A 70,334-nucleotide genomic window follows, 5' to 3' on the forward strand; every position below is an offset into this window, starting at 1 on the left:
TTGAGCCGGCGGCCAACAGACGCGGCGAATCGGGAGTTGGAAATGATGGCGGCGGGCTCCTTGTGGCTCCAGTGGGCTTCTGCGGTGGCGGCACCACGCAAAAAGGAGCAAGCATCAGCAAAGCGTAGGCACGCAAACGAGCGGTAGCAGAGACCCGAGGAGGCATGGGCACGAGCTTTATGGGCGCGTGGATGGAGGATGGCCGGCGGCGGAAGGGATGGGATGAGCGAGCAAGAGAGTCGCTCGGGGAGGATGGATGGACTAAAAAATAAAAATGATATTAATTGGGGGGTCTTATGTATATGTTCTCCAACAAGTCATGCCACATCAGCATCGGACGCTCACGTGGTGCGTTTAGGACCTCGGATGAACCACTTAACACGGTTTAGGGACCAAATGAACAATTTGAGAGTTTGGGGATCTAGATGAAACTGCGGGATAAGTTTGGGGACCCAAAGTGCAATTTACTCTTTAATTTTCATGTTGTTCAGTGGTGGCAGTGCAGCATGGTGATCGATGGGCGGTGATGTGCTTGCTCGCAAAGTGGTGATGCTTGTGCAATGGTGTGCAGTGATGTCGTAGTGTGGCTCGGTTCGATGTCATGCAATCTTACAAGCCAAGGTTGTTTGTTGAGTTGAGTGGAGTGATGTCCATATCCAACTGGCCGATTTTATTGTTGAGTTGGGTGGTGGGTTGGCTTTTTGCGGGGCATTTGATGTTGTTCCAATCCAACCGACCTATTTTTTTACTTGTTTTCTCATAGATTGTATCGTCCAATCTTGGCTTCATCTTTTTTTAAGATAATCAGCGGCTGTCCTGCTAGATCCGTAAATAAAATTTATGTCCTGTTACAAGTAATTCTACAGAAATTTAAACCTATAGAAGTTATAAAAAGAAGTGGTTGGATGCTACGATGGAAAACTTGAAATTCCATGTATATAGTTTCCGTTAATATTGGTACGGAAGAGACTATGTTATAGGAATTTTAAAGACATGGTTCAAATTTATTCCTTTGGTTCAAAGGCGTATAGGGATACAGTAGTGAAACAATGCACGCGTACTACTTGTAGTAGTTGACGACGGAGCACTTCCTCCGGAGCTCGCCCTCGGTGGTCGCCGGCTGGATGTTGCCCATGTTGACCATGGCGTCACCAAAATCCGCGAAGAACTCCATCTCCATGTCCAGCCCGCCCGTCGCGTGCTTCTGGACGTACGTCCTGGTGAATCCGTCTGCGAGCAGCACCGAATCCGAGCGGAACAGCCCGCGCCTGTGCAACAAGTCCGAGTAGTACCCCGTGTCGAACCTGGTGGCGCACTTAGGGGACATTTCCACCATGCATGGTCCCGGGGTTGGCGGCGCACTTGGACCGGAGGTCGTTCAGGTATGCCGGGTCCAGCTCGGCGGCGGCGTTGAGCTTCTGCCCGCCGGCGGTGGAGCTGTACAGGCGGTCACGGAATGATTGGCAGCGCGAGGAGCCGATGGTGTGGGCGCCTACGGATCAAGAGATTATAAAGAAAAAAAGCATCAAGATGAGGAGTATTATATTGGGGAAATATACATGAAGAGACGACGCCGGGAGGTGTACCTGACAAGACGACGAGTCCTTGGTGGTCAAATTCTTCTCGGCGAACGCCGCCGCCTTCAGCTCGGCGATGTCTGAATTCGGCGGCGGGAGATCCTTGGTGCCGTCGGCTCTTGATATTCTCCCATCAAGCCGCCTAGTTGGTACGTGCCAATACGGGCCATGACTCTGAAAAAGATGCAACCCGGCCATTAATAACTAGCTAGCGATCAGTTACCACTTACCTGTGACTGTGAGGTTGCAACGACCGTCTAAGATAGATCCCTTACTCCGCATATTACATGATATCCATTGCAAGTTGCAGTTTGGTGATCACACACCAAGAAGTGAATCGAAGTTGCCAATAAAACAGCGTCCCTAGCAACAAGGGCGAGAATGTCGGCGCACGAGACGACCCCACGGCAAGCCTCCTCCAGTTTTCCCTTGATCTTGTCAATGACATCAAACCCTCGCAGGCCTGGGCTCGTCTCTGCTTCTTTCTCTGTCTTGTCCACCATGCCATCGTCCGTTGAGTCCAGTAGAATAGAGCCATCGCATCCCTACAATTAAAAAAACACAAGAGTGGCGTCTTGGCAAGTATTACTGTTTCTCTTTCAAGTCATATATAAGTACATAAAATCATAACAAGCAAACATATTGAAGAAGATATAGTAGGACTGACTCTAACAAAGCAATCATGGAAATGGAGTCGCAGAAGAGAACCAGCTAGGTACGGGCGCTCGGATAGAGCAGCCACGACCTCTCGGAGCACAATGTCCTCTGCATCGTAGCATGTATCTCTGTAATACCCAACCTGGAGTTGTGCTTGGGCTGATATGGAAAACACAGATGCCACTGCAAATAAGACAAGGATGATAGCCACCAGCTGACTAATTCTAGAAGCCATTATTCCAACAAAAGGCTGCTTCTACCCAAAGCCAATAGGTCTGGGGCCTTATGTAAGTTATAACCCGCAGAAAACTACTGCTTATAGAAGCAAGTAGTGCTATGCATTGTCAAAGATGTGTATATTTCAGCATCACCTTATATAGGCATGTACAAACGTTGACCAACAGGATGGACTGGAATGTCTCTTCATATATATAAAGCATCGGCTGTTGAGACCAGCTGACCAAGTACAGTTTTCTGATATCACTAAACTAAACAAGGTTGCTTAGAACAGCACATACACTCAGAGGTATACCCCTTATTCTGTACGACCTATTGCTACTTTCTTATCGTCTCATTGGGGAAGTGCGAAGCCATATATAGCTCTGAATAGGGAAGGGTACTTGTTTTTGTTTTGCTTGCTGATATTAAGAGTGTGTTTAGTTGAGTTGTGGCTATGAAAAAAGCTGATGTGATACTACCAGAAAATAGGGCATTCGTCTGCGGCCGTTAGTACCAACTGTCTTTCAACTGGTACTAACACACGCATTTAGTACCGGGCCAAAAGAATATTGCACCGGGGAGCCATTTAGTACCGGATAAGAATACCAGCCGGTACTAAATCGGCGGCACCGACAATGGCTAGATTCCCTGAAGGCAATTTAATTAGTACCGACTATCCTCCAGCCGGTACTAAATTGACTAGATGCAACTTAGTATCGGCTGCAACTTAGTAGCCGGTACTAAGATGCCCAACACAATAAAGCCGGCCACCTTCTTCCTCCCGAGCCCGAGTAGCTCATTTGTTCTTTCATCCTCCAAAGTTCATCCAAGGCACCATAGAGGAGGTGCCTCCCGGTTTCTCCATTTTTCTTGGAGATTTCACTCATCCAAGTGTTCTAGAAGGTAAAAGGTTTGCAACTCCATCCTCCCTTGATTCATGGTTAGTTTGCTAGTTTGTTTTGCTTTGTACCTAGAGAAATTTATGATTTTTGGAACAAGGGAGAATGGAGAGATTTTGTATTTATACATGTATTATAGATAAATTTTTAGAGAGAATATTTTTGGATAGATTGCCACATCCTACATTTCAACCTTTATTTATGGTTAGTTTGCTTTTTTTATGCGATTTTTAGGAGAGATAATGGGGGATAATGGAGAGATTTTGACACTCTAATGATGTATACAATAGACTCTTTCTGAACGTGTCCTTGGTAACATTTAAATCTTTCATGATAAGTGTATATTTCCAGCATTTCTTATTGAAATACTGTAGTTTTTACATGTATTCAAATATGTGTGAAGTATTTTTATCAAATATGTGTGATGATTAATTAATGTATACTTGGTATTTATTTTTTATGAATGAATTATTTTAGCACTCTAATGATGTATTTATTCAGGCTCACATTGAAACCATCGAGAAGTAAAAAAAAATATTTGTTTCAGGACATGTATCTATCATTAACCTAGATCATGCGGTGATGACACTGCCATTCAGGGCCAACATGATATTCACGACATGGTGCAATGGAAGAACGTGATGAAGGAGTACGATCTTGGTCCCAATGAAGAAATTCTCACCTTTGAGCGAGGTGAGGATGCTACCATTTGAACCAAGGCCATACTCCTTCATCATGTCCTTCTACCACAGCGTATCACGGATATCAATATTGGCCCCGAATGGTAGTGTCATCACCGTAGGGTCAAGGTTAACGACACATACATGTTCCTAAATAAAGATTTTTTCTTCTCGATAGTTTTTGCATATAAAGCCTGAATAAATATTTTAAATATTGATTGCATCCCATATGGTGTGGGACGATGAGTGTTCGCCTCGAACTGAAGAGTATCAAAATAATTAGGGTTTAGAAATTGTGAATGTCAAATGTCAAGTTGAATGTGAATGCAAAGATGTAATTTGAATATAGCCAGTGAGTATGAGTATATTTTTATTGTAATTCTAAGAATCTATTTAGTTTTTTATATTTATTTGATAAGTGTAGTGAAATTAGTTTTATTTTTGAAAATATTATAGTTTAGTGCTTCACTCAACATGATGAGTAATTAATATTTAATCCGTAGAAATGGCTATGCAACATGATGCATTGGAGTGTCGTGCGGCCACTCGGGCGTCAGCACGCAGTCATTTGAGGCACACCAGACATTCTCTTGAGTTCCGCCCTGAAGAGCATTTGATTGCCTCACGCTATGTAATGCAAGGCGCAAAGTTGAGCATAAATTAGATGTCGAGTTGCATGGTACGGATGATGATCGTGAGTTGATGGCTCAACGTAATACAAGGCGCAAAGCGTCGAGGATGGCAGAAATTGACCGTTCGGTGTCGAGAGTTCGCGTGGCGGTTCATGAGGCATCGGTCAATAGGTCTTATGAGTAGTTTGTATTAGCATGTAGCTTATTCAGTATTTTGGACCTTTTAATTAACCATGTTGTGTAATGGAAAATGTACACCTTTTAATTAGTCATGGTGTGTGATGGATATTTGGACCTATTAATTTTCGACCTCTTAATTTATTATTCATGTTCTGTGATGAATATTTCAGACCTTTTAAATATTTATATTATTGTAATTATGAGAATTTATGGTATTAGAGGATATTTTGTATTTATACATGTATTAGAGGATATTTTGGATAGATTGCCACATTTCTACCTTTATTTATGAGAATGTATGGTATTAAAGAATGCATTTATTTAGAGTATGGTCCTTTGTAATAGTAAAATCATTTCGCATATTAAGGAAGATGTGCATCTTTGATTATAGTTCCTTATTAAAAAAGTGTGAAGCCCTATCCCATTGACTTAAATTTCTCATCCAAAGTATTACTCAATGGAAATTATGATTGCAGATGGACCGACAATGGATGTACGGCGACCAGTGCACCAGGGCGTGGATTAATGGCCTAAATAATTTTCTCAATCCGGTTGAGGCCAACAGGTCATCGAAAGATTTCATGTGCTGTCCATGCCGCATTTGCAGAAATAATAAGGAATTATCTAGAAGAAGCACTCTACACGTCCACCTTATTGAAAGGGGTTTTATGGATAACTATACTCTTTGGACCAAGGTTTGTGAACCTAGAGTTCCGATGGAAGACGGTGAAGATGATGATGTTGATAACAACATTCCAGACTTGGCTCACTTATATGAAGCAGGTGCCTTTGATGATGAACCAATGGATGAGACTAAAGAAAATGTCGCAGAAGAGCAACCACATGATGAACTAGGTCACGTGCCAGCCAAGAAAAAAAATCTTCACTAAGTGTCGGTGTTTAATCTCCAAGCCCACCGAGGGATATCCCTAAGGTGGTAGATTGTAGATGGGGTATCGCCGAGATCAAGAACTCGAAAGTGCAAAGAACACAAGATTTAGATAGGTTCGAGCTGCCAAGAGCGTAATACCCTACGTCAAGTGTGGTGGTTTGTATTGTCTTAGGTGTTGATTGTTGGTTGATGCCTTGGACGGGGCCCTGCCCACCCTTATATAGTCTAGGGGATAGGGTTATATGGAAATCCTAGCCAGATACGAGTATAGAAGTCCTACTCGAGTACTACTCGGGTAGTTTCCTTCTGTTCCGACTAGTCCTACTACGATACGAGTAGTTACAACTGATATAGGGTGTGGGTCATATCCCATCCCTTATCATATAATATGTACGCCATGTGCGCAATCCCGTGGCCCCGGGTCTGACACTAATGTTATGTGGTATTTCCCTATAATACCATATTTGATGCGCTTGTTTAGAAACAAGGCACACACTAAGTTAATGCGGTGGCACAAAAAAGATCGTAAGCAAGATCGGATGCTGAGACACCCCGCGGATGGGATACAATGGAGAAACGTTGACGGAGAATTCCTAGATTTTGATAAGCACGCAAGGAACATAAGGTTTGATTTAAGTACGGACGAAATGAATCCATTTGGCGAGTGGGCCAGTAGTCACAGTACATGGCCTGTAAGTCTATGTAAGTTCAACCTTCCTTCTTGGCTATGCATGAAGCGGAAGTATATCATGATGCCGGTGCATATCCAAGGCCCAAAACAACCTAGCAACGACATTTACGTGTACCTAAGACCGTTGGTTGATGAACCTTTACTATTGTGGAAGGAAGAAGATGTACATTTCTAGGATGAGTACAAACAGGAGACTTTCAACCTCTAAGCATTACTTTTTGTAACCATCCATGATTGGTCTGCACTTAGCATCCTATCGGGATAGTCGAACAAGGGATACTAGGCCTGCACCCACTGTCTAGATGAAACCGATAGCTTTTATTTGAAAAATTGTTGGAAGGTCATGTATATGGGCCATCGTCGATTTCTTCCCCTCAATCACCCCTTAAGGGCGAAAGGGAACCATTTCAAAGGGGAACCAAAAACTCATGCTAAGCCTATGTTCCATGATGGAAAGCATATTTTCTCGATAATAAAGGATGTGCATGTAATGTTTGGAAAGGGTCGTGGTAGCCAACAAGATCCAAATGATGAAAATGGATATGCACCAATGTAGAAGAAGAAGTCTATATTGTGGGAGCTATCTTATTGGGAAGTCTTGGAGGTCAGCAACGCAATTGACGTGATGCACCTGATGAAGAATCTTTGTGTGAACCTGCTAGGTTTCCTGGGTACGTATGGGCAAGCAAAAGATACGATAGAAGCAAGACGTGACCTGAAAGAAATGAAACAATGAGAAGATCTACGTCTTGAAAAGAGAGATAATGGACAACACTACTTGTGTCCTGCTAGCTACACTCTCAGCAAAGAGGAGAAGCAAAGCATGTTTGATGGCTTGAACTATATGAAGGTCCCATTAGGTTATTCCTCAAATATACAGTGAAGTATAAATATGAAACAGAAGAAATTCACAAACCTTAAATCTCATGACTGCCATGTCTTGATGACACAATTGCTTCTGGTTGCATTGAGGGGAATTCTACCGGAGAATGTAAGATTGGCAATCGTGAAGCTATGTGCCTTCCTCAATGAAATTTCGCAGAAGGCAATTGATCCAAATAATCCAATAAAGCTATAGAATGACATGGTCCAGTGTCTTGTCAGCTTTGAGATGGTGTTTTCACCTTCGTTCTTTAATATTATGACACATCTCCTGGTTCACATTGTGAAAGAGATAGCTATTTTGGGCCCTGTATTCCTATACAATATGTTCCCTTTCGAGAGGCTCATGGTAGTCCTAAAGAAGTACATTCGCAATCATTCTCGCACAAAAGGATGCATCACTAAGGGCTACGCAACAGAGGAGGTCATTGAGTTTTCTGTTGATTTTATTGATGATCTTAGTCCGATCGGGGTCCCGTGTCACACCATGAGGGAGACTGAAGGGAAAGGGCACACTAGGGAAGAAAATATAATATGAACATCCATGACAATTAAATCCGCAAAGCAAACTTCAAACGAAAATTCATGGGTGACGGCATGATTGATGAACAACTTCAATGGTTGGCTAGGGGACCATCGATCACAATCATGCAATGCCAAGGGTACGGGATAAATGGGTATACATTTTACACAAGAGCCCAAGATGAAAAGAGCACGAACCAAAATAGTGGTATGCGTATAGATGCAATAGGCAATGATGGAAAAAAAGGACAGCTACTATGGTGTCATAGAGGAGATATGGGAACTAGGCTATGGATCTTTGAAGATTCCTTTATTTCGCTGCCAATGGGTGAATCGAGCTGGAGGAGGTGTGATGATAGAACGGTATGGGATGACAATAGTGGACTTCAAAAAGATAGGATATAAAGACGAACCATTCGTCATAGCCATGGATGTGACACAGGTGTTCTAGTGAAGGACATGTCAAGCAAATCCAAGAAGGACATGTCAAGCAAATCCAAGAATGATGGTCCAAAACGCCACATAGTTCTTCCAAGAAAAATAAAAAATCATTGGAGTTGAGGACATTTTGAACAAGTCAGAAGACTTTGATCAGTTTGATGACCTTCCTCCATTCTCAGTCAATGTTGACCCCAGCATCCTGTTATCCAAAGAGGACACTCCTTACTTACACCGTGATCACAACCAAGGGACCTTCATCAAAAGAAAGATTATCAATTGTCCATCAAATAAGGATGAGTATTTTTTTGTAACCGTTATGTTAAATTTGGTGATTTATGTAATGTATGTTGTGGTATCTCTCTAATAACGATACTATTCGGACAATTTGGACTCAATATGTTGAATTAACTGCATAGAACTAAATTTCATGTGACCAAGTGATGTAAAGTACAATACTATAATTTTGCAAGGTCAAAATGTTATATATGCATTTTTTGTGCCTATATTTAATTTGTTGCACACAAAACACATTTAAAACACTTATAAAAGACAATTTTGAACTCAATGTGTTGAATTAACTTCATAGAACTATATTTCATGTGAAAAAGTGGTGTAAAGTATAGTACTACAATTTTGCATGGTAAAAATATTATATATTTGCATTTTTTGTGCCATTAGTTCATTTATTAGACATAAAAAAAATATTTGAAACACCTATAAAAGAAAATATGATAGAAATAGGACTTTTGTTGTTTAGTACCGGGCCTTGGCTTTGCCCAGTACTAAACTGCCTCCACAAAAATTTTCTGCCAGTGGAGGCAAGTTAGTACAAGGCCTAGGCATTGCCCGGTACTAAACTGCGACTACGCCAGTTTAGTACGAGGTGAAACCATGGCCTGGTACTAAACTGACATTCCTATATAAGCCACAACACTTAGCGTCATTGATCTCGATCGGTTTTCACTCGTCCCCATCACTGACCGCCACTCCGCCTCCCCGTCGGTCTACCTCCCGCCGCCATACCTCCACGCTGTCGCTCCGCCACCGCGCCACAGGGCCTCCATGCCGCGTGCCACCATCCCCGCATCGTCTTCCGACTCTGCCCCATCCCAGCCGGCCACCGTGATGGCCTCCGCGCGCCCCGCCTCGTCCCCGTCCTGGCCGACCGCCACCGCGGCCCGACTCCCTGCCGCTTGCCGCCCGAGCCTGTCCACCTCGTCGCCGTGCGTGCTGAGCCACCGGCGCCCTCCACGCCCACCGCTACCACACCGTTTGGTCGCCAGTTTGCCCCGACCTCCTTGCCCGTGCCCTCGCTAGGGTCCACGGCCACCAGCACACCCGCCCGCGGGCTGGCGCCTGCCACATCAGAGCTCCCCCCGCCCCTCGCGCGCCCCCTCGTGACATAAGCCCTTCGCTGACGTCAGCACTACATGTGCTAATGTCAGCTTTTTTCTAGTTTTTAAAATTTTGTAAGTATGGTAGGGAATTGTAGAAAATGGTGAAAAATTGTTAAACTTTTTAGAAAATTGTAAAGATTTGTAGAAAATTTATAAAATGTAGAAATCATATTGAAAATTCATAAAAATTGTAGAAAATTAAGAATATATCTGATGTAGATTATATGATGTAAATTATGAGATGTTAATTATATGAATATATGTAGAAATTAGATGAATATATGTGATGTACAACTTCATGTATTTCTTGTATGTGCTGTAAATTGAAGAAATTTGTTGAAAATTGTAGAATACTATAGAAAAAGGTGAAAATTGTAGGGAATAGTAGAAAATTGTATAAATATATGTAATGTAAATTTGTAGATGTACAACTTCATGTATATATTGTAGAAAATTATTGAATATTGTATAATATTGTAGAAATTGCATATTTTGTTCGCACAGGAATCAAAATGAGACCCGGTGATGACGACGAGGAGTTCCTTCACAACATAATTCGTGAAGGTAGCCAGCACCCAACGTCCCTCGACGAGGATGATGGCAGCCAATACCTCAACGATAGTGGCGATGGCGACACTGAGCAACTAGAAATTGCTCAAGAAGAGGTTGAAGCCGAGGTATATGGAATTCATGGATATATAAACTAACATTTTATATATATATATACAGTGTGTATTAATAGATATTTTTCCAGGCATCTGCATTGGGGAAGCCAAAACGGAAACTAGGCTCGAAGAAAAAGATGGAGGGGCGTACCAGCATTACTGAAGTGCACCTAGACGGTGAACCAAAGGCTCCCAAGGATGTTAAGAAGACATTGGTCAATCAATATGGATATTTTGTCAGGCAGAACATCCCAATTAGCTTCAAGCTATGGAAGAAAAGTAAAGCCACCAATAATGATGCAAATGTCGTCCCGGACATAGAGAAGGAAATGTTATGGAGAGAGTGAAAATGCACTTCGATTTTCCAGATGATAAAGAAGAAGTCTTGAAGAAATGGGTCATGAATAGTATGGCTATTTCTTTCTAGACATTCAAGAAAAACATGAACACCGATTATGTCAAAAAGGGCCTCATTCCAAACTTTGAGCAACACCTCAAGAAGCAACATCCTTATTGGGATGCATTCGTGCAGTACAAATTGTCGGAGGACAGCGAGGAGCGTACAAGAAGGAACAAAGAAAATGCAAGCAAAAAGCAGCACTTCCATCATTTTGGGCAAGGAGGTCATTCGGCGGTGATTCCGAAATGGCGGAAGATGGAAGAAGACCTGATTGCAAGAGGAATTGTACCCGCGACTTTCAACTAGCCTTTGTGAGCAAAATATTACTTCTATGCTCATGGAGGCACACTGAACATGGAAGATGGATCATTTGTGACTAGCGATCGGATTAGAGAAGCGACTGACAAGCTTGAAATGGTACTTGTGGCCGTTGCCGAAGGCACTTTGAAGCCTGACAGAGAGAAAGACGAGCTGACATACGCTCTTGGGACACCGGGACTAAAGGTGGCAACGGGTACCCGAAACCCAAGACCCAATGGGTAAAAACTCTATTAGGGGACGGGTTTGGGCAAAATGTTAGACCCACGGGTCTGCTAACAAGGAAAAAGAAGGACCCAACGGGTATAGTAGGTATGGGTTCATTCTCCATGAACCCATACCCATTTACCCATGGGTATAAAAGACCCAATTAATTTAGCCTATTTAGAAATTTGCAGCCCAACAGCCCAAGTGCCCAACCTCACCTCCTACTCCTAACCCTAGTCATGCACTCACGCTCACGCAGGCGGAAGGTAGCAACCGGCAGCCCCCGCCCCCCATCTGGCCATCTCTCTTCTCTCAGTCTCAGCCGCCCCGCGCCCCCGCCTCTCACGCTCGCAGCGCAGCCACGCGCCCACGCCGCCGGCTGCCTCCTCAGTCCTCATGCAGAAGACGCACGCAAGCCGCCGCCGCCTCTCACGCACGCCACCGCCCTGGCTGCCTCCGAGGCTTCCACCGGCGCTAGCCCGCCGGGGCGCGACCCGCTCCCAGCCGCCGGCGACGTTTCCGATCCAGGCGCACAACCAACAGTGACACACGTGCACATGGCGGGGATCTCAAGCTTCAATGACGACACCGGCCGGTGATCTTTTATCCTCTTTGATGTCTTTTGCCATGGTAGTTGCAGACAGTTAACCTCCCAAGTCCCATTCAAAGGGACACCATCACCAAGTGCAAGGACTCGGGAAACAGCAGGCGGAGCCCGTTGTGAATACTGCAAGCACTGAGCAGACGGGCACTGGAGCTGGATCCACTGACACCGTGAAGGTTTCAAAGTCTAATTTGTCAAAGTTGAGGCCACCAACAAATAAAAAGAACAAGCGGCCCCCAATTTGTCCAAGTTCGACCACTACCACCGATCGCAACAATCTGCAATCTCTTGTGTAAGAAAAAGTTCATCGCTGTTCTTATTGTCTCTGTAGTTAGTGTAATTAGTATGCAAAATTGTATGTTATTACTGTGCAAAATTAGTATGCAAAAGTTTAATTAAATTTCTGTATTTAATAAAATGGCTGCACCTAGTGCCAATAGTAATCAAGGTCCAAGTAGTTGGTCTGAATCTGTTAGTGACTCAAAGCCGATTGAAATAGATGATGAAGATGTGGCTCAAATTGTAGAAGAGGAAATTGATGGTGCTAAATGTGGTTCCAAGAGAAAACTAACTTCACCTGTTTGGAATGAGTTTAGTAGAATTATGGTAAGAGGTGTGGTAAAGACAAAGTGCATGCACTGTTCAAAGTACCTCTCTGGAGACAATGGAACTAAGCACCTTCATGATCATTTGAAGATCTGTACGTTGAAAAAAATCAAGATGGCTGGGAATAAGTCACTTTCACAAACTTCTTTAAGGTTCGGTTCGTCGAAGTCGGGGCAATTTCAGTTGAAAATTATACATTTGATCAAGAGACAGCTAGAAAAGAACTTTGTGCAATGATAGTACTACATGAGTATCCCTTGAGCATGGTTGATCATGCTGGTTTCCGAAGGTTTGTAAGCTCTCTTCAGCCATTGTTCAAGATTGGGACTAGAAATACAATCAGGTATTTAAGTTGCTCATTATGCTACTGTCCTTATGCTTACCTGTATTGTGAAATGCATTTGTGATGGTCTTTTATTTTATTTTTAGAAAGGACATATTGATGCAATATAATGCTGAGAAGAAGAAAGCCATTGAATACATGGCTGGAATTGATTCTAGGGTGGCTATTACTATAGATTTGTGGACTCTGGTAATCAAAAGAGAGGTTATATGGCCATCACAGGTCATTTCATTGATGAATCTTGGACTCTTAGAAGCATTATCATGAGGTAACTTATTGAAGGTTGTAGCATATTGTTTGGTATTCACATATAGGTTCATCTTTATTAAGTAATATATTGTTATATGATTATGCAGGTTCATTTATGTCCCTGCCTCTCACACCGCTGATGTGATTGGTGAAGAATTATATGAATCCTTGGTTGATTGGAACCTTGATGAGAAGATATCCACTGTGACTCTTGACAACTGCACTACAAATGATGAGGTAATTCCTTCTCTTGCGAGAAAGATTGGAAAGAGTAAACTTATGAATGATTGTAAACTTTTACACATGCGTTGTTGCGCTCATATCCTCAATTTGATTGTAAAGGATGGTCTAGAACCTTTGAAAAATACAATTGAGAATATTCGTGAAAGTGTAGCATATTGGACAGCCACACCAAAAAGAATTGAGAAGTTTGAGGAGACTGCTAAGTTTATCAAAGTTCATATGAAAACTAAGATCAATCTTGATTGTAAGACTAGATGGAACTCAACCTTCAACATGCTTAACATTGCATTGTCTTATAAAGTTGTTTTCATTAGAGCCAGTCGTGTTGATAAGCAGTACACTTGTTTGCCAAGTGAGGAAGAATGGAATTTTGCAGCAGAAGTTGTAGAAAGGCTTCACATGTTTAATGATATAACTGAATTATTCTCTGGAACTCAGTATGTTACTGCAAATATTTACTTCATGAAGATCTATGAGATTAGAGTAAAAATTAGGCAATGGTCCACTTGTGGCAACCCATTACTACAAGCAATGTCAGCTAATATGATTGCCAAGTTTGACAAGTGTTGGTCTGATATTCAAGGGCTAATGGGCATTGCAACTGTTCTTGATCCTCGGCTTAAAACTTTGAGCTTGCTGATGTGTTTTGAGTGGTTACTTGGTATGACCGGACAAGTTTGTGAGGATAAGGTTGCCTTAGTCATGGATTTGCTACGAGATCTAATGATTGAGTACCATGTCGAAGTGGTAGAAGTTGAAGAAACCACAGCAGCACCTTCTACTAGTAATTTGGAGTTCTTATCATCCTTTAGTGTACGTGTGGCAAGCACAAGACCAGAGTCCATGATGTATAAGTCTGAGCTAGAGAGGTACATAGAGGATGGACTAGTGCCATTAGATACCAAGGGTTTTAATGTTCTAGATTGGTGGAAGGTAGCCGGATCTCGTTACCCAACTTTGAGGAGGATAGCTAAGGATATTTATGCAATCCCTATTACTACAGTTGCTTCAGAAGCTGCTTTTAGTACAAGTGGAAGAGTTCTTAGTGATCATTGCAGCAGTTTAACCCCTCAGATGATAGAGGCTTTGATGTGCTCACAGGATTGGTTTCGTAACAAGTACGGAGGTAAATATATAGCATTATCAAATTCATGTTTTTTTCATTATGATTGCAACTAATAAATCATTTCTTATTGGCTGTTGGCTATTGCAGTTGATGACAAAGATAAGAATGCTGCTTCGTTTTGGTCCTGTCTCCAAGATATGTCTCCAAGATATTCAAGAAGGTCTTCAGGAACTTAAAGTTTAGTCCATCAAGTATTTAAGTATTTTGAGACTATATCAGTTTTAGTTGTAATAAGTTTGTGCAACTAGCATTTTGACTTTTGAGACTAGCATTTTGAGACTATATCAATTTTATTATTGCTGAATGGTTTGCTTAATTTTGTTGTTGAATGATTTTTGTTTTGCTGGAGAATGGTTTGTTGAATGACTATCTATTTAATTTTTTTGTTCAATGCTGATTCGGGTATGGGTACCCGATGGGTACCCGTCACCCACGTGGGGATGGGTATGGGAAAAAACTATACCCGTGGATGGGTATGGGTTTACCCGTGGGTATAAGTTTGCCTTCCTGGGTGTGGGTCTGGGGTGGGTAAACCCGGTGGGTTTGTACCCATTGCCACCTTTAACTGGGACACATAGGACGTGTTCGAGGCATGGGCGTAGCTCCGTGGAAGCATGGCTTCATAGTGGAGATATCGAGACTTATCGAAGCCGATGCAGAAGGAAGGCTAAATAGAAAGAGAAGATGCGTGCCCTAGAAGAACTTGTAGCTTCGATTGAAGGTGCAATGGCAGATAGCCAACGACAACAAGAAGCTCCATCAGCTCCTGATATGGAGAGCAGCCCCGGCTCTCAACACCGTAGCAAGGCCGCTTCCACGAAGCACCCAGCCAAAGACAGAACTGAAATGATTGCGGACAACCCACAACGTTACCCCGTGGATGATATCACCGTGAGGACCCCCTGAGAGCTTCTTTATCAACGAGAATGTATGAGTTGCATAAAAAGGGGAGGTGAAACATGGAGAAAGAAAAGCATCTGCGTGCCGAGCGGTGATGCGCAACTGTGCCGTACATCCTCGGAAGCTGTGCGCGCTTGGGCACCATTAAGATGTTGATCTTTGAATGGTTCAGTGCTTAGCACGGTATGCATGCAGCACGGTTCAGTGCTTAGTACGTGATTAGCTTATACTAATTAATACGGTGCTGCTCACTATACCCGGGATGGTATGCACGCAGCACAGTTCAGTGCTTTGTACGCAATCAGCTTAAACTAATTAAAGATAGCCATTTATATCGGGGCTAGCTGACGTATGGATCGAGTTTGTGAGTCATTGGTGTCTATACCATCAAGACACCCTAGCCAAGTCCCTTGTCAGTGCATTTTTTATGTAAGTGTTTCCTCTCATTTCTATATTCTAGCTCTACTACTTCTGTGCTTTCACATCCCCTCTTTTGTTTTGTATAACGTAGGATGAAGGTGCAAGAATGCCGAAGAAGGGGGGTACTATCACATTGGCTTCATGGAGCTGGATATTATAAACAAGAATAGTGTAAACAAATGGTGAAATCGGAGCGAGATTAATATATTCAGGGCATTGGATGGGCAGAATACTTGTACATTCATTCTATTGACATACAACTTTAAGTGAGTACTTCAACTCTTTTTCATCTCTTCAATTTGATAATAAGTATACCAACATTTGATTTGTATATGTGTATCAACAGCTTTCACTGGATTATCGAGATTGATCGAGCCCAAATTATGGTGTTCGACTCTAAGAAGATGCTAATAATAAAATATCAACACCTCATAGACATCAGGTAACACCAAGAGTAAAAGAAAAAGAAAAGAGCCTTGTTGGGGCTGGCTCAAGCGCATAAGCTTTTTATGCAAAACCCTACCTCCACACTTCTACTCTACAGACCGACACCCCCATCTCCATCTTGTTCCCTTCCTTCCTCTCTACTTGCTCCCATGGCTTCCCTGCTTTAATCCTCCTCTGTTGGCGGCAAATCCATGGGAGAAACCAACAAAATGGAACGAGGACGACAAGAGGAGCAAGAAGAGGGGCATCTTCAAGGTGGATTGGTCCTTCCCCCTCTCTTCCCGCTGCCCTAGGGTTTGGGGAAGACCAAGGTGAGTTGGATTTGCACCTTCCCTGCACTAATTAGGAGCTCATGATGATGTTTGGCCGTGGGATTAAGTGGATTAGTAGGAAGGGAAATCGTTTGCTTGTTGCCATCGAGTTTCAGACCTTCAATTTCTACAGCTTTCCTTCGGGCGTGATTTGGTCAACCTAGAAGCCGAATCAAAACTTTTGGTGAACTTGTTGTAGAGGACTCCATTACCTAGTAGATGGTTAAATTTCATGATTTTAGGCCAGGTGGTTGGAGAGATATGATTTTTTGAAGTGAGCTGTAAAGTTTTGATAAGGTTCTGGACAGAACTGGATCTATAAGAATTTTGGAAACCTCAAGGTCAGAATGGGACTCTCGAAATTTGGGTATGTTCTAGAGATTTTCATAATGTTTCCATATTGGTAAATTCTATATTTTGTGGATAAGTGAAACTCTAGATATAGATTTTTAAGTTCAAGTGTCCTGTTTCGATAGTAAAGGTTTCAGTTAAGGTTTCAATCATGATTTTAGGCATCCTGATGACCTCTAATGCAAATTGGAATAATACCAAAGTTGTAGATAATGGATTGATCTATAATATGGTGAAGTTTCAAGATTTTTCGACATAAGGATTTGGAGATATAAAATGTTAAGCTTGCTGTCCTGATTTTTAGGCAGATTCTAAAGTCTGCTTTCACTTGCAGTTTATGCCTTCTTAAAGGCATGATAAAAATAAACTTTCTCTACAAAAGTTATAGGGATTGCTCTGAAGATTCCATAAATGTATTTCTTTGCTACTATAACACTTGTGGATTAAAAGATACAAAAAGTTGAAGCAGCACTGCTGCAGTTGGCTGGGTGTTTTGTTTGCGGTTGTTGCTCAGATGTCAGGATGGGAGTAGGAGCACTTTTACCTGTTGTACTTATCTGTTAGAAATAGGTTGTTATTCTGATCTTGTGATGCCAAAGCAGGTGGTAATGATTCGTATGGCGCCTAAAGCGGTCATCCCTTCATTGGAGGCAAGTAAACGTAGCGGTGGTTTGCAACGAGCTTTAACTTATTATTCGTACTACCTCCACCTTAAAAATTCAGAACTACAACTAATACTATGTGAGCTATTTAATCATGCTTTAATCAATTTGATATATGTTCTATGGTTACTAGTTATTCTATGTGAATATATATATATATATATATATATATGTTACTCTACTTATGGCTTGGAGATGTTCGCCAGGGCTTAATGGAATGAGGCTTATTGTTCATATGGAGTTTTTGCATGATAGTGTATATGGTTTATCATACTCTATGGCATTTGCACTGCATCTCATTCATTGCATCGGCATATAGAGTTATGTCACTGCTTCTAGCCGTGACCGTACAGTACAGCATCGTTTATCGATGCTGCTCCATACCTTGTTGGGTATGAAGGCAGGAGACATGGCATTTGCAGTATATCATTACTTTCTATGGCATTTGCATTGCATTCAATGGCATATGGAGTTATGACACTGCTTCTAGCCACGACCATACCAGTACAGCACCGTTTATCGATGCGGCTTCATACCTTGTTGGGTATGAAGGCAGGAGACATGGCATTTGCATTGCATATGAATTATGATTTTGGATTATGGCATATTTGTCTTGGATTCAGGCTTTGGGAGAATTATGTCATATTTGTCTTGGATTCAGGCATAGGGAGAAACACTGAGAAGCGATGCTTCTCCTAGGCTTGGTGGTGATCGGTATTTATCTTGCATATGAAGTATTTATTTGATTTGTTATATCTCATGGATTATCATTGGTTTACCTTTAATTGGGAGATTAAGTCGATACTTAATTGAACTTGTAGTTTAAATAGCTTGTTAAAGCAATTTACTTGCTGAGATGTCATATCTCACACCCGCTTTTATCTTTCCAGGTACTTGAATCGCTTTGCTTGAAGGGTGGGAAGCTTCTCCTTGTCGTTTTCCTTAAATTTGCAATGTGGTTCATGTTGACTGGTTTAGAATTTGTTTGGTGGTTTCATCTATTGTTTAATGTGTTATATCATGCTAGTGTGCTTATATTTATCTCTATACGTTGTTGCTTCCACGATGCACCTTTTTGCAAGGAAGATGCTCCCAAAATTTCTATTAGTTATATACATTTTTATCCTTTGGGTGTTATATTTGGTTTTGGGGCATTACACATCCTCGAGAAGGCATGGGCTTGCTTCATCAAAAAGCACGTAGGAGTTGTTGACAGGTCGTGTGATCTTCATATCAAGCTGGACTTTCTGGTATGAATACAATTCGCACATCTAGTATCATTTATTTAAATACCATAAATATTTCATAACCCATCTATATATAGTGTTTGAGACCCGAGGACGGAAACAATTTATGTAGCTATTATGTATGTGAGCTCATCCACGACTTTATCGGTGCAAAGAAAATGACATAAAAAGAATTCGATGTAAGTAACAAATTATTGACAATTTTATGCATTTAATTTCTTATATGTATGAATTTAAAATAATGATGTTTGTATGTGACAGATTTGAAAAATTAAAGAAGACCTCATCGAACCACAAAAAGTTAGGGCAATTCAAGAATAACTGTGGATTCCTGCTGGATGAGGTCATAAATCCCACCAGAGAATATTATGCCGATCATAGAGTAAATGTGGGTCTATTTGATGAAAATAGGGACAACGATGAAGAAGAAGAGTAATATTTGAATTAGTTGTAAGAAAACAACTTATATGACTACTTGTATTATTTGATCCCAAGTGTGCATTATTATTTGAAGTATTTGTAATATTTGAAGTGTATATAAACTATATATATATATCTATATATCTAGTCTTTGCTATGCTAGATACGAATACAAATACGAATGCTAGTATATGCAAACGGAGACGGACAAATACAAATAGGAACTAAAACTAAAAAGAAAAGAAACATAAGCAAACAAAAAAATAAAAAAACTTAGTACCGGCTAGTAATACCTACCATTACTAAACTGCCACCCCAACTGCCCTGCATGGTGAGCTGTTTAGTACCGGATGGTGTTATTGCCGGTATTAGGTGTGCACTTTAGTACCGGGCGTTGCAACCGGTACTAAATGCATGCCCATTTAGTACCGATCAAGGAGTACCAGACGGGAAACTGGTACTATCTAGGGTTCTGCCCGGTACTACTACTCAGTTTTATAGCAGTGTGAGCTGTGAGCTATGGAAAAACTGTTATGAGCTGCGAGCTGTGAGAAAGCTGAAAGCCGTTTGGTTCGAACAGCTGCAAAACTATAAGTTTGGTATAAAATTTCTGTAATACCTCTGAAGGTCTAAAATACTGTTTATATATACAAATGGATCGTGAAACTCTGTGTTGTCCCTGATTCACGTGTAAATCAGCATTTTTGAAAGAAAAAATTATTTTTAAAGTTTTGCATCCACCACTAACATAGGATCCATATAAATACAATTATAGTTTAACAAAGAGTAACACATCATCATACAGCAACTTGTAATTTTTGTTTGAAAGGAGACATCCACAATTATCTATTCCATTTATATAACCCCTTCTCTCTCCTATCTTTTTTTCCCAGCCGACGAACAACTTCCCAGCACACAATCCTTTTTCTATTCCATGCCGTCGCTGGCCAATTCCCAATTCACCATCTCGTGGGGCTGCCGCCGGCAAGACTGCCGGCAAGGCCTCGTCTGTCGCCCGCCAAAGCTGGCTGTGAGGTCTCCACGGCGTGTGCGTGGACTTTCAACAGGGTCTTCACCTCGCGTCGGTGGCTGGCGCGCTCGAGGGCGTGGTGCATGCGCAGGGGCGGCTGGAGAGGTGAGCGGGCCCGAGAGCAGCGGGACGCGTGCGCGGAGGAGAGGAGGCGGGCCGCTGGGCGCCAGACGCCGGAGATGAGCGCGGTGTGGGGAGGACCGAGAGCAGACAGGAACGGGACGGGGGCCTGCACGGGCAGAGCGGAGCCGGGGTGCAGGGCGGCGGGGCGGAGAGGAGCGCGGGCGGCGGAGAAGAGGTGGGGCGCGGTCGGAGTGCGCCGCCGCCGCCGCCACAGGAACCCTTGCACGGGTCCTGTGTGCCGCGCGCACCGTGGAGAAGATGAGCGGAGCGAGGAGGAATCTGTTAGTTTGATCTCCCCGTAGACCATCGGACCCTAACGGGCCCGATGGGCCTCCTCACACCCGCGCCCTGATCGGGGGCGCCCCAGCTCGTTCCTAGCTGGTGGGCTCCTGTCACGCTGCGCTATAAACGGAGAGGTGGGGGCCAGCGGCACGGGATACGAGGATCGCCGCCGCCGCCACCCCACCGACACGGTAACCCTAGCCGATCTAGATTGAACGCAGTAGCGGCAGGAAGCTCCACCGCCGGCCACCGTCCACGCCTTCACCTCGACCCCGTGCCCGCGCCCGCGACCCGAGCCTCGGCCACCACAAGCTCCAGCCCCGCCCCGACCATGCCCGGCACATCTGCAAAGCCCGCGACGCAAGGGCACGAAGGAATAACCCCGTGCCCCTTTTTCCCTCTCTCTTTCTCTCACGCTCGGCTTGTGTTAGTATCAACGTGGTAGCCGATCCCCAAGGTTAACATTGGTATCAGAAAACCCCGGAAAAACCCTAGATCAAAGTCCACAGGAACCCTAACCCTAACCCTAGCTAACAGAGAAATGGGACGGCGCCCTAAGGAAGGGCTTACCTCTTCTTGCACCGTCTACTGTCGATGCGCTCGGGACGCCGGCGCATCGACCCGATCCCGCGAGGCCTTGGGCCTCGCGCGGACAGAGGCCACGCGAGCGGCCGCCGGGCCGCACGCCGCACCGTGATTCTGTGCACCACGGTGATGCCGCTCGACAGCGGCGCACACACCTTGCGGTGGGCGCGCGCCGGCGAGGGGCCTCACCGTGGTGCCGCACGCTACGCCGCTCGGTCGCCGCCGGCCACCGCTCACTCGCGTGCTCGGGTGGGGAAGAAGGAGGCACCGGGGGGGGGGGGGGGTCGGGGGGAGAGAATGAACTAGGGTTAGCGAGGGCAAGACGCGAGGGGGTTTTTTGTTCCGCCGAGATCCACGCGCAGCCGTCGATCGCGATCTGACGGTCGAGGTTGAGCCGCGCATCACTGGGCTTCTTTTGGCTCGGGCAGGATGGGGAAATGAAGGCCCAGGCCCAGGTTGCCTCGCCCGCGCCCGCGAGCGCTCGCGCGGGGGAGCGCAAGGGCGCGTAGGCCGGCCCGTGATGGGCCGCTGCCACTGGGCCGCCGCGCGCACCCGTGGGCTGCTGTGCGCGTGTGACCCTGTGCTGTTGCTGGGCCTCGCGAAAAGAGTGGGCCAGCTGGGCTGTTTCAAATAGAAAGCACAGTGCATCAGTTTTTCAATTTTCAGAAGTCCTTTTGCTATAGAATTTGAATGAATTTGATGCATTTCAAATTCAAATTTGATTGAACTTTGATGCATTGCTTCTAAAAGACAAAATTAGACATAATTTTGATAGAATTTAAGTTTTCCGCTGCAAAGATTAAATAGATTCATTTTCTATTGTTTTCTTGTCTTGACATTTAAATTTGAACCAACGGGAGCATTTAAATTTTCAAGGCAAATAGATAATCTTTTGAATTGTAATATTGTCATTTTTTGACCAACGTTAACAATGACAATATTGCATTTGTTTTTCATGTATTATTTCTATTTATGCCCAACGGTATTTTAGATTTAATACAAAAAGAGATTATGCCTTAATCCTTTTGATAGATAATTTTCATGTATTACCTCTAATTCTGCCCAACGGTGTTTTAGACTCAATACAAAAAGTTATTGCATGTTTTAAATTCTGACCAACGTCATTTTAAAATATGCAACTATATATATATTCGATTTTATTTTAATGTTTCACCACTCATGAATATTTTTCAGGAGGGTTATCAATGATGATTTCCATCAATGATATTCCTATTTTAAAGGGAGACAATTACCACGAATGGTACAGAAAGCTAGACCTGTATTTCATCATGGGTGAACTGGATTGGGTTCTAACTACACCGACTCCCATAGAGCCTGTGATTCCTGTGAGGAAGGACACAGACACAGATGCTTCTTGGAAGCAAACAGAGCTTTCTTATAAGAAAGAAAAAGCAGATTATGATAGGCTTTATGCTAAATGGCTCCCTGCCAACAAGAAGTGATTGGCAGTGGTAAAGAACACGATTGAGCCTGCTATTATGGGCTCAATCCCAGTTTGTGCTACTGTAACAGAGTATCTTGAGAAATTAAAGAACCAGTACACTGGTTCTTCAAAGACTTATTCAACCTAGTTAATTAAATAACTGGTTTCAGAAAGATACAATAGAGGTGGCATCAGAGAACATATTCATCGCATGGTCAATTAGAACAACAAGCTTATGTCATTGAACCTTGCCTTTAAGGAGGATCACATTGTCCATTTGATTTTTGCTTCGTTGCCCAAAGAATTTGACACTTTTGTTGTCAATTATAACACCCAACCACATACTTGGGATATAGAAAAGACCATTGCGATGTGTGTTCAGGAGGAGGAAAGGATAAAATCCGCCACTGGCGGATGTTTAAACTATGTGAACAAGAAGAAGAATGCCAATTTCAAAGACAATTGTTCATCCTCTTCTAAAGGCAAAAGCTCTCATCAACACAGACCTCAAGAAGGACAAGTTCTAGTAGAGAAGGACCAGTGTCTCTACTGCAAAGAAAGGGGTCACTACAAGAAAAACTGTCACAGATACTTAAGGATGATCATGGAAAAGAGAGGTGAGAACATTATTTCATTCGTAAATGAATCCTTGTATATAGAATATTCAAAAACCACTTGGTGGATTAATTCAGGAGCAACAATTCATGTTGCAAATTCATTGCAGGGATTCCGTTCGACGAGAACCACTCAAAGAAGCGAAAGGCAAATTAAAGTTGCCAACGGAGCCCAGGCAGACGTTGAAGCAGTGGGAGACGTTCATTTGGAACTCGACACTGGCTTTATTATAATTCTTAGAGATGTTTTATATGTACCTTGTTTACAGATGAACTTAATTAGTGTGTCTTGCCTGGACAAAGATGGTTATACCTGTCTATTTGGAGATGGCAGGTGTTTGATAGAATGTAATGATACAGTTATTTCCATTGCATTTAGAAGAAACGATCTTTATTTGATATCGTTGCGTGAAAGTGTGAATTCCGTATGCGATAACAACGCGAATGTATTCTCGTCTACAATCGTGAATAGAAAACGAAAAAGAACTCAAGATGCGTCGTCGAAATTATGGCACTGTCGTTTAGGCCATATTTCGAGGGGGAGAATAGAGAGATTAGTTAAAAATAAAATTCTTCCTCCATTAGAGTTCTCTAACTTAGAACAATGCATTGAATGCATAAAAGGAAAATTTGTAAAGAAAATAAAGAAAAATTCTAAGAGGAGCATAGGTATATTAGAGATAATTCACATAGATATCTGTGGTCCGTTCAATGTAAAGAGTGTGGATGGCTATGACTCGTTGATAACGTTCACAGATGATTATTCCCGTTATGGATACATTTATCCAATTAAAGAAAGATCTGAGGCTTTGGATAAATTTAAAATATTCAAGGCCGAAGTAGAAAATCAACACGATTTAAAGATTGAAATCGTAAGATCCGATCATGGAGGGGAATACTACGGTCGACATACCCCATATGGCCAAGTTCCAGGACCTTTTGCGAAGTTTCTGATGGAGCAAGGCATAGTGGCCCAGTACTCGATGCCGGGCGAACCTCAGCAGAACGGAGTGGCTGAAAGACGTAATCGTACCCTGATGGATATGGTGCGAAGCATGATCAGCTACTCTATGTTGCCAGTGAGTTTATGGATGGAGGCTTTGAAAACCGTCATTCATATTCTCAATAGAGTTTCAAGTAAATCGGTACCAAAAACACCATATGAGATGTGGACAGGTAGAGTACCCTCAGTGAATCACCTGCGGGTGTGGGGGAGTCCTACTGATGCAAAAGTATTTAACCCGACCATTGTGAAACTAGATTCCAAAACAGTATCTTGCCATTTGATTGGATGAAATCAAATCGATGAGTACCAACGAAGTGTGGGACTTAGAGGAAATTCCTAAAGGAGCCAAGACAGTAGGCTGCAAATGGGTCTACAAAACCAAATATGACTCCCAAGGGAATATAGATAAATTTAAAGCACGACTCGTGAAAAAAGGATACACACAAAGAGAAGGAATTGATTACAATGAGACTTTCTCTCCAGTCTCATGTAAAGATTCTTTCAGAATTATAATGACGCTTGTGGCTCACTGTGATCTAGAATTACATCAGATGGATGTGAAGAAAGCATTCCTGAACGGGGACCTAGATGAAACCATCTATATGGCACAGCCGAAAGATTTTGTCGTGGAAGTTAAAGAAAAATTGGGATGCCGTCTGAAGAAATCGATTTATGGGCTAAAGCAAGCTTCAAGACAGTGGTACTTGAAGTTCGATAAAACAATAAAAGAATTCAGGTTTAAAGAAAATGTTGAGGATAATTGCGTTTACGCAAAGTTCAAGAATGGGAAGTATATCTTCCTAATCCTGTATGTGGATGACATCCTACTGGCAAGTAGTGACGTCAGTCTGCTACTAGAAATGAAAAAGTTTTTATCCTCACATTTCGAGATGAAAGATCTTGGTGAAGCAAGATTCGTTCTAGGAATCGAGATTCATCGAGACAGATTGAAAGGAGTATTAGGACTGTCTCAAAAGACAGATATAGAAAAGGTCCTAAAGAAATTTAATATGCATAAATGCAGTGCCTCACCTGCAGCTACAGTTAAGGGCGACAGATATGGGGAATTTCAATATCCCAAGAATCAATATGAAATTGATCAAATGAAAATGGTACCATATGCTTCAGCTGTGGGAAGCTTACAGTATGCACAAGTGTGCACACGTCCTGATATAGCTTACGTTACCGGGTTGCTTGGCAGATTCTAGAGTAATCCAGGACCAGAACACTGGAAGTTAGTAAAGAAAGTTCTACGCTATATGTAAGGAACCAAAGGCCTCATGTTAACATACAGAAAAACAGAATCTCTGCGTATCGTAGGATTCTCAGACTCTGATTATGCAGGAGATGATAGAAAATCCACATCTGGATATGTGTTCACCCTTACCGGGGAGCAGTATCGTGGAAAAGTTGTAAACAAACCGTCACTACATCATCCACAATGTATGCCGAGTTTGTTGCATGTTATGAGGCTACGGTTCAGGTGAACTGGCTAAAGAAGTTTATACCCGGTAACCCTAGCCGATCTAGATTGAGCGCAGTAGCGGCGGGAAGCTCCACTGCCGGCCACCGTCCACGCCTTCGCCTCGACCCCGTGCCCGCGCCCGCGACCCGAGCCTCGGCCACCACAAGCTCCAGCGCCGCCCCGACCATGGCCGGCACATCTGCATCGCCCGCGACGCAAGGGCACGAAGGTATAACCTCGTGCCCCTTTTTCCCTCTCTCTTTCTCTCACACTCGGCTTGTGTTAGTATCACATGATTTCTCGTGATCTAATCAACATGGTAGCCGATCCCCAAGGTTAACAGAATCTAGCAGAGCTCGCTCGCGGCGGAGTTCGCCTGCGGCGGAGCTCGCGCGCACTGGCAGCGGTCAGTGGTGGCTCGCCCACGGCGGCCGGCGGTGGCTCTCACGCGAGTCCTGAGCGCCGGCGGTGGCTTCCGCGCGATGATCTGACAAGGGGAGAGAGGGGATCGGCGGCGAAGAAGAAAAAAGAAATGAACCAGTATTTTCATAACAGTAGCACGTGTGGGTCACAGCCAAAAAAAGCAGCAGTGGAGCTGCTGTGAAGATTGCATAAAAAAAGTTAGTTTTGGTCAAAAGTATCTATAAGTTTTAAGCTTTTGATTGGCTTTTACCTTTTGCAAAAATAAAAACAGGTTGTAAAGCTAAACCAGCACACCTTAAGATTAGTTGTAAGGACATTATGAATGTGAAAAAGTTTATATCATAGACGCTGAACTTGCCGATTGTCAAACGAGTTCGTTTTTAAATAAACCGTCCACTTGCAGTAAAGAAAGGGTAGCGCATGGTTAGCATCCGCTCGCCATGACAGACAGACTCTACCCTATATAAAACCAATTTATAGGCGATCCTTGCCATTATGGTTAGCATCATTATAGAATGCTGTTTATTTGCTCAGGCGGTCCTTTCCTTCTACTACTACATCGTTCTCCGCACGAACTGTAATGTTACTCGGATACGAATACGAATAGGTGGTAAATTATAAATGAAAAAGAAAGTGAAAACCATGGCTAAATTTTTAGTTCCGGTCCATCCAAAAAGATGTTCGTTCTATGTGCGGTAGATGCGTTTCATGCGGAAGCGTGCCAGCTAGACGCGCATGCACGACGTTGGCATGTTAAAACTTCGAGCACTACCCCGGAGGAGCAGAGAAGTGCATTTACCGTACTAAATGGCGGCCGTTTTAAGCTTTGTCCTAACTTCAACTTAACTAATTTTGATAAAGATTATAGGCAAATGTATCGGTATCTACAATACTAAATGGATACTCTATTAAGACATCACTAGTATGGAAAAGGTCTTTCATCCACCCTCTAGTCCCAGCCGGATTGGACCCAGGATTAATGAAAGTATTAGTCCCGGGTTCACTGACTAGGAGGCGGGAATGCTCTTTAGTCCCGGTTGGAGCTACCAACCGGAACTAGAAGTCTATCTTTAGTCCTGGTTGGTGGCTTCAACCGAGATAAATCTTTAGTTCTTGTTGGTATCCACTAAAGGGTCACCTTTAGTCCTGATTGTTGTTATCAACTCGAACTAAAAGGTTCTCCACGGGTTAGTTTAAAAATATAGTATTCCAACTAGAGTCACGTGTGCTGTGTTGGTGGGTTGTCAAGAAAGTTATATATGAGGCAAGAGGTCTTGGGCTTGAATCCAGTGGGGCACAAAATTTTTTAAGCATCACGGACCTTTTAGCCCAGGTTGTAGCAACCAGAAATAAAGACCATGAACTTTAGTCCCGGATTCATAGTCCCGATTGTAGCAACCGGAACTAAAAAGGGGTTGCCAACCGGGATTAAATCCTGTTTCTGTACTAGTGCATAATCCTAGTGCATACTAGTCGTGCTACTCTATCTATCGGTTTGATAATCTACTATAGCAATCATCATAAAAAAAGGTAAAAATAGTTACTAGTTATGGGGAGATAGATTTTTTTTGATACGAGATATGAGTAATTTGGTGGATGTGCTCCAATAATGCTATACATATTTGTGCATTTCTATATATTTGACCAAAGTTTTAAAAGTTTGGATAAAACTGAAAAGACTTGCATTTTCAATGTATTTTCAAATGGAGGAGGTGTGTTCGTTGTAAAACATGTATACTGGTAGTGGCGGAACTGAAAAATAAAAAAAATCAATGCATAGTATAGGATTTGTTGATGAAGTTAGGCTAAATCTATGAAGTAAATCAATGCAAAATCTAAAAAAGGCACTTTTTTCTTTCTACAAGAGGGCATATGTTTGTCAAACCCTTTTAATTTTCTCTCCAGTTCCGCCACAGTAACCTAGTCTGGTTTACTAGTGAGCTCAATTCGGTTTGAGTGTTTGATCAAGCAGGTGGACGGAGGTAGCCTTCTATTTGTCCTCAATCGCGTGATGATCTCACTAGGAAGTGCACATAGAGATGAGAACTGAGACGAGCCCAGCGGCGGACCAGCTCAAAATTATGGTAAGGCGGTTGGTTGGATACACAAATATCATATTTAAGCAACACCACATTTGATCTTATTTTAGGCATTGACGTCAAGTTTTGGTCAACTGAAAATTGACTGGAGTAAAGGAACGTGGAAACTCAAGCATAAAGGCAAGCAAGTGATCTTACAAGTGCAAGATGTCATCACAGCTGAACCGAAGGTGTGCCACGAACAATTGATATGTACACGGAAAAGAAGAAAGGAAGCCAAGTCATCATAGCTCATCTTTTCACTTCATAAGGCGTTCCGTGTTATTTGTTTTGAAAAGGAGAGGGGCGATTGATTTCTGGTTGCAAGGAGGAGTTTAAGCAAAGCAAGGGATGGGTGCATATAAACAAGGTCCACTGGACGAAGTATTCATAGGTAGGCTTATAGGCAAGTGATGAGTACAAAACATGTAAAGATCAATATAGTTTGAACTACATAGTAAGATTTAGTAATTGGTAAGTAAATACCGGTAACGTATAATCGTTGTTCGCCTACACAGCTGTTTCGTCCGTATAAACGCCGTGTAAATGCTATACTGTGGCTAGCCGTGTCCATTTAATCAGTCGTTAACCTTGTTTAATGACCGTTTAACATGTTTAAATTATTATTTAGTTTGAATAAATAGATAAACGATATGTGACGACTGTTTCGGCCTTGTTTGGAATAAAGGAATACAAAACAGAGGAAGGGTAGAAAATGCATGAATAGAAAAGATATATTTTTGCAAAATAGAGGAATGGAAAAATACAAGAAACTTACATGAAAGGTGTTCAGAATGGAGGAATTGAAATAGTACAAGTTTGTAACACCCTAAATTTTAAAATTAGAAATTTAAATAAATTTTGCTAGAATTCTCTTAGGATCCATAAGATTTTCATTCCTTATTTTTTATTTTAGAGCATTTACCGTAAATTAATAGCAATTTAATAAACCATAAAAAGAAATATAAGGAACTATAAGTTTTGTGCATCTCATGCCCCATTGCATTGTTTTATTGTTTGTCTTCCATTTGAATTTAAATTTTAAATTCAAATTCAAATACATTTGGACGCAATTCTTTTTCTCTCTTTTTCTAATTGGGCCCGACCCACTTCCTCTTTTTCTTTTTCTTCTCTCTTTTTCCCTTGCAGCCCAGCCCAGCCGGCCCAACTCTTTCTCCTTTCCTTTCTTCACTGCGCGGCCTAGCAGCCCACCGGCCTTCCCTTCTTCTATTCCCCCCATCCCCCGCGTGGGCCCCAGCTCCTTCCCCCGATCCAGGTTGCCCGCGCGCTGGCCCCCTTCCTCCTCTCTCCCTCCTTCTATCGCTGACAGGCGGGGCCCGCCCATCAGGGTCGTCCCCGAGTCCGGCGCGAGTCCGGCTCGGACTCGCACCCGAGTCCGGCGCGGACGCCCGCCGCGCGGAGCCCCGGGCCCGCACGCCTAGGTGCCCGGCCGCCCTATTTAAGCGCGCCCCATGCCCTAGCTTTTCCCCCAAGCCGCAGCTGCCTCCCGCCCGAGAAACCCTAAGCACCGAGCTCTTCCGCCGCCGCCATTGCCGTGCTTGGGCCGCTCGGCGCGCCGCCGCTCCACCGCTCCCCGCCTTCGAGCAAACGCTCCATGAGCTTCGCATTGCGGTGAGGATGCTCGCCCGCCGCTTCTCTCCCTCTCCCTTGCTTTCCCGTGCTCGCTATAGACCCGCCGTCGTCTCCGGTCGCTTCCGCCGCCCCCCGAGCCTCTAGATGGGTTTCCCATAGCGGCCGCAACCTTCCAGTGCAACCCGCGCTCAAAACCGAGGCTGGGAACGCGTTTACACGTTTACCCTGGCGAGCCGCCGCCGGAGCCCAGTGCCGCCACTCCGCACCTCCAGCCGCGTCACAGCCGTAGGATCTCAATCCAACGGGTTAGATTAGATCTAACCCGAGTCAATAGAACCAGATGTGACACCCTAGGTGTCAAAATTCTAAAACACTAGGGAGGAATGTGTGATGTGTGTATTGGATTGAGTGAAATTGAGTAAATGTGAGTGAATAAGGACCTATGTGTAATTTTTCAAAAGTAGGAGTCCTTTTATGCAAAATATTTGAATTACACATGTAACTTCCAATTTTGATTAGGTTTCAAAGTGTAAGAATGTTAGTCATCATTACATTACCTAAACTTGCAATTCAGTCCAAAAGTATATGGAATTTACCTAACTAAGGACAAAACTTTATAAAGTTTGAATTGAGTCTAAAGTTTTAAATTAAAACTCCATCCCTTGAGCTTTTGAAATTAAACCATAAATAGAAGTTGTAGGGTTTGAAAAGTTCTACAACTCTTATTTTGACCATTTTCTCATTTGAAGTATAAAATAGTGAGAAAACCTGGCTTTACAGTGAGGTCCCTAGAGTTTTTGAAATCTCACAACAGTCCCTGGCGCCCCCCACCCCTTCTTCTTCCTCTGCCCCCCCTCCTCTACCGCGCGACAGCGCCGCCGCAGGCCGTCGTGCCGCGCCGCCCGAGGCTGCCCCTGCTCCAGCGCCTCTCCACGCGTCGCCCCCGAGCTTGTCTACTGCCTTAGCCCCTCTCTGCTGGCTTTCCCCGAGCATTCCACGCCGCTCTGCCGTCTGCCCGAGCTGCTCTCTCTCTGCCGCCGTAGACCGCCGCCGCTCACCGTCGTTGCAGTCTTGCCGGCACCACCTCCTGCTCTGGTAGCTCCCACGCGTCGTCTTCAAGCTGGCCGCCGCTCTAGCTCCTCCCCTCTGGCCTTCTTCCGCGCGCGCCACGCCACGCTGCCCGGTCTCTGCCCGAGCTCCGCCCGGCCACCACACCGCGCCGTCGACCGCCAGCAGCAGCTACCGCTCGTCGTGCCTCTTCTTAATCCCATAGCATGACCAGGAGCTCCCCTTCGACTACTTATATCCACTCGCACGGCCGTCGTTTGCTTTTCTCGACTTCTTCTCCACTGGATCACCGCCGCGCTCACCTTCTGCCGCCGACCACCGCACCGTCGTCACCTTGCTCCACCCTTCTCAAGCCACCCCGTCACCTCCTATAGCTTCACCGTAATCCCGTGAAGCTCACCAGCCCCTTCATCGCCGCCCTTAAGCATCGCATCTACCTCGCCGACGAGCTCCTCCCCTCGCCGTCGTCCCGGGTCACCGTGGGGACTTGCTCTTCCGGCTATTTTAGCTTCCGACAAGTAACTTGGGAGGACCGCCTTGACCCCCTGAAGCTTTTCCCCTACCTACGATCCACCGCCGGTGAGCCGCCACGCCGGAACACCACCGCCGTGATCAAGCTCCACCACCGCCGCTTCGGGTCGCTGCCGTTCTACCCCCTCCGGTCAACTCCGACTTGCACATCACCCCCAGCAAGGTTCGCCCTAGTCCCCTGCTTCTTCCTGGCCAGCTTCCCCTCGCCGCCGGCAACCCTCGTGGCCGGAATTTAGCCGGCACATCTCGGCTTCTCTTCCCCGTCGGTCCAAGGACCCAATTGCTTTGATTTAATTCTTTCTGAGGGTCTGGCTGCAAGATTCCAGTCCCTCCCCTCAATTCAAAATCAGTGATCTTTAGAAATTTGTAGAAATTTGTAGGAAATTCATAAAAACATCAAACCAGTTTTGTTTGAATCCTTGAAGTAAATTCTACAACTTTTGTTACTAGAGTTTAAGGTGAAACCCAATGCTTTTTGAACCATTTTAAAGTTTAGCAAAAAGGGTATCTTATGTGTAACTTTTGCATGCTATCTCTAATGCTTGTAATTTTTGGTGTGTAATCTGTTTAGGGTATGAGTGAGCTTGTGTGCAAAATTCACTTACAATACTGAACCCTAGCTTAAACTAATTTAAACTTATGCAAATCAAACTTGATAACCTAATTCAATTAATTCCATTTAATTATGATAATTGAACTAAGATACAAATAGTAGGTTTGAATTCCAATTTCTTGTCTTATGAAGTTATGTTTATCCAATTGTTAGATTGCAACTTTATCGTAAAATAAAATAAAAACATGTGCGTTTTCGTAACTGTAATATTTGCATATCATATAGACTCGACAACTCTCGCTGACGGAGACTACCAGCTGATCCCGGAACCAGAAGGGGATAATTCTAAAGACCTCGGGAATATCATCGGAGATAAAACTGAAGCCCCGAACCTCGGTTCGGAAAATTTTAGTATTGACATCTCTGACCCCAGCCCCACCAACGAAGACAAGCCTCGGACATAAACCGCTATTTTTATTACACTGCAATCTATATATTCATGTATATCTACTTGTGCAATTAAGTTTCTAGAAGTTGTGTTTGAAACCCTAGTTGCATATTCTTAGAAACCTATGTATTGAATACTAGAACTTAAGTCCGACTAGCTGCTAAGCTAATAGGACCAGTAGAAGTTGAGTGATTCCCTATCACTCGCGAGCATTATAGGAGTTGCAATATTTATATTCCTGCAACCACTATAAGGATGACGGATGGGGTTGTGATTATGATTCATGACCTTGGTAAAAACCCCATCTGTGTTGGTAAAAGTTGCTAAGGTCGCAGTGTGTGGTAGCAGTGGTTAAGCGTTTGAAAGTACTAGCCACATGCCATGAAATATGGTAAGCGGTAAGCCTAATAACCGATCGGCCCGAGGAGTGGACATACCTCCCACCACTCGTAATTTGGTTTTTTGCACACGCACCGACGTGCGGGAATACGTTCCGCAGCGGATGTGAGTACATCCTACAGTCACGCACACTGTAGGAGTACGTTTTGCACAGGCGGACAGGAGTATGATCATGTAGTCGCGCTACAGACATACGTCCTGCACATTGGATGTGCGTATGGTCCTACAGTTGCTTGTGGTGGCCCTGATCCACGAGTCGGAATGAAAGGCAAATAGTTGCTTTGGAACAATCATTGGATGTTCCAAGCGTGTGAGTTAGGTTTACCCTTGCAAGGTTATGAAATTCGATTCAGAATCGTCCGTTTCTCGCGGAGATTGAGACTGCTTGATCCCTTTGCCACATAGAGTAACAAGAGCAACCATATGGTTATCAAAGATGATGTTTGCTTTAGAAGATTTACCATGCTTGAATAGTTATAGTTGCTTACCTAGAGTGGATAATCAACTAGAATCTGAAACCTAAAAATTGAAATTAAGGATCTACTCTTTGTTGCTTTTCAGCTGAAAATTATACCCAGAACCATTACAAGCCTTCATAGTCTAGTTACATGGCTAAGTATACCATGAAACGGGTAAGCCTTGCTGAGTATTAGTATACTCAGCCTTGCAATTTGGCTATTGTTCCAGGTAATCCCCCTGAGGACTCTACTCTGACTGTGCCATGGCCCTATGCTCTTCACGATGGTTGGTCTGTGGAGTGGGATCCATCCCCGGCCAACACAGGTCCCTCCGAGTGATGTTGAGCTTGGGTTTAGCTCAATATCTGTTCCGCGACGTCCGGTAGTATCGCGTTTTATTTTTCCGCTGCAGATACTTTAACCTAAACAGTGTTGTACAAATTCGTACTAGCTAGGTCTTGCTACGATGTTTGAATACTAATGTAATATTATCCCTATGAAGTAAAAATGGTTGGCAGCTATATCTCTGGACTCGCCTTCGTGCGAGGTACCTTGTTTTGATCCTGAGTTAGGTGGATTTATCGGGACTTTACCCGACAGACCACGGGGTTACACCGTTTGAAGTGCGGTTGAGTTCCTGCTGTCTTCCAAGAAAGGATCAGCGCACTTGAGCCGGTGTAATTCAGGTTGGTTCTGCCACACCAGATATCGGCAGACTCGAGGCAGCTTTACACTTTAGCCCCTGAGTTTCGTAGAAATCAACCCGCAGTCCACGGTAGTTCAAAAGTATTCACGAATAGATCCTTTTATTGTATTTGTTTGCTTGTATGTAGTTGTGTGTTACGATAGATGGTGCACAGTTCGAGGGTCCGCAAGAGCCGAGCTTTGAAGACGTTCCCAAGCAGCAGCAGTTTTTTGATGAAGGCAAGTGGTCCTTGATCATACTTCAGTCCCAATAACTTTATAAATACACACATTTACTTTATATGCATGCGTGTCTAGAATATGATGGATCCTAAACTAAGGATGTGCCTAGTTTGTTGTGAACTTGCTTGATTAAACCTGGGTTATTATTATAATTATATTGTAGTTACGCTAGTTGCTATTACTTAGACTTTGGTTGAATAACCTGAAAATCATGATATACTGGTTTACTCATATTCTGAAATACTTTATTGATGATAATTAAGATCATTGCATTAATTGGAACATGGAGAACCACCTAGAAAAATAGTGCAACCACAATACTACATGACTCTGGTCTTGCCTAATTAATTAGAAACTTTAGCTTATGATAATCTTACCGAAAGGGCAAGAGGGATTGCATCGTCGGAGTATAGCTTGGTCCTCTTGAGACATATTGATATATGGTCCTTGGCTAAGACACTACCTCATTAGGGAGGGTTATGACCATTTTGACTTGAAAACTTAGCGGATTGTCATAAGTTAGGAAATCTTTGTAAAGGCCTCGTAGTGAATCCCTGCCACTCATCTTGAAAATATTTAAGGGCCTTGTAAACCCAGACATCAAGAGAAACACGAATTGTAGGTAAAGTGTAGAACCTCTGCAGAGTGAAAACTGATATATCAGCCGTGCTCACGGTTAAGAGCGGCTTGGACACTCACATGATAATTGAACTTAAAGATGATCTAAATCGATGTTCTTCATTTATTTATATTATTTTTTATCTTATCTATTTATATATTTAAGGGTTGGTATATACTTACACTTAGTTAATGCTTGCTTAATAAAATTTGACCAACTAAAAATGCTTATCGCAGTCAAACCACGTCAGCTTCTCCTTGACTATAGCCTTGCATGTCATATAATTTACTCCATTTGCTGAGTACCAACCATAAGTGTACTCACGTTTGCTTTATTAAAAACAATGCTGCTCAGAACAAGATAATTGTCCGGAGTTCCTAGAAGATGTCGAAGAGTACTAGGCATATGTCTCCCAGTCATCTGCCTGTGAAGTCGAAGTCCACTGCTAGTTATCAACGTTTATTTATTCGTTTATGATTAAGACTATCGGTCATGTAATAAAGTACAATTATACTCTATTTCATTAATGTATTGTTTCGGGTATACACTTGTGACGTCTACTATATGTAAGAAACTTGATCCTGGTGCACGTATGGGATGCATTCGGTTACCTTTCCTAAACCGGGTGTGACAAGGTTCTCTTTATTTAGTACTGATCTTCTTTGCTTAGGTTAAGTCTATACGAGTTTTCTTCTCTATAGCAAATATGCTCATGCGTTTCTATGGAAAACCATATAAATATATTAATTAGCATATAAAAATGTATATATTATACATCATATGTATTTTGTAATAATATAGTACGCGTCGGTCGAGAACTTCAGTCTTTTTCTATTTTACTCTCCAAGCGCTAATTCTAAATGATTTCGGCCACCCAGATTCCAATTAGGATTCTAATTGACGGACGAAGTAATCAATACTTGCTTTAGTAATATACTAGCAAATATGCCTGTGTTGCTACTGGAAGCCATATAAACATATTGATTAGAGTATAAAAATATATATTATACACTATATGTATTTTATAATAATATATATAATATGTGTTGGTGGACGACTTCATTAGTCATTTTCTATTTTACTTGCGAAACGCTAATTCTAAACGGTTTCGGACCCTTAACTAAATATATATGGTCCGAATTCCTATTAGTATTCCGATTGACGGATCAAATAATCATTACTCGCTTTAGTAATAGTAGAGAAGAGATAGAGATAGAGATTTGACGAAACTGGCATTAAGATGCATCAAGCCGGAGGGACCCACGTATCAACCTAGGTTGTTAATTAATCTCAGCTTCTCGGTCGGTCTTATCCTCTCACCCATCCTTCTCTCCATCGGTTCTTCTCCAGCTTCCAGGTGGTTTTCTCTCCTTCTCACCAATATTTCTCGATTCAATCTCTCCTTCTATAATCCCCGTAAGTAGCATAGAAAAAAGGAGGGCAAGCAACGGCTGCAGCTCGTTGGGCCTTCGTCGGGGGCTAGGGGCCCAAAGAGAAGATGCTTGTGGTCGGTGGTGCGGCAGCTCCAAGCCTCCGACACCCGTGGCTCAATCTGGCCATCTAATCTCTTTCCCTCTCTCTTCTCGCTTGCGCGCATGGGTTTGCCTCGGGCTTCCTCAAAAACATCGGATCAGGGTGGATGTTTTATTTCCTGCGTTGTGGAGGAAGCGAATCCTTTCCTACGGAATGGGCAGCCACGTTCCTCAGTTCCAAACGATATGTGACATTAGCAAACCATAGGAATGAGCTTCCTGTTAAATTCCTATAAAAGAACTCCATTCCAGGACCTTAGCATCTACTATTTAGGCTAACACTACCATTAATATATAGAAGTAAGTAATAACTACCGGTTTAGCACATATAAGTTACATAGGCATACCGATAGGATAATAGGCTTGTACGCAATGTCAAGTATAGGCTAGAGAGAAAGACCGATATATATTTATGTTGAGAAGAAATGCATTGTTGGATTTCTAAACCATTTGCAGATGCTGCCAGTCTAGGGCTCTTCTGCTGCGCTTATCTCTATTATTTCTAAAGTAAGCAAAAATTTCTTGGTTTGTCAATTGGAATTCTAATCAACAAATCAATCGGAATTCCAATCGGAATTCGAACAATCAATGCTTCACGCGGTCATGACACGGCTCGTATATGAAGTGAAAGAACACAAATTTGATGATCTCGTATAGGTTCAGGAAAATTTATATACTCGTAGCAACACACGGGCACTGTGCTAGTAAATAAAAGAAAGCACAATCTGGTTTATGGACTAGTAAATTGGTGTTTTTTCCATTCCTTGAGGATCTATGCTTTTCATGGCTTTCTTTCTAACGTGGATGCCGGATTTCAAATAGTGGATCAGTTTCTTGATAGTCTTTTCTATATTTTTTTGTTGCCTTCTTCTTATCTTTATGTACCCAGATAAAAGTTGAAACAATTGAAACCATTTTTCACCAAGATTAGGTCTACCGTACTCCTTACAGAGGTCCCACTTGACAGACCAAAAGGTTTGACGAACGGGGTGTAGACCCATTTTTTGATACAAAGAAAATGTTTGCACCCAAAAGCTAAAACTTTTTTCACCAAAGCCTTCTACATACCCATCCGGTGTACCCGCAGCATGGAGCACCCTCACACGCACAATTAAGGGAGAAAACTGACCCCTGCATATTTTTTCCTTATGCACAAATAGAAAATAGAATAGTATAAATGGAAGGGCATAAATTAAGTATTATAAATTCTTTCTATACTAAATAAATCAAGATATCCCTATCAATCAACAAAGGGGCTAATTGCAACATCAAGACGCGCAAAATTAAAGAGAAAATTGATCCCCACATATTTATTTCCTTATACACAAACTTGACTTATGAATATTTTTTTATTTCCTTACTTATAAATCACTCATACGGATAAATAGGAAATAGAGTAGTGTAAATGGAGAGGCATAAATTTTAAGCAGTATAAATTCTTTTCATACTAAATCAAAATATCCCTATCAATTAATCAAGGGGCTAATTGCAGGTGCCCTTATTGCCGCAGGAAGCCTTTCAAAAAGCATGATGTCTATCTGCCTTCCATCACCGCACCTATAAAGTCATACACCTCTATGGTTAATCATTCACCCCATTGTTGCCGCTACCACGCCAAAAATCTGGTTCCATCTGATTTTATTCCAAGATAGGACCTCTCCGCCGATCGGACGAAGCCATCCAACAGGACGTCGCATCCAACACCAAGGTCTACCTCCTGCCCATGTTGCAATGTTTGTTGTGCTAGCAGTTTTATGTTGTTGGTTAGGCAGTAGGTGTTGTTCATCATGGCGTTGAAATCATATCTTAGGTCATCGGCGTAACACATCGTCCATGTTTCCCTGGTCATCCGGCGTTCCCTGTTATCCCTAGCCCTCCTAACATCGCACATTGCATGGTCGTCAACACCAGCGTCCATTGTCCTGGAGGTCACCAGCACCCGTTGTCCCTGGAGGTCACCAGCACCCCTGTCCAACTAGAAGCCAGCCCTAGAGGTGAGAATTAAGCTATGCTGGTTGTTTCGTCACTGGATGCAATGGTGCACAAAAAATTGTAGAGGTAAGGTTTTGTTATCCATTCAAACGTTTCATTGATTTTTTTTCTTACCTGCATTCATGCATTTGAATGTTTACTTCGTCACCTGTGTTGATCCTCACGATCAGTGCCCCTAGCATGCTGCTCGCCACCATTGCACCAGGACGCTAATCGGCCTGCCACGTTGATGATAAAAGATCGAGCTCTTTGCTGAAACTCCAAGAGGTAAGGGGTTGTTCTCATTTAACTTTTTATATTTTTTAATATGTTGCTTATAGGAAACCATGTATTTTAGGTTTCTGTGTTTATAGAGATCCATGATCCTGTAGCTTTCTTTTTTATTATGGCTCTATGCAGACAGTATATTTTGATTAGTTGAATATTTCCTAGCAATGGATGGCCGTCAAGCATTTGAAGATATCATAAACACATTTCGTCGTAAGCGACAATTACATGAGGAGCCTGTTGTCCATGATATTCATGATATTGATGATGGTGTTTTTTTCTCATATCTTCTTTTAATAAATTGGTATTATAAACTTTATGCTTTATGGTTGTGATTAATAAGCAAATGATCTATTCATGGTTCCTTTACGCAGGTGATTCCACTGATTAAAGGGAAGCTAAGCGGCAAAGAGCATGGCAGAAGTACGCAAGTCCACCAGCTGATAAAAAAGTAGAGTTGAATGCAAAGAGGCGGGAGAGTTACCATTGGAAAAAAGCTGAGAGAGAAACTGCTTCAAATAAACTCATGTAAACTGTAACAAACCAGGCTAGGCACGCTGGCTCACCTCGTCCCTCGCCAATTTGTTGGCTAACTAATTCCATAAACATCCACGTGTAAACAATATGCTTCCATATTTAATCAAGGGTTGTCTTATATAGATACTAAATGTTACTTTCCTTTTAGACTTTTAGATAGAAAATATAATTGGTTATTCCATCGCGCAACAAATGAGATTTTTTAGTAGTAGTTCAATGCAATCCAATCATTTTTAGACAATTTAACTTTAAACACATGCATGTGGCACGTACATCTCCACTATACTAGTGTACCCAGAAAAAAGAGAAGGGTCTTTACCATTACCATCACTAGTATCACCTCTAGTGGTTGGCGTCCTTTTAATTGTCACTTAGTAGTGGATAGGTTTGTTGAGGATATAATCTCCCGGCCTTGTTCATGCATGATAAAGGTCGCTTTTCATAGTCCAAACTTCAAAGGCTTTGTGTGCTTTTGTATTGAACTCTTTTCTCTACAACGTTGAAGGATTGCCTTACGGTATTAGCAATGTCTTATTAACCGCATTTGAACTGCGTGCACATGCCGCATCTATATTGGCATCACATACAATAATTAGTAGTAGAAGTAAAGTAACTGAATGGTATGAACGAAAGATTTAGATTTAACTCTAATAAAAAGTACACAACAAATTTTGTTCCATATAATTCAGCATAAATAAATCAAAATAGAAGTATAAACAACCTGCCATTGTTAATTTGAAAAACAAATCACTTAGACCATGATAATTAATTGAATATGTAGCCAACATTGGACAGGATAGGTCAATTCGTTCTCTTCTATCGTCATACACTGCATTTTTTTTTTGGAAAATATCACACGCTGCATGGACGGCTATTTTCATGGTCAATTTACTAATTTGGTTTACCATTTCCATAGCATATCGACGTCAGGAATCAACCCACGGCCTCGCTGCCCAGCGGCGCTCCTCCCTGTTGCCTCCTCCTACTCACATCTCTTCTACCAACTGGTGTTTCAGATCTCGCCCACCGCCGCTCCCTGGACTCTGCACCTCAGCCTGCTGCTGCCGCCGCCGCCAACTCTAACCTGCACGGTAAGGTGTGTGATAGTATTTGTTACAGGCGAACGTTATTCCTCGGTTCTACGTGGTGTGGTGGTGTCAAATTTTCGCATCCGTGGGTTCATCAATCTCATAGTCCACTGACCACTGGTCTCAAGCGGCAGCTAATCGGCGATGTTCGCGACGGCGGCGCGGTGGGCGGCGAAGAAGGGGAAGCCGAAGATGGCGCCGATCGAGCTGACGGCGCCGCCGGAGCAGGCGCAGTCCATCACGCGCGCAATCTTCGATGTCGTCAGGGAGCACGGACCGCTCACCATCTCCGACGTCTGGGATCATGTCAAGGTACATGTGATCGCCCACGCAATCGTTCAGGCTTTCCGTCGTGACCCACGCACGCAACCTGTTCGACAGAATGTTTCCTCTGAAAAAAAAAGACGGTGAGATTGGTCTTTGCTCTCTCGTCTTCAGGATGTTGGCCTTAGGGGACTGAAGAGCAAGCGGCAGATGAAGATCATGCTGCGGTGGATGAGGGAGCAGCAGAAGCTCAGGCTCATCTGCGACCACGACGGCCCGCACAAGCAGTTCCTGTACACCACCTGGTTCACCAACCCCAAGAATGCGCCGCAGAGGCCCAAGGTGGAGCTCAAGGCTAAAGCCGAGCAGCTCTCCCCTTTCCCTCCCAAGCAGCCGTGATACACGACCAGGTTCCCGTCCGCAATGCTCTCTGCTCTGCACTTATTTCTGCTGTCCTGGCATAATGTTCCGAGTGGAGACAGACGCTGAATATGTTGACACGAACAATATAGCTTCTTGTGGGCTTTTGGCTATATTGTTTGTGCAACCTCCATTACTGAACAACCAGCGGTCTACCAAGTGATGACTAGTTGTGTGTCTTCTAAGTTTCTTACCATCAAGGGCGATTTCCTGGTTAATCAGCATCCTCTCTTTAGCATGCAACAAAAGTGAAGAACCATGCAACTTTCTTCAACATCTCTGGGCCTCAGCAGCGGGGAATAGCAAACTGTACTGAAATACAAGAAATTTCAGATATTTTCATGAAATGTTGTGAGTACGTACATCTGGGGCTCATGCTGTTGGAATAATCTATTTTCCCGTGTTAAGTGGCACATATGTACAACAACAGACAATTATACAGCTATACACTTTCAAGTTTCAACATTGTTCATTTAGGGCTTTACACAGCCATCCCATATGAAAGCTGCAGGTAATTGTTCGGCATTAAAAAAATCCAAGCTCCTCATGATCTTGGGGTTCGATACTTGATTTGCCTTGCCACGTATCTCTACAGCAATAAGATAAAAAAAATTGATCAGGACAACAATTTCCAGCTGCATAAGTATATGAAGTGGACAGTGGGCATAAATTCCTAGCTACAAAACATATGAACTCTTGCATACTGACCAGCCTCCTTTTCAGTTCCAAAATGGACTTTTGCCTTTCCCGAGCAAAGTATTTCATTGACTGCATAATAAAAGGGAGTGAGATAACTAGATATAGTTAACAAAATTCAAGTTCTAGCGGACGAATGGTTTTATGCTGATTCGTACCCCTCGTCGTTGGACCTCAATTGATCTTCGCAGTGCTTCTCTTTTTGTTAGCAGATTACTGGATGATGATTTTTCTGGGCGGCGATAGTTTTTTCCACGGTAAAGTATTATGGAATGGCTGGTTGGAAGCTTTTCTACTGCTATTAGTATACCACCTGTCTCAACCTCAAGCAGATTCGCTGTGTAGATGATTTGGCGGGCTTGATTCTGCTTCGTAATTACTTTCACAACCTCTTTATGTTTCCAGTGCTGATGAATCTCTTCAATTACACCACCAAAGATACCACGCCTTCCTGCAGGGGAAAAAACGATATTTAGATTCAATAATTATAGAAAGCTAACATGGCTGTTGGTGGTCATTGGTACCTAGAAGAACAAGGCCATCCATTTTGCGGCCAATCCTGCGGAACATTGCCTTTTCCTCTTCTGTCAAGAGTTCTTTATCTGCAGACTCCTCTGAAGGGCTCCAAGAACTGTGAAGCTTTGCCAGTGCCTGGTTGGATCTTTCAATCTTCTTGTTAAGCTGCAGAAAATAAGAGTTATATTACAATTAAATGACATTAGAAATTAAGACTTCAAATGAGAGCATGAGATGCTTCACATCAACATACAATGGAAAGCTTCCATTCTTGGTCTTTCAGTTCCTTTTCCAATCTATGCTTCTCAGCCTCTAGTTCAATGATAGTGTTGGAGTTTTCAGTATTTCCATGCACATGGTCAGCTTGGAAGTCCTGATACTCCCTGAATGTTCCTACAGAACTTTCTTCAGATGATAATCCACCGACCATCTGAAGAGAGTCAACTGCTTTCAGTCGAGCTTCTTCTTCCTTCACCTGTTCATCATGTACCTGAGCCTCTCGTTGAATTACAGTTTGAGCAACTCCACCAGGAAGAAAATCCTTGCCTCTATATAGAATAATAAAATCCTTGTTTCTCAATATTACGGTGCCTCCTGTAAGATGCTGCACTGAGGAGCTTCAGTGTTACACATGAAGATAAAAATAAAGTCCAAATATCAGCAGAAAGAAACGGATCTCTGATTAAAAACCACGTAAACTTGCAGTAAGAAACTAAGCATTCATGGTTACTCCAATTCGGTATGTACTCTAGATCAACAGACCTTTGATAGGACAAAGCTGGATTTAGCACATTACTGTTAATAAACCAGTAGTAATGCAAGGTAAACCAAGCTTCATACCTAACAAAGGAGGTGACTGGCAACATTCTTGGATTTTTCTACTTAAATGAAATGACTACAATGCACTTTGACAACACAAATGCTACCCATATCTTAGCACAAGATATTTTATCAGAAATAATTCTTGCCTTAAGGTTCCATGCCATTTGTTCATTGTTTGTATTTTGGATACCCACTTTCAGCGCAATTTTCGCTATAAGGCTTTTTTCCCAAAGCTTCAGTATAGCAGCAGCCAAACCCTGCAGTCTTGTATTTCTACCTGCCAAAGATAGGCAAAATTATAATTGCCTTGTTCATAACGTAGCGTTAAGGTGGTGAACCTCATAAGATGGTGAATATAGACAACAGAACTGGTTAACACAATTGTCAAGTGAGTGCATAGAAGGTGAAACATGCATAAGATGGTGAGACTACAAACTACAGAAATGCTTAACACTTGATGTGCATATAGAAAGCACAAATATAGGAACAATTTAATCAGATACTTGATGAATAGTGCATCTGGCAACTAAATACATACTCACCAAGGGCAAAATGTGTCGGCAAAGGGCGTGCAAGTTTGCGCAAGTATGTCAACTCCACATCTGCTAGTGTTGGTCTCACACCAGGAGGGCACTGCCTAAACGGAGTCTTAAATCCTGGAACAAACTCCGGGAGTAGATCAGCATCCACAGGCAATGGTGTGTTCCACCACCAGTCAACAAATCGAGGGCCCAAACTGTCCAATAATCTGTTGACTTCTCTCTCATAGAGAGTTCCCTTGACAGGTTCTTCATCCTTCTGACCACAAATGCTTTGATACTTTTCTTGGAAAGCATCATCTGCTTTGCTATTAGCATTGGTTAGCACTTCACCTTCGTTACCATATTCAAGCTGGGTTGTAGGAACATTGTATTTCAAATTTTGAACATCACTCATGGAATAGTGACTTTGCTTTGTGTTTTGCTGATAATTGCTTCCTCTGTAAACAAAATGTATGTCTCCTTTTGTCCAAACTACTAAGCCTCCTGTTTTTATCTGAGGAAAAAGGTAAGCCATCAAAGAAAATCATAATTTTCAACTCAAGACCAATAACTGAATAATCATACAACTAAAAGTGCTCAAAATAATTATGGTTGGCACCAAAATAATCTTTCTTTGTAAACAGACTATGACAGATTGACCCCACAAGGCACACATGACAGTTGTAAGCCCCCAAAACCATGGATGGAGTAAACAACAGAATCTAAAGAAAAACATGAAAGAGAGCAAAACTCAACTACAAGCAACTAGTTCAGACTTAAGAAAAGAGTTAGCATAGAATGGAATACTTGCTATAATTGTCACCTTTTGCAAGGAATGGAATAATGTTGCCAACACTTCAGTACAATTAACAAATTACTGATTGTGTAGTCCACCATAATTGCAGTTCACAATGGCACTATAATCACTTAGCACCGACATTGTCGAGTTATATATTCCTTCGCATCAATTCTACTCACCCTCCCCCATCCACACCTTCAACTAAATCTGTACCTGCCAGCTCAACGTTCTTTATGGCAGTGAGCATGGCATCAATTATCCTCTTGCAGCACCAATGTGGCACTACTTGCATCAAATTCACCTCTCCAATTTGCAGGGAAAATGAAAATCCGCAAAAAATTTGCTACCTTGTAGCCATATTGCTCTGATCGAAGCTCAAATTCAACTCTCAAAAGTACTTTGCGGAAAATCCTACAATGTGCGACAATAGTCTCAATGGTCTGTCTCACCTCCAGAATCTCCCTGGCGCGGTCCATGTTCCGGCGCAGCGGCTCGACGATGCGCACGGCGGCGAGCTCCTCGCCCTTGGCCCACTCCCGGCGCAGGTCCTCCAACACCTCATCGGTGACCCCGGCCTTCTTGGCCCGCGCCCACCTGCCCATCCCGCGCGCCACCCACCGCAGCCGGTCCAGCTCGCCGGCCGCCAGCTCCGTCTCCGCGCGCGTGGGCTCCCTCGCCTTCTTCTCCCGCCGCAGCGCGACCTTGAGGCCCTCGTCCCCCGCCGCTGCCCACGGCACCGCCCGGTGCTTCCCCTTCTCCGCCGCTTCCCGGGCCTGCTCCTGCGGCTCGACCGGGAGGTGGAACGGGACGGCGACGGCGGCAGCGTCATAGTTACGGGCAGGGACGGGGCGCGGAGGGTCGGAGAGCTCGAGGGAGCGGACGCGGCGGATGATGCCGAAAACGGCGCGGCGGGTGCGGCCGCCGGGTACGCCGGCGGTGAGGGGCTTGGCGGCCGCCTTGCCGCCAGTGTTTCTCGCCGGTGCCGGTTTGGGGCCGTGGTGGCGGAGCTTGCTGGGAGGAGCTGCCTCAACGGGGGGCGGAGGCGCCGCGGAGGCGGGGGAGGGGTTGTGGGTTGGCGTGGAGGGGCCGTGCAGCCACGGCGGCGGAGGCGGGGGCTTCGGGGACGGGGAGAAGAGTGGCAGCGGCGGTGGCGCCATGGCGAGCGGGCTCGGCTCTGCTCGGGCGCGTCGCTCACTCTGGCTCCGCACTAGTCTCTGGCGAGTGGGGCCGTGTGGGCGTGAGATAGGATGAGTGCCTGAGTATGAGTGGTCTGGGTCTGGTCGTCTGGGTTGGATTGGGGATCTTTCTGCCTGCACGGCTTGTGGCATCGCTGCTGCTTGTTTGGGCCTTTGGGCCGCCAGGCCTAAGGCTGACTCCAACGGAGCAGCATCCGGTCACGCAAAGCGAAAATGGTTGCCGCGTGGGTAGTATAGCGCGAGAACGTGGCTTCCAACAGGCCAGCCATTTGGACCAGCCAAAATCGCGGCAGGAGGAGAAGCAGCGAAACTGGCTGCTACTGTTCGCGCTAGCCATTGGTGTTGGGCCCACTCGTACCAACAGTAGCACGGCGGCTTCTCCCCGTCCCGCTCCCCCTCCGTCTCCATCGGTATCGCCTTCCCCTCCTCCCCGTAGGGTCGCGCCCAACGACAACCGCCGGCGGCGCACTTCCCTCCTCCCCGCCTCGACCGCCGCCGGCGCGCATCCCATCCTCCTCGCCTTGGCCACCGACGCGCCTTCCCCTCCTTCCCGCAGGGTCGCGCCCAGCGACCACTTCACCACCGCCGGCACACTTTCGTCCTCCCCGCCTCGACCGCTGCCGGCGCGCATCCCGTCCTCCTCACCTCGGTCACCGACGCGCGGACAAGGTGCTATCTTCCTCCCTGACCCTTTGCCTTCTTCCTGCTTCCATGTTGCGATGATTTGTGCGTAGAGCCGTAGATCTGGGGGAGGGGCAGCGACAGCCGTGGCAGTGCCCTTGCACAACTGTACCTTCATTGTACTTGATGGATTTCCGGTCGATGCTGCTTGCGGCGGGGGCATAGGATGTGATTGTGTTGGATTTCCTTCGATTTCCTTCGATTTAGATCTGGGCACGATTTCCTTCGTTGTAGTTGATGGACCTTGACAATGTGGATGTATATACTATTTTGCTAAGCACAAAACTGCAACTATGGTGATTATGAAATTTGCAACTATTTTATTGGCTGAAATGTGGTATTCTAATTGTGTAGGATGATTATGTATGTTTCTAATGAGTAAATATGAAGTAATCAGAATTATAGAGGAAAGGTTACTAACCATGTGAGCAAATATGAAGTAATCTGAGTTGTGTAACCTGTATTTTCAGTTTCAATTTCAGTTTCACTGCATCTTTTGTGGCCTCTGATGCTGATTGTGTTCGATTTCCTTTGATTTAGATGTGGGCACGATTTCGTTCGATTTAGTTCGTATGCCCTACTTGCCTGCAGTAATGGAGTCAATTATTTAACAAAGTATATACTTATTATTTCAGGCTGGAGAACCAATTCAATGGTTACATGTTTCAGGGTGGTCCGTCTCAAGGAGGTGACAATTCCAATGAGTTGTCATTACCTCTGCTGTCAACCATAAGGGAACTTGAGAAGGTATGTTTCCTTCCTAATTTGGATTTTGCATACCGTACTTTTTATGGTTCACTAATCACATCTCTGTTTTTTCAGTACAACCTTAACGGTGCATTTAGTGGATCAATGCATAACATGGGTGTACCAACTCAGCCTGCAAGTCCTCTTGTCAATGCATCGTTTCGTCTTGCTCCCACCGAGGACCCAGAGGTTGAAGAGGTCGATGGAACCCAAGTCTCAAACAATAAGGGGAAGAAGAGGGTTGCCCAGCGAGGAAGGTCATTCACCCACGAGGAAGATAGGGCAATCTGCTCAGCATTTCTGCATGTTAGCAAGGACCCTATTATCGGTAAGCTGTAGCCGATGACTTAAGTACTCCACTTTTCCATTGTCAAGCCTTTATGAGACATGCTATTTAACGTTACCACTACAGGAACCAACCAAACTTCTGCTGGGTACTACACGAGAATGCATCGACACTTCGTGGACAACAATGGAGTGAGTACAAATAGGACTAAGGTTTCAATAGAAAACCGGCGAGGAACAATTCAGAAGGCTGTGAACAAGTTTTGTGGCTTTTATGACGCTATCGAAAGGAGGAATCAAAGTGGCAAGAATGAGCAGGACAGGGTAAACCATTTTAAACATTTATTCATTTGTTATGTTGATTGTTGCGCACAATGAATGTTTGTTTGGTTTGGACAGATTAATGATGCCATCAGGATGTACGAAGAAATCGAGCCATGGCAATTCCATCACTGTTGGCTCATTCTGCGAGGAGAGCCGAAGTGGCACGCGAGGATGGTGGAATGTAACATGGCTCAAAGAGCTAACCAAAGGCCTGCCCCGAAATGCTCCGAAACAGAAACATGTTCTGTGCAGGCTGAAAGTACACTCCCAGACAGACCTGAAGGAAGGGACAGCGCCAAGAAGAGAGCCCGGATAATGGCTGATACCTCATCGTCAAGTGCAGCAATGGAAATGCTGCAGAAGATGCATGATAGAGGAGAGAAGAACGATGTAAAGGAAGATCAACTTAGGCACGAAATGTTCAAGATGGAGAGAGAGGGGCTTGAGCTGCAAAAGCTAAACTGGGAGAAGAAATGGGTTGCCTCGGAGAAGAAATGGGCAGTAATGGAGTCCAATGCCATGACGCGACAGAATGAGTATGAGTTGAACCAATGGAACGCGGATCTTATGGTCATGTCGCTGGATCTTGACAAGTTAGCGCAACCACTGCGTGCGATGTATCAGCAGAAACAGGGGGAGATCATGAAGAGGAGAGGCATCTCCACCCCTCCAACTAGTGATTCCTGAGTGTTTGTAAGCTGTTTGTGGCTTATGTTTGTAAGCTGTTAGTTTGTAAGCTGTTTGAGGCTTGAGTTGTACCAGAGTGTTCAACTATTTTTATTCGTATTCGACTATTTTTATAAGATGTTTGTGTGTTATTTACAGAACTATATTTTGGTAAAGCTGTTTGTCAGTTACTTACACAACTATATTTTGGTAAAGCTGTTTGTGAGCTCTTTACAGATGCTAAACCAGAAATATATACCACATTATATCATTAACTGCAGAGTACTAAAAGTGAATTATTACATAACTATTATATCACAATTAAAAGAGAACTATTACATAACTATTACATCATTATTAACACAGAGTTCCATGTTCCTGCCGGCCCTGTCTATTTGCAAAAGGTCCTGCATTGTTTCCATAGAGAAACCAAATGTGCTCCATGAGGTCTCGTTGCAATCTGTTAGACGTGGCCTTGTCATGAATTTTGGTGTACGAATTAATCAACTGAGAAATTTCTGGCACATCTCTATTCGGAGAAATCGGTGGGTTTGAAGACATCTCAAACTCCTGGTGATCGTTTTACAAATTTCTCTCATCTTCAATCCCCATGTTGTGTAGAATAACACTAGCACGCATGATGTCGTTTAGATCACTTTGGCTCCACAACCTACCAGGGTTATAAATTATCCTGAATCTGGACCGTAACCCCCCAAAAGTTCGTTCCACATCCTTCCTTACTGACTCCTGCCTTTCTGCATATACTCTCTCCTTTAGACTAATCGGCTCACTGTATGATTTTACCAACGTAGCCCAATCAGGGTATATTCCATCGGCAAGATAGTAACACATGTTGTACTTGTTTCCATTAACATCAAACTCAAATTGCGGTCTTCGTCCTTCAGCGAGGTCATCAAACACCGGGGACCTATGAAGCACATTAATGTCATTATGGGACCCAGGCAATCCGAAATGTGCATACCAGATGCGCAAGTCCTGCGTAGCAACAGCCTCCAGAATTATGGTCGGTTTGCCTTTGTGCCCCTTGTACTGGCCATGCCACGCAGTCGGGCAGTTAGACCATTCCCAATGCATACATTCAATGCTGCCGATCATCCCAGGAAAACTTCTAGCTTCATTGACTCGTAAAATTGTCTCAAGCTCACTTGCAGTCGGTGGCCTCAAGAAATCAGACTCATAAACAGCAATGACGGTTCTTGCAAATTGCTTCACAGTCTCAAGAACTGTTGACTTGGCCATGCGGTATGTGTCGTCGAACGAATCAGCTGGACTGCCGTAGGCAAGCATCCTCATAGCCACAAGGCATTTATGAATGGGATGGAAACCGCTATGCTTGCAAGCATTCTCGCATTGAAGAAAATATGAATTCTTCTCGGTAATCTTCTAGACCATGTCAAGGAATAAGGACTTTCTCATTCTAAACCTGTGCATGACAAGGCAATACATTGGCCATTAGTTTATGGAGCGTACCATCTCAAGAAATAAGGTAAAAGGGTGACAACTGACAACGGGAAAGGGTACATACCGCCGTCGAAAGTTCTTCGCGCTATACAGAGGATCATCAACAAAATAATCCCTCATGATTTGTTCAAAAGCTGCTTCTCTGTCACAACGCATAAATTTATGTCCTACAACCGAACCACCCCACTTACGTTTACAGGGTTCCAACGAAGCCAAGACAATCGAAGTTGCCATGCATTGTTCATCTTTCTTCCTTTTATTCTGCCAAAAAAGTGATTCCTTCAGGCATGACCAAGAAGACATGCTCGAGAAGTCTGTACAACATAGATCACACATTAAGTTTAGTACCACGATCATTACAAATAACGTTATGAAATCATAAACAACTAGGGATATGTTCAAAGCATAAGCACAAATACAAAGGAGGTACTCAGCTATGATGTATTGAAATGTAAGCACAAATTCAGAGAATCGGACCTTGAAGGAAACTAAGACTCCACAAGGATTAAGCAATACACTAGACTAAACCTCAATTAGCTCCTATCTCGGTGGTCATGGCCTGGCCTAGAGATTGTGAGTGGAAGCAGAGCGCCGGTTCAAGGTCAAGCCCTAAAATCAAAGCAGAGTGCCGGTGCGGACCTACATCGCTGGAGCCTGGAGGTCTCTTGCCGGCCGCCGGAGTGTCGGGGTCGCCGGTGCTTGGGTCACGGCGGCGATCGCGTGGAGGGCGAGAACTTTGCTGCTGTGGCGGCAACTGAAATGTTGAGCGAGGGAACTCCCGGCACTTTTCCTTTCCGTGGCGCAAACCAGGCTGGGCCAACGTCTCCAGCTATTTTAGCTGGTCCGTTGGAAATAGCAGGCCCATGGGTGGCAAGGCAAAATTGATGGGGCAGGCAAACTCCGGGATGGCTGGCCGAAATGGCTGGCCACTGTTGGAGTCAGCCTAAGCAGCAGGTAGATGTCCTTCCCCTGCTCTGCTGCAGCTGAGAGAAGGCGACAGGAAGGCAATTCGCTCCCGGTGCCGATTCCGTCGGCTCCTCTTCGCTTCCGGCGGTCGCTCCAGCGCTGGAGGTGACAAGGAGTTGCGGAATCGACAGCCGGTGTATATAACCCCTCCTTTTAGCACTAGTCTAGTTAGGTTAGGGTTGTGTGTATAGCAAGTAGTTCCAAACTTCCAATTTGTCTTTTTTATCCATGTCATCACTCTATTCTATGACTAATCATTTTTATTTCAGACAAATAATTTCATGAATTTTGCTTTTCTCTTTGGACTGCAGACACGAGCTTTGGTCACTATTCATGTACATGGCCGTTTAACCCGTGTACACGCTTATAGATGTCCATTCGGGCTGCCCGGCCCGGTCCTAGCATGGGTCCGGCATGGCCCGATCAACTTCATGCCGGGCCTGGCCCGGCACTACTCTCCACCGTGCCGTGCCGTACTGGCCCACGGGCTGCATCGACGGCCCAAGCCTGGGCCCAGAGGCATGTTTCGTGCCGGGCCCGCCTGTAAAGCATGAGCACAGGTAGTGGGCCGGGCCACCCCACAACCCGGCAAGTCATCCACCACTGCCTCAACTTCAAATTTCACAACCATTCACATTTCGCAAAAATTCAACAACCATTCAGAAATCGCAAAGTCACGTACTCACATTTCACAAGTCACGACTCACAACCAAACATCACAAATCAAAACAGGCACAGGAGGCAAAATAAGCAAAAGATCACCACTTCAAAAGAAATTATAGATCTGTTTTAACACTTGATCTATGTGATCATGTGTTGGTTGCCTCATTAAAAACCTTCCTAGGTAAAACTCACCCTTGTGAGAAACCCTAGGTTGGAAAAAAGAGTACATCCCAGATCTGTAATTCAAGTTTAGATGTTCATTATATATTTACATCGCATGATTACAAGAATAGAACACAAATGCAAAAGATAGCTCCTAGCTCTAGACTCCACACATGCACTTGCACTCTTGCATCTTGCTTGCCAAAAGAATTGCCGCCATCACTTCTTCCCTAGACAGACGACGCAGACCTAGTGGTGGAGACAGGCCTAAAAAATAAAGAGTCAACCATCACCAGGTATTGATCAACAAAACATGAATTCGTTGATAGTAGGACAGTAGGCCAAGTACTTACTGAGTATGAGTATCACCAGCTTGCCCTTCTCCATCCTCCAGGAGCTTGTTGGCTGCATCCTCCAGCTCTTGCATCCCCTTCTCAACCTCATGTTGTGCCCTTGCATCTTCTAACTCCCAATCTTTGATGCAGGTCAACATCTCCACCGAATGAGGCAGCAACCGTCGGCGCCGCTCCTCGATCACCCTGCTAGTTAAACTAAAGCAAGACTCCGAAGAAACAGTCAAAAATGGAGCAGACATGATATCTCTAGCAAGTATCAACAGAATGGGATATGTAAGTTTGTGCTCATGCCACCAATTTAGAATGCTGAAGTCATCATCAAAATATGTGACAGTGTCGCTATCCAAGTAAGAAGACAACTCAGAAATAGCTGCTATAGCACGAGAAAATATAGATGCAGTACCAGTTGAAGAACCAGCCCCAATGGAAGTACCAGGAGCCCCAAATATCTTACCCCATGTTGTTTTTTTCTTACCAGTAAATCCTCCTGCTTGAGAGTGCCTCTGAGATCTAACTGCACCAAACGTGTTTTCATATTTGTTACAAAATTTATATAACTCAGTTCTTACCTCACTGAAGTAACCAGAATAATCAGTACCAATAGTCTGAGAACATTATGAAAACCTCTCATCTTGGCTCTAGGATCCAAAATAAATGCAAAGGAATACAACAGAGATATATTCTACTAGTACTTGAGGAACTTCAATTCCATAGGAGTAACAATATTCATAAGCAATAGATCAGTCTCTTGGGCATATAAATGACCAACAAGATCAAGAATATGATGCAACATCAAAGGACTGGTTGGATAGTAAACACCAGATAAAGCAACCGTTGATTCATAAAACATTTCAAGAAACTCCATAATCTTCTCAGCAACAACCCAATGACCATCACTGAGTAGTGGCTTACCATTAACCACACCATAATTAGCACCAATAAACACTATCGGTACATACGAACAGGGGTACCTCCAGATAGGGTGTCCAACCCGATGGGCGCGAGGTTATCTGTAACCTCGCGCTGACCCCTTTAGTGATGAAGCGCGCGGCCCGGGCCTGACAACTGGGGCCACGGTCTCCGGACCTCATCCCATGCACTAGCAGGTCCGGCGCCACCGCGTACCTACAAGGACAAGGTGCTCAGGAACGGCCGTTACGAGCCCAAACCCCCGCAGGGTGGTCCGGTGCCGCCACGTGTGGAAGCCAGGCCCCCTAGGGACCCGTGCACCTAATCTGGCCACGGGGGCTCAGACCTCCCTTCCCCCTAGAGAGGAGGTCCCGTGCCGCCACGTGCCCCTAAGGAAATGGCCGCCGAGCCAGCCCTGACACGTGTCCAGTGGCAGTAAGCCTTCCGCGGGATGCCGGCCCAACTACCTCATTAAATGCGGGTGGTTGCGGTGCGTGTGCCCATGGCAGGGCATGGGCTGCCCACTGACATGCTGGGCAGGGATGGCTAACGCCGTGGTAAGGCCGCCTGTTACTGAGGCTGTGCGTCATAACACCGCACTCTGCGCATGTGCAAGCGGTGTATAGTCACATCACAGCGCCGCGCACGTGAGCAAAGGGTAATTATGGTCTGCTGCAGGAGGACTACGGCGTGGACTGCCACAATGTGACCAGAAGCTACAGCACGGTAGGTCGAGATCACCCCTTCGCCTGTCAGCAGAAATTGACCCAACAGTGGCAGCACGTCTTCCGCTGTGCATATCACTGGCAGCAGGCTCTATGCAAGCGAGACGGCACAGGACCAAATCCAGACGAAGGATACGCATGGAGGTCAGAGGGAAAGGTTTCTGAACCTATAGCACTCCAGACCCCAATCTGTACGTTATTTGGTATATTGCCGGGTCCACCTGTCGGGATCCCGCACAGTGTACGCGCTCCCCTTGAGCCTATAAAAGGGAGAGTGCGCTCGATAGAACACAACTTCTCTCAAGCTCTCTAAAGTTCTTGAAGTCCAAGGGATACTCAGACTCTCGCAAGCTTTCTCAAGCTCTAAGTTCCCACAAGCAATATAACACACAGTGGACGTAAGGTTTTACGCTTCGGCGGCCTGAACCACTCTAAATCCCCGTGTGCATTCCGTGTTCTTACACCTCTTGATCAAGCATTCCTAGACTTCCCCCAAACACTTTCTAGACTAGGATTAGGCGGATGCATTCCACCACCCGGCTGGACATTTCCTCTGACATTTGGCGCCCAGGTAGGGGAAGCTTGGTTAGCATTTGGTCAAAGCAACCGCAATGGCATAGGTGGTCGAGCATCGTGACCATCTGATGGGCGAGGAAGTGGCGTCATCTACGCCACATGCCCCATGCCGCCCTCCATCTAGGGAGGCTGCGCGTCCCACACTACGGCGTCTCGTGGAGATTCCCTCTGCGACCCTATCGCAGCCTGCACCAAACGGGCCATTAGTGGCCGCCAGGGAACTGCTCCGTAACCCGCCAGATGCAGCGGCACCACCCGACATGTTGAGGCAATGGCGTGACGACGTCGACCGCCTCCTCATCCTGGCGCAGTTCACCCCAGGCTCAGTGGGGGGATCTACGTCCAGGCAGCGTCGCCGTCAAGGCGGTGCATTCGGCTTGGTGCACTCCCCATCGGTAAGGAGTGCATCGACCGAAGACCTACGCAGAGCTCAACCGCAGACGTGTGGGGGAGGATGCCCGCGTTTCTATCGAGCGGGCTCACACGCGCCAGCTCAACATTGAGGGTCGGAACCTCGAGTCCGAACTTGATGCGGCTGTACCGAAGCCGCGGGGACTTGCCCAGGCACCGGTGGTCGGGGTGGGCTGCGCAGCGCTCGCAGACCACCTTCGAGCGGTGGCCTGGCCGTCTTAGTTTTGGCCCCACCTGCCGAAAAAGTATGATGGGTCAACCAACCCGTCAGTATTCCTGCAGGTCTACATTACCGCCACCACGGCGGCTGGGGGTAACGATGCCGTAATGGCAAGTTACTTTCATGTAGCCTTGACTGGGCTAGCCGGGACATGGCTCATGAATCTCACTCCGGGATCCATCCAATCCTGGAGAGAGCACTGCGCACAGTTCACGGCGAACTTCGCCAGTGCGTACTAGCAGCATGGCGTGGTGGCCCACCTTCACGCCGTGAGGCAGCAGCCCGGGGAAACCCTCGGGCCTTCATCTCCCGCTTCACCAAGGTACATGGAACTATTCCGCGTATCTCAGATGCATCTATTATCACGGCTTTCTGCCAGGGGGTCCGTGATGAGAAGATGCTGGAGAAGCTGGCGACACACCAGGTGGAAACCGTCACCACCTTGTTCGCCTTGGCGGACAAATGCGCCAGGGCTGCAAAGGGCCGTGCATGGCACTCTGCCCCTCAAGGAGGGCCCACACAGACGGGCGGCTCTAGTGTCGCTGCCCCCGGCAGTGGTAAGAAAAAGAATACGAAGAACCGTGGCTTGGACAAGTCATGAGCTGGGGCTCCGGTCGCTGCTGTAGCAGCAGCTAGGGGCTAGAACTCATGAGGCAAGCGCCCACGCTAACAGCACACTGACCCCGGGTCGTGCCCGGTTCATCCTGGGCTCGCCACAGTGCCACCGAGTGCCGCGAGATCTAAAAACTCGCTGACTGCCTCAGCCAGAGGCGCGACCAAGCCTCCAAGGATGGCTCCTCCCCGCCGCGGCGGCAAGGAGAAAGTCTCCGATGCCGATGCAGCTGCGACAGAGAGGGAGTTGGGGTACCAGACCCCAAACAAGGACCTTAAGGGTCTCTTCCACTAGTCCGACTCTAAGTCCGGGAGGGAGGGGATGAGCGCCGCAAAAAGCTGTACGTCATGTACGGCGGCAGTTCGGAGCTCGTCTCCCATCGGGACGTCAAAACCCTTTGCCGAGAAGTTTTCTCGGTGAAGCCAGGAACGCCAAAGGCGGCGCCCCACCAGCGGTGAAGGAGCACCACTATCTCCTTCGGGCCATCCGACTGCCCGGAGAACATGGTAGGGCTGGGGTGCTACCACTCGTCACCGCCCCCACCATTGCCAACACCAGGCTCCACCACGTGTCGATCGACGGAGGCGCTGGCCTCAGCGTCATTAGCTATGCAGCGTTCAAACACCTGCAGATTTTAGAGTCGAAGTTGGCCCCGTCTCGCCCATTCTCCGGTGTGGGCCCTCATCCCGTCTACCCGGTGGGGACCATCTCCCTGCCGGTCATGTTCGGGACAGAGTTGAACTTCAGTACAGAGAACGTACAGTTCGAAGTTACGGAAGTGAACCTCCCTTTCAATGCCATCATTGGCAGACCGCCTCTGTACCGGTTCATGGCTGTTGCCCATTATGGGTACTTGGTCCTCAAGATGCTGTCCCCTGCTGGCGTCCTCACCGTGCAAGGTGACCGGACCGCTGCCGTGGCGGCTGTAGAGAAGCTGCATGCGTTGGCAGCAGGACTCGCTCCGTTTGCTGGCGCAAAGGGGTCTGACCCCTCACCCTCATGCGCCAGGGCGCCAGCCAAGGCGCCCAAGTTCCATCCGTCTGATACGGACGATGTTCCCGTGAAGACTATCCAGGTCGGAGCGGAGTCCTCCCAGACCGCCCGCATCGGCGGGAACCTGGGAGAGAAATAGGAAAGCGCGCTCATCGCCTTCCTCCGGGCAAATGTTGACGTGTTTGCCTAGGAACCGTCGCAGATGCCCGGGATCCCCAAGGAGGTGATTGAGCATCATCTGAAGATCCACCCCGACGCCAAGCCGGTGCAGCAAAAGCCACAGAAGTAGTCCATCGAGCGGCAGAACTTCATCCGTGAAGAGGTCCGCAAGCTGCTACAGGCTGGCTTCATCGAAGAGGTCTACCACCCAGTGTGGATGGCCAATCCGGTCATCGTCCTGAAGGCTAACGGGAAGCTTCGGATGTGCATTGACTACACCAACCTTAATAAGGCATGTCCAAAAGACCCTTGTCCACTTCCTCGAATAGATCAGATTGTAGACTCCACCTCCGGGTGTGACTTGCTGTCCTTCATAGATGCCTATTCTGGTTTTCATCAAATCAAAATGGCTAAGGCAAATAGGAAGCATACAACTTTTGTAATAGTGGTTGGTCTTTATTGCTATGTTGTAATGCCATATGGACTGCTTAATGCTCTACCCACCTTTGCTTGTGCAATGAACATCACATTAGGTGATTTGGTTAGTGACATAGTTGAGGTGTATGTTGATGACATCGTTGTCAAGACTAGAGAATAGAATTCCCTTCTAGAAAATTTAGCTCAAGTCTTCGACAAGTTACGCCGACTTCCACTAGAACCAAGTTTGCTCCGGGTGGCATCTCGGCGGGGAAGCTTCTCGTTCCTGGTGTCACCGGGGGATCGAGGCGAACCCGGATAAGATCCGTGCAATCGAGGCAATGAGACCCCCTGCACATCTCAAGGACTGAAGAGGCAGAACAAGCCTTCCAGGAGATGAAGCAGTATCTCACCTCCCTACCTGTCCTGGTAGCACCGGACCCAGTTGAGACGCTGTTTCTGTACCTTGCAGCGATGATTGAAGTGACCAGCATGGTGCTGGTCACTGAAAGGTCCGAGCAACTCCTGCAGGGGGCCCCCGCGGTCCCCCCTGTAGAAGGAAGAGGTCCGGTCTCCACTAATGTGACAATCGACCTTGCTTCGAAGGGTTCGGCCGGGTTCCGACCCGGGGGAGAACCAGGTGACTTGGGGTCTGGCGAGTCCCCAGCTCAAGGAGAAAGACCCAGTCTCGCTAGCAAAGTCAAGATATCCAGAAGCCGATCTACTACGTCAGTAAGGTCCTTCATGAAGCAAAGGCTAGGTATCGTGAGATGCATAAGCTCCTTTACGCTATACTCATTGCGTCCCGGAAGCTCCGCCATTATTTCCAGGCCCACAAGATTGTGGTGGTAAGCTCCTACCCTTTGAGGGCCATCCTCCACAATTCCAATGCCACGGGCAACATCACCAAGTGGGCAGCAGAGCTTGCTGGATTTCAACTCGACTTCCAGCCACGCCACGCCATCAAGAGCCAAGTCCTCGCTGAGTTTGTTGCGGAGTGGACTCCAACACCAAGTGTCCCAGGGGGTCCGGACTATGGGTCGGACCCCCCACCTCCAGAAGCCAAGGCTCCGATGTTCACCGGACCCCACTGGACGCTCTTCTTCGACGGGTCCGCACGTAACAAGAAGGCTGGGGCTGGCATGGTCCTCATTGACCCAAACGGCGAGCAAGTGAAGTATATGGTGATCCTCGACTTTGAGGCCACCAACAACATGGCGGAGTATGAGGCCTTGATCTTCGGACTTATGGTGGCCCTATCCCTGGGGGTCCAGGAGCTCCTGGTCAAAGAAGACTCCCAACTCATCATCAGGCAGGTCTGTGGGGAGTGTTGTTGCAACAATCCCCAGCTCGCAGCATACCTCATCCATGTGAGGAAGCTGGAGAAGGACTTCGATGTGCTGGAACTGCAACACATTCCACGCGAGGGCAACTCAACAGCAGATGCACTTTCCGCGAAGGCATCAACTCAGGCACCCGTGCCAGAGGGCGTCTTCCAAAGACGGTTGCTGAAGACTTCCACCCAGCCTGCCGGACTGGGCGAAGGGGGTCGGACTAGCACCTCGAAGCTAACGGTCCCGGCGGTGCTTCATTCGTGGAGCCCGCCAAGGGTTGTGTGCACCCTCGAGGGTCCTGAAGACCTTGGGGAACCGCACCTAATTTCTCAGGAAGGTCCCGATGCATGGATCTCCGAGATCCGAGACTACCTGAAAGACTACTTCCTTCCTGAAGACCAAGCATCTACTGAGCACATAGTGCGGTTAGCTAAGCAATACGCGGTAGTAGAAGGGGATCTCTATCGCCGCGGGCCAATGGCATCCTCATGCGGTGCATTACCCGGGAAGAGGGCTGTGACTTGCTCGCAGAGATCCATGGAGGCGAATGCGGAAGCCATTCTTCATCCTGCACGCTGGTCGGTAAGGCCTTCCGGCATGGTTTTTACTGGCTGACAGCGCTTCAGGATGCAACTGAGCTGGTAAGGTCCTGTAAGGCATGCCAGTTCCATGCAAAGCAAATACACACACCAGCTCAGACTTTGCAGATGATCCCACCCTCTTGGCCTTTCGCTGTATGGGGGTTGGATATCTTGGAACCTTTCCCCAAGGCCGTCGGTGGGTATCGGTGCCTCTACATTGCCATTGAAAAGTTCACCAAGTGGCCGGAAGCAACCCCTGTGGTCAACATTACCAAGGCGTCAGCAACTGCCTTCCTCAAAGTCAATTGTGTGTTGGTTTGGGGTCCCGAACCAGATTATCACCGACAATGGGACTCAGTTCAAGAGCCAGCACTTCCAAGAGTACTGCAAGGACATTGGCATCCAGCTCTGTTTCACTTCTGTGGCGCATCCCAGGAGCAATGGCCAAGTAGAGCGGGCTAATGCTGAGATCCTCAGGGGGCTCAAGATCCGCACCTACAATGATCTTGAGAAACATGGCGCGAAATGGATTGACCAGCTTCCAAGCGTGCTGTGGGGGAACCGGACCACACCCAGCCGAGCGACCGGGGAGACCCCTTTCTTCCTGGTCTACGGGGCCGAAGCATGCCTTCCCCCGGAGATCACCATGGGTTCGCTACGAGTCCAAGCCTTCGATGAGGTGTTGCAGGAGCAGCAGCGTCTCCAAGATGTTGACCTCATCGACGAGCGACGATGGCAAGCAACGGTCCGAAATGCAAGGTACAACCAAGCGCTCCGGCGTTACTATCAATGGTTCGTGCATGGTAGGGAGCTCCGGGTCAGGGAGCTAGTCCTACGGCGAATCCTGAACCGAGAAGGGCTCCACAAGCTCTCCCCCAGCTGGGAGGGTCCCTTCAGGGTGACGAAAATATGCCGACCCGGATCTGTTCGCTTGGCTACGGAGGAAGGCATGCAATTACGCAACCCGTGGAACATTGAGCACCTCCGTAAGTTTTACCCTTAGAGGCTTAGCTGAGAGCAAAATTCTTTCCTTTGTAAAATGGTAGCATCCCTGTGCGGACCAGGGCGGTGGAGGTCCGGCCTCGTTAACCCGGCCCCTGGCATCTATCGCACGCTCTATCTGTACCAATTTATTAAGGAAAAATTTATTCTCAGTGTGTCTTTAAGGTTTATGCAATTCAGTTTTTCCCTTGATTTCTGCTTATCCTAACCCCCACGTGGTCCCTTATTCCCATGCCGTGCCCGAGGCCTGCTTTAAGTTGCTACGTTATGTCTCCGCCCAGGACCTCAGCTTCACAGGAAGAAAGGGTCCAGCCTTCTGGGATCTGGCTTCAGGGAAACGTACTTGTCCTCTGTGGGGTCTAGAGTTGTGTAGCCGCTTAGCCTGGTTCCGTACCCTTAGCCTACTTGCTCTACCTCCCTAGGATAAGCGCCGTAGTACCTCGAGCCACGGTCCCGGAGGCCTGGACCCCTCCAATCCTTGAGCCTAGGCCCTGGTGCCCTGATTCACTAAGCATCTCAGAGAACCCTCACTGGCAAGGTCCGGGACCCCGTGGGTACGATAGCTAAGCAATGATTCTAAGTCATGTGCAGGGTTACACCTCGTTTCAATGGTAGCTAGTCCCAATTCATTGCGACTACCTCCCAGGGGGCCAAGGGACCTCGGTAGTTCCAAGAGCACATGACAGAATAAGCAACTGGAAAACGGCCAAGTTTTTTCGTAAAACAGCTAAGTTTTGTCGTTTGTCATAAACAATACATTACTTACAATAAATGACTCCTACCCTATTGGAGGTCCGGAGGGGCCTCCTCTTTTCTGTAGGTCTGACCTAGAAGAGCGCTCGAAGCGGGTAGCTACAATCTCTACCGCCTCTTGCACTCCTTCCCGGGCAGCGGCCACCATTTCTAGTACGGGGCCAACCAGGACTGGAGTCAGGGGAATTGCGGGGTCGTGGCTCCGGAAGCAGCTAAGGACGTAGTCAACTACCACCCGGGCAACCTGCTGCCCTTCAATCTCCAGGTGCCCGATGACGGTGGACTCCAAGCATTGCAGACGCTCAGCGGCGGAGTCCAGCACCGGAAGGACAGCGTCAAGTGAAGAAGGAGCCTCTATAACCCAGATTGGACTTAGCCCAAGGGTATCCAGGGTGGTGTTTGCTTCACCGACCCACTTCACAACCCGCTCGACCCTGGCGTTCTGCTCCACCAGGAGTCCCTCCATCTTGGTCTCCCACTCCAGCAGGTCCCGGAGGTGGGCCGCCATGTCCGTCTGGAGGGCGGCAAGGCCAGCCTCCCTCTCCTGGACGACCGCATCCTGCTCCCTGAGCTCCCGGGACCGGGTCTCTATGTCTTTCAGGCAGATGGCAAGGCGGGCCTTCTCCTCCTAGAAAGCCATCTTTTGTTGCTCGAAGATGGCTCGCTCGTCTTCATTTCTCTTCACCGCAGCCTTGGCGCTGTCAAATGAAAAACGAGTGGCCCGCTCCTTTTGCTCCACCTCCAGGTCCTTCAGGACCACTGCCTTCTCCCACTGGGAGACTGCCATCTCCTAGTCCATGACCCTGCGCATCTTCTCGTGCTGGATGTCGCGCTCCCGCTCCAGTTGGCCCTACTACAACCTTCGCATCCTCTGGCGGACCTCTGGTCGGGAGGACAGGCCCCAAGCCGGCTCCATCCACCTCCGTCGGAAGATCAGCGGCAACACCAGCAGCACCACCATCCCCGCCTGCGTCGGTAGGGGCCCGAGCCAGAGGTCCGGAGCTCGAAGCCGCACCCCAGGAGGTCGAAACCGCACCCCAGGGTGAGGCAACCCCTTCGGCCGCAGCAGGCGGGAAGTCAGCTGCGATGGCCACGGCTGGGGCCACGGCGAAGCCCCCCTCGATAGGGCCAGCTGCAGAGGAGGTTGCGGCGATGGCGGAGGCAGCCACAGCGGAGGTCGCAGAGGTCCCCAGCTCCGACCCGCAGCCCGCACAGGAGGACGCGCCGGAGGTGGTGTACGGGAGGCGCCTCCTCCCAAAGCCAGTGAAGGTCCCATTCCCCCGCCTCATGGTTAACGCCCAACGGGTGATGGAGGAAATGGAGGCGGGCCTCCAGCAGGAGTGGGAGGAGCTGGAGGCAGAGCACGACCGACTCACTGATTGGGAGCGCCGTCTGGAGGACTGTACCCAATAATCCCTTGGCCTGTCGGGTAACGTCCCGATAAACCATCGAATGCAAACAAGGTACCTCACACGAAGGCGAGTCCAGAGATACAAAAGCCATCACATTTTACATCACAGGCGGGTATATTACATGAGTATTTAAAAGTAACATCAGTTTTCAATTGATGGTAATTATTACAAAACAGTCTTAAGTTTCTAGTCATGGCAGCGGAGTTTTTAAAACACTAGTATTGTATATGTCGTCGGTACGGATATCATGCTAGCCCTGGCATGATATCACTCGGAGGGATTTGTGTTGGCCGGGGACGGGTCACACTCCACAGACTAACCATCAGGCAGAGGGTAAGGCCACGGCATAGGTAGAGCCGAGTCATCAGGGGGATTACCTGAACAAAAAGTCACAAGGCAAGACTGAGTATTCTAATACTCAGCAAGGCTTACCCGTTCCTGGTATACTTAGCCATGTAACTAGACTTATGAAGGCTTTTCGGGTTTTGGGTAGGGTTTTCAGCTGAAAAGCAACAAAGAGTAGATCCTTAACTTCAATTTTTAGCTTTCAAGTTCTAGGTGGTTAATTATTCTAGATAAGCACCTATAGCTATTCAAGCATGGTAGAATCTTTAGCCAAACATTATTTTTGATAATCATACGTTGCTCTTATTACTCCATGTGGTAAAGGGATCAAGCAGTCTCAATCTCCGCGAGAAATGGACGATTCCTGAATCGAATTTCAGCCTTGCAAGGTAAACCTAACTCACACGCTTGGAACATCCAACGATTGTTCCGAAGCAACCGTTTGCCTTTCATTCCAACTCGTGGATCAGGTCCACCACAAGCGACTGCAGGACCATACGCACATCCAATGTGCAGGACGTACGTCTGTAGCGCGACTACATGACCGTACTCCTGGTTGCCCAGCAACACGTATTCCCACACGTCAAATCAAGTAACCGGAAAAACCAAATACGAGTGGTGGGAGGTATGTCCACTCCTCGGGCCGATTGGTTACTAGGCTTACCGCTTACCATATTTCGCGGTATGTGGCTAGTACTTTCAAACCCTTAACCACCGCTACCACACACTACGACCTTATCAAATTCTCCAACACAGACGGAACCATGATACCTCACATAAATCCCGCCCATCATCCTTATAGTGATTACAGGAAAGTAAACATTACAACTCCTATATCGTGCGAGTGACAGGAAATCACCCGACTTCTACCGGTCCTATTAGTGTAGCAGCTAGTCGGACTCAAGTTCTAATATCCAGTACATTGGTTCCTAGGAAAAATGCAACTAGGGTTTCTCATACAATTCCTATGAACGTAATGCATAGACAGAAATAAATAATATAGGTTGCAGTGTAAATAAAGTAGGGGTTATGTCCGGGGCTTGCCTTCTTGCACGGGGTTGGGGGCAGTAGTGTCAAAGTTTTTCGAACTTTGGTTCGGAGCTTCAGTTAGATTTCGGACGGTGTTCCCAGGGTCTTCAACAACTTCTACTTCTTGGTCCAGGATCAGTTCGTAGTCTCCGTCGGTGATAGTAGTCGTTGAGTCTACATGATATGCAATGATTTAAGTAAGATGGTGCTTGAATTAAAGATTTTATTTCACAATAAAGTTGCAATCCATCGAAAACATAATTTATTTACCACACATATCATTTACTTCTCTATTGGGCAGTCATTTATCGGGTATTAACTATTTTACTTAGTTTCATTAAGTAACAGGGTTGGTTACCCTAAATTCTTTAACTAATGGCATGAGATAACAGGTTGAGTTGGTTTCAAATATTTAACCAATTATTAATAGCTTTATCTATTTGCTTATTAATCACTTATACTAACTCTAGGTTATTACTTAACTACGGACTTATTTTATTAAGATATAACATTATTATAGTATGTTCTTTTTGTTTTGGTTGTTTTACACTTGACCCTATGTTGGAAATTTAGGAACAGGATACACTACTCAAGAACCAAACCTCAAAATATTTTCATAATTTTTGAACATTTAAAACCATAGATATTAAATATACAAGGTTAAATAGGTATTATTCATAATTAAACTCACACATTATGAAAATATTACACACACAGGAGGATAATTATTTTTCCTAAGTGTTACATGTCAAAACAAGATTAACACAATTGGTTTCACATTTTTACCATTTTTCTGCTATTTCTTATGCATTTTCTTAGCCTACAACTACTTAAACTTAGTATTTAAATTAGAGCACAAATTACTTAGAAACTGAAAGTCAACCTTTAAGGAATGTTGTGGATCTTAAAATAAGGAACCTAACAAATTTTATTTTGCATTTTTATAATTTTTCCTTGGATTGATATAAAATTTCCAATTTGTCAGCACAAATAACAAAGAGGTCCTAACTGGCACTATTCCTCTAAGTCACATGCTTTGCAAACAGCCCCCTGGGCTTTTGCATCTTCTAACCTGTGGGTCCTCGGCCTTGGTCAGAGAGGGGGCGCGAGGTTTGACCGGCCAGTCCCGGCGCGGTGATCGCCGGCAGCGAGGGTGGAGGGGTAGGGAGGCACCACGAGGTCCTTGTGCACCAGTGACTGCTCGGGATCGGGTGGGGGCAGCCTGTAGTGGCGGCGTGGTTGAGACAGGCGGCCGGCGGCGGAGGGGAACGGCGGGGGCCGTGCTCCGGTGGTCGTAGGCGGTGAGGAAGTGGTCGGGGAGCTTCCTGGCGGTGTGAGGAAGCTCGGTGCGGGGTCAATTGGGGTCGAGGAAGGCCGGAGAGGGGTGCCCCACGGTGAGCAGGAGGCGGCGGCGAGTGGCGCTCGTCGGCAGTGGTGTTCCGGCCGGAATTGGAGGGCGATTGGGGGTTAGGGAGCACGAGCAAGGACCGGGGAAACTTGCTAGGGGGTCAGCGAGGACAAATGGCGCCCGGGAGCAGCTGCCCACGGCGGCCCGTGGTCACCGGAATGGAGGAAGGAAGGGCGGCAGTGGTGCTCGGGTCTCAGGGCGTTGTGCAGCACAATTGAAGCGAAGAACAGAACGGCTACGAGCTGGGGAAGCTCACGAGCAGGGGATTAGGGGTCCAGAGGGGGTGCTCGGCCCGTGCCACGGTGGTGGCGAGGTGTCGATCGACAGGGAGCTCAAGGGGGCCGTGGCTCTCGTGGAGGAGAGCGTCAGGGGAGAGGAGCAGGCTCGGGGAAAGAAGGAAGCGACGCGTGGAGGGAGGGGAAACAGGAGGTGGACGCCGGCGGCCTGCACAGCGGCGGCCGGGGGAGCTGCACCGGCGGCAGTAAGAAGCAGAGCAGGGGAGGCAGAGAAATAGAGGGGGTTCAGAGGAAGAAGAAGGAGGGGAAAAAGTCCGAGGGGCTCATGTGGAAAATTGAAAAGATCTAGGGACTTCCCTATAAAGTAAAATTCCCTGTTGATCTAAAGCTCTAATGAGGAAGTGACCAAAATAGAAGTTGTAGAGTTTTTCAAACCCTACAACATTGCTTTAGGGTTCAAGTTCAAAAACTCAAAGTTTACAGCTTTGCATATTAGATTTTTGAGTAAAGGTAGAATTTAAATGCTTTTGTCCTTACCAAGGTGGATTTGATGAATTTTTAGATACATTTGCAAGTTTTCATGGGATGTCATGATGACTTGTATTCTTGCATTTTAGCCCTTAAGTAAACTCTGAAAGTTACTCTTATACTTCAATAATTTGCATAAGAGTACCCATATTTTTGCATTAATTATATTTAGGTCCCTGCTTTCACATAAAGACCTATTTTTCTTAGGATTTAATCTATCTATTGCATTTTCTTTCCTATGGTGATATAAATTTGACACCTAATGTCATATTTTTCCTAGGTTTTGATGCTATCTCCCATTTCACCCAATTAACACTTAAGGACCTATATTTTTTTATAGAATTACAATTATACCCCTATTCCTCTGTACTACACACATACACCATAGCAACATACACTTTTCACACTAAAACCTAGTGTCTATATTTCTATTTACCTGAATGTCACAAGCTCCGGCTCCTCCTTCCCTTTCCCTTTCCTGGTAGGGTCCGGACCTCCATAGCCGGACCCACCGTGGCTCTGTTCGGCGCGCTGTTGGCTGTCGGGCGAAGTGCCGGGGATCTGGATCCCGCGATTGGGGTTGGCACCCAACTACCGGACCACCAGGTCGCTCTCGTCGAGAGTTGGCATCAACGCCAGGACCGCCATCCGCAGCGCCTAGTCCTCGCACAGGGCCTTGATCCCCCTTGGAGGCACCAGCAACTCCGGGATGTACGCCTTGCCGGTCATCGACCAAATCGAGGCCTCCAGCTCCACGCGGGACAGATCTGTGCCGGCCCCGCGCACGATCCTGCAGCAATCGTTCACCCTGGTGAACATGCAGGCCATCCTGGATCGCTCTTGTAGGGGAGTGATGCGGCGCCTCAGCAAGTCGCCCAGCACCATCATGGACGTCAGGCCACCCCTCGCCAGAGTTTTGACCCGGTCCAGCACTGGGTCGAGCTCCACTAGTAGGGATAGCCTAGCCTTCAAGTTGCTGCGGTAGCTAAGAGGTGCTCCCATCAGTAGCTCGAGGCAGTCGTTGGCATCAGTTATGGCGATGACCCAGTCGTCGCGCCAGTCCTCCCACATGGCGCTAGAGAAGGCGCTGATGTAGGAGCTAGACATCCTGTGCTGGAGTTGGAAGTAGTAGGTGCCGATCTCGCGCTTGCTCCTTCTGGTCCCGACCAGGGCATAGAAATGCCTGAAGATTGCAACGCAGGGGCGGACCCCCACGAACATCTCCATAAAGTGGGCGAAGACGGCCACAAGGAGGACGGAGTGGGGGGTGAGGTGCTGGAGCTAAAGGCCGAACTCCTCCAGGAGCAGGAGGAAGAAGGAGGAGATTGGTGGCACCAGCCCACAGGTGATGTATGAGTTGAAGAGGACGAACTCCCCCACGACCAGGTCGTTGAGGGAGCTCGAACCTGCCCGGATCTTCCTGTTGAGCTCCGGCGTGGTCCACCCCAGGAGGCGGTGCACCGCGTCAAGCTGGCCTTGGCGCTGAAAGCGGCGGTGGTTGCCGCGATTGCGAGGGGAAAGATTGCGAGAATGCAGGTGGAAGATGGATCGCGGGGCGCAAAATGCAGATCGCAAATGTGCGAGCGAAAAACCGAAGGGGTGCTGCGGCGTTTTGAAGGAGGCAAGTACGAAAATATAGCCGATCCATGCGGTGCATGCCTTTAAGTAAAAGCTGCTCCCCCTTTGGACTCCTCGGCGATCGAGGAAAAACCAAAGGGTCGCTCGCACCAGGCCCCCACCTCTCATCCTCTATGACTGGTGGGCCCAGGCCCGCTAGTCAAAGGCATGATTGCTAGAGGCGGGGGGAAAAGGCAGAATCCGAACCGTCACTACCGCGGGACGGGCGCGAATAAAACAAGAAGCTGAACCGTCAGGCATGTAGAACACGGTCAGAGGGTGACCCCTCGAGGATCTCGCCGAAGGGGAAAGGCCTACTTGCCCCTTCGCTGTGGGTGCAACCTATTCACCCAGCGCAACACAAGGTTACGGCCCCACCTGCGGGTTCGTTCCTCACCCAAGGTGGACCCGGGGGCCTCTGTCGGTACATACGGACATAGGTACCTCCTGCTAGGGTGTCCAACCCGATGGGCGCGAGGTTATCTGTAACCTCGCGCTGACCCCTTCAGTGACGAAACGCGTGGCCCGGGCCTGATAGCTGGGGCCATGGTCTCCGGACCTCATCCCACGCACTAGCAGGTCCAGCGCCACCGCATACCTACAAGGACAAGGTGCTCAGGAATAGCTGTTACGGGCCCAAACCCCCGCAGGGTGGTCTGGTGCCGCCACGTGTGGAAGCCAGGCCCCCTAGGGACCCGTGCACCTGATCTGGCCATGGGGGCCTGGACCTCCCTTCCCCCCGGGGAGGAGGTCCGGTGCCGCCACATGCCCCTAAGGAAACGACCGCCGAGCTAGGCTTGAGACGCATCCAGTGGCAGTAAGCCTTCCGCGGGACGCCGGCCCAACTACCTCATAAAATGCGGGTGGTTGGGGTGCGCGTGCCCATGACAGGGCATGGGCTGCCCACTGACACGCTGGGCAGGGATGGCTAACGCCGCGGTAAGGCCACCTGTTACCAAGGCGGCGCGTCATAACACCACGCTCTGCGCATGGGCAAGCGGTGTATAGTCACATCACAGCGCCGCGTGCGTGAGCAAGGGGTAATTGTGGTCTGCTGCAGGAGGACTACGGCGTGGACTGCCACAGTGTGACCAGAAGCTACAGCACGGTAGGTCAAGATCGCCCCTTCGCCTGTCAGCAGGAATTGACCCAACAGTGACAGCACGTCTTCCGCTGTGCATATCACTGGCAGCAGGCTCTGTGCAAGCGAGATGGCACAGGACCAAATCGAGACGAAGGATATGCACGGAGGTCAGAGGGAAAGGTTTCCGAACCTGTAGCACTCCAGGCCCCAATCTGTATGTTATTTGGTATATTGCCGGGTCCACCTGTCGGGACCCCGCATAGTGTACGCGCTCCCCTTGAGCCTATGAAAGGGAGAGTGCGCTCGATAGAACACAACTTCTCTCAAGCTCTCTAAAGTTCTTGAAGTCCCAGGGATACTCAAGCTCTCGCAAGCTTTCTCAAGCTCTAAGTTCCCACAAGCAATACAATACACAATGGACGTAAGGTTTTACGCTCCGGTGGCTTGAACCACTCTAAATCCCCGTGTGCATTCCGTGTTCTTACACCTCTTGATCAAGCGTTCCTAGACTTCCCCCAAACACTTTCTAGACTAGGATTAGACGGGTGCATTCCGCCACCCAGCTGGAGATTTCCTCCGACAAACACAGACAAGATATATCTGTATGGTATGAGGTGCTTGAGCATGAGATAAGTAGAATTCCATCTCATATCCATATCCAAACCAAATTTATGAGGTTGAACCCCCTTAACAATGCAAAAGTTATGAAATTCAGTAATGCGTTGGTTGGAAGAGTTCAAATAAGAAATTTCAGTTCTAAAAGCCTCAAGATAAGATTTGATCCTTTTTAAACCAGACTTGACAATGAGGTTTATAATATGACATGCACAGCGCTGGTGCAAGAGACCATGCAATGCTTTGTCTTTGTCTTTGTCAAGTGGTTCAGGGTCAGGATCAAGGTAACCAATAAATTTAGGAATGAGTTTGGTCATGGTAGAAGTATTTGAAGAAGCATTCTCAAGTGTGATAGAACAAACCTTATCCTTCAAACCAAACTCAGTAACAACCACTTCAACACGTTCAGCAATGTTAACACTAGTATGGAGACATCAATGAGCCTAAGACCAATGACTCTCTTCTCTAACTGCCAATCAGCAGAAACAAAATGAATAACAACACTAAGATAAGTCTTCCTTAGCATTGCCAGACCAAATATTAGATGTAATGCAAACAGATGAAACAGATTTTAAGCATTCAATCAGATAATGTTGATGCTCAAGGAAATACTTTTCTAGATCTCTAGTTGTGGTTTGCCTAGAGACTCTAACAAAATAAGGATTGTGAGCATGCTGAATGTACTCCTCAAATGTATCTTCGAAACCAAAACCGAGAGGCAAATCAAGTCTAGCAATTAAATGGCACAACTCTCTACGAGCAACATCAGGCTTATACTCCCATGTGTGGACAGAACCATCACTATTGTATTGTAAACAAGACTAAACTAGAGCAGCATGCTTAGTTTTAACAATACATACCTTCTGGTGTGGAGCAAATGCCCAGTACCAGCAAAAGAAGGCCCAGAAAGAACATGAGAACAATGATGGCACTTAGCAGCAACTCTCACCTTCTTGCCGGTGGGCAAAGTCTCAAAGATCTCCTCGAAGCCGTTCCAGGCACTAGACCTCACATGCTTCAACTGAATGCTAGTGCCAGTATTGACAGATGGCGTGGAGGAAGGCATCATCGACTGCCCAGGAGTCCCAACACCTGCATCTCCAGTAGCACCGGCATCATCACTGCCATCAACATTGATCGGAGCAGCACTGCTACCGAATAATGCCTCGCCGCCGAACGCCAGGTCATCCTCGTCGTCGCCGGGGAGCCCACAGGCCATGAGGTTGTCGTTGATGGTGTACTCTTCCATGTCGTCCATCATGACGACTGCCTGCTGCAGCCGGCCTCCACGGCTCCATTCCTCAATGACGCGCGGCCTCGCGCAGCATCAGCACGAGACCTACAGGTAAGAATCAAGAAGGGGAAAGGTATTCAAGACTCAAGATTCAAGAACACGAACTCAAGATTTAGATCTAGGGATTAGGGTTAGGGTTAGCCGGTTACCTGCGCAGCCGGAGCACGGAGCCGGAGAGAGACGCGACGGCCGACAGCGAGATGGCAAAGACGACGACCAACGGCGATGAGATGCGGTGCGAGCATGCGGTGGACTGG

The 70,334-nt window shown here is 46.3% G+C and overlaps 5 protein-coding genes, 1 long non-coding RNA gene and 1 pseudogene across 10 annotated transcripts; 4 read left to right on the forward strand and 3 right to left on the reverse strand.

The window, feature by feature from the left end:
- Nucleotides 1-1,060: 1,060 nt before the first annotated feature.
- On the reverse strand, nt 1,061-2,469 carry LOC112898197 (annotated as a pseudogene).
- Nucleotides 2,470-13,021: 10,552 nt separating this feature from the next.
- Nucleotides 13,022-14,606, forward strand: LOC112898198 (zinc finger BED domain-containing protein RICESLEEPER 2-like). The gene is made up of 4 exons (XM_025966573.1): nt 13,022-13,080; nt 13,169-13,298; nt 13,404-14,430; nt 14,518-14,606. The coding sequence occupies exons 1-4, from the start codon at nt 13,022-13,024 to the stop codon at nt 14,604-14,606; spliced, it is 1,305 nt and encodes a 434-aa protein (XP_025822358.1).
- A 1,663-nt stretch (nt 14,607-16,269) lies between these two features.
- Nucleotides 16,270-19,293, forward strand: LOC112898413. 3 transcript variants are annotated; one of them, XR_003229823.1, is made up of 5 exons: nt 16,270-16,508; nt 16,751-16,849; nt 17,462-18,771; nt 18,846-18,947; nt 19,030-19,293. It is a non-coding gene; the product is annotated as an uncharacterized LOC112898413 (long non-coding RNA). The 3 variants fall into 3 exon arrangements; XR_003229822.1 differs by lacking the exon at nt 16,751-16,849 and having other exon boundaries at nt 17,462-18,235; nt 18,412-18,771; XR_003229821.1 differs by lacking the exon at nt 16,751-16,849.
- A 20,789-nt stretch (nt 19,294-40,082) lies between these two features.
- On the forward strand, nt 40,083-41,397 carry LOC112897120. 3 transcript variants are annotated; one of them, XM_025965318.1, is made up of 3 exons: nt 40,083-40,258; nt 40,385-40,562; nt 40,689-41,397. In XM_025965318.1, exons 2-3 carry the CDS (start codon nt 40,395-40,397, stop codon nt 40,911-40,913), a joined length of 393 nt encoding a protein of 130 aa, XP_025821103.1. In that variant the 5' UTR covers nt 40,083-40,258; nt 40,385-40,394; the 3' UTR covers nt 40,914-41,397. The 3 variants fall into 3 exon arrangements, with proteins under 3 accessions (XP_025821103.1, XP_025821105.1, XP_025821104.1); XM_025965320.1 differs by having other exon boundaries at nt 40,083-40,253; nt 40,379-40,562; XM_025965319.1 differs by having other exon boundaries at nt 40,083-40,253.
- Nucleotides 41,301-45,544, reverse strand: LOC112897119 (chloroplastic group IIA intron splicing facilitator CRS1, chloroplastic-like). Its single transcript, XM_025965317.1, has 8 exons — nt 44,738-45,544; nt 43,511-44,003; nt 43,115-43,245; nt 42,400-42,750; nt 42,155-42,311; nt 41,789-42,081; nt 41,643-41,702; nt 41,301-41,523 (listed from the first exon to the last, which is right to left on the reverse strand). Exons 1-8 carry the CDS (start codon nt 45,443-45,445, stop codon nt 41,479-41,481), a joined length of 2,238 nt encoding a protein of 745 aa, XP_025821102.1. The 5' UTR covers nt 45,446-45,544; the 3' UTR covers nt 41,301-41,478.
- A 914-nt stretch (nt 45,545-46,458) lies between these two features.
- LOC112898199 lies at nt 46,459-48,208 on the forward strand. The gene is made up of 5 exons (XM_025966574.1): nt 46,459-46,502; nt 46,801-46,912; nt 46,988-47,240; nt 47,325-47,521; nt 47,597-48,208. Exons 1-5 carry the CDS (start codon nt 46,459-46,461, stop codon nt 48,206-48,208), a joined length of 1,218 nt encoding a protein of 405 aa, XP_025822359.1.
- Nucleotides 48,209-48,839: 631 nt separating this feature from the next.
- Nucleotides 48,840-49,501, reverse strand: LOC112898200. Its single transcript, XM_025966575.1, has 3 exons — nt 49,170-49,501; nt 48,992-49,115; nt 48,840-48,857 (listed from the first exon to the last, which is right to left on the reverse strand). The coding sequence occupies exons 1-3, from the start codon at nt 49,499-49,501 to the stop codon at nt 48,840-48,842; spliced, it is 474 nt and encodes a 157-aa protein (XP_025822360.1).
- Between the last annotated feature and the right edge of the window lie 20,833 nt (nt 49,502-70,334).

The sequence above is a fragment of the Panicum hallii genome, chromosome 6 (assembly GCF_002211085.1).
Source record: "Panicum hallii strain FIL2 chromosome 6, PHallii_v3.1, whole genome shotgun sequence".
NCBI lineage: Eukaryota > Viridiplantae > Streptophyta > Magnoliopsida > Poales > Poaceae > Panicum > Panicum hallii.

Excerpts from the sequence above, each read along its gene's own strand:
- LOC112897120 (XM_025965318.1), top strand. The coding sequence starts at position 40,395 with ATGTTCGCGACGGCGGCGCGGTGGGCGGCGAAGAAGGGGAAGCCGAAG. Across the intron at positions 40,563-40,688 it reads ACGTCTGGGATCATGTCAAG|GATGTTGGCCTTAGGGGACT; the intron begins GTACATGTGATC and ends TCTCGTCTTCAG.
- LOC112898198 (XM_025966573.1), top strand. The coding sequence starts at position 13,022 with ATGGCCATCACAGGTCATTTCATTGATGAATCTTGGACTCTTAGAAGC. Across the intron at positions 13,299-13,403 it reads ACTGCACTACAAATGATGAG|GATGGTCTAGAACCTTTGAA; the intron begins GTAATTCCTTCT and ends TTGATTGTAAAG. Across the intron at positions 14,431-14,517 it reads GTTTCGTAACAAGTACGGAG|TTGATGACAAAGATAAGAAT; the intron begins GTAAATATATAG and ends TGGCTATTGCAG.
- LOC112897119 (XM_025965317.1), bottom strand. The coding sequence starts at position 45,445 with ATGGCGCCACCGCCGCTGCCACTCTTCTCCCCGTCCCCGAAGCCCCCG. Across the intron at positions 42,312-42,399 it reads AAGAATGGAAGCTTTCCATT|CTTAACAAGAAGATTGAAAG; the intron begins GTATGTTGATGT and ends TATTTTCTGCAG. Across the intron at positions 41,703-41,788 it reads TTGAGGTCCAACGACGAGGG|TCAATGAAATACTTTGCTCG; the intron begins GTACGAATCAGC and ends TTTATTATGCAG.
- LOC112898199 (XM_025966574.1), top strand. The coding sequence starts at position 46,459 with ATGGTGATTATGAAATTTGCAACTATTTTATTGGCTGAAATGTG. Across the intron at positions 46,503-46,800 it reads ATTTTATTGGCTGAAATGTG|GCTGGAGAACCAATTCAATG; the intron begins GTATTCTAATTG and ends TTATTATTTCAG. Across the intron at positions 46,913-46,987 it reads CCATAAGGGAACTTGAGAAG|TACAACCTTAACGGTGCATT; the intron begins GTATGTTTCCTT and ends CTGTTTTTTCAG.
- LOC112898200 (XM_025966575.1), bottom strand. The coding sequence starts at position 49,501 with ATGAGGATGCTTGCCTACGGCAGTCCAGCTGATTCGTTCGACGACACA. Across the intron at positions 49,116-49,169 it reads ACGCAGGACTTGCGCATCTG|GTCCCCGGTGTTTGATGACC; the intron begins GTATGCACATTT and ends TGTGCTTCATAG.